The sequence below is a fragment of the Styela clava genome, chromosome 10, assembly GCF_964204865.1.
Source record: "Styela clava chromosome 10, kaStyClav1.hap1.2, whole genome shotgun sequence".
In the NCBI taxonomy this organism is placed as follows: domain Eukaryota; kingdom Metazoa; phylum Chordata; class Ascidiacea; order Stolidobranchia; family Styelidae; genus Styela; species Styela clava.
In genome coordinates, this window is record NC_135259.1 from 19,418,985 (window position 1) to 19,474,151 (window position 55,167).

General features: G+C 36.8%; 1 protein-coding gene and 8 non-coding genes across 9 annotated transcripts; 4 read left to right on the forward strand and 5 right to left on the reverse strand.

Moving 5' to 3' along the window:
* Nucleotides 1–8,666: 8,666 nt before the first annotated feature.
* On the reverse strand, nt 8,667–30,754 carry LOC120337540 (nociceptin receptor-like). The gene is made up of 10 exons (XM_039405361.2): nt 30,445–30,754; nt 24,249–24,411; nt 22,704–22,875; nt 21,391–21,528; nt 19,604–19,749; nt 15,141–15,315; nt 14,125–14,199; nt 13,546–13,737; nt 12,198–12,293; nt 8,667–10,512 (listed from the first exon to the last, which is right to left on the reverse strand). The coding sequence occupies exons 1-10, from the start codon at nt 30,722–30,724 to the stop codon at nt 10,423–10,425; spliced, it is 1,527 nt and encodes a 508-aa protein (XP_039261295.2). The 5' UTR covers nt 30,725–30,754; the 3' UTR covers nt 8,667–10,422.
* Nucleotides 14,412–14,501, forward strand: Trnai-uau (transfer RNA isoleucine (anticodon UAU)). The gene is given in 2 exon segments: nt 14,412–14,449; nt 14,466–14,501. It is a non-coding gene; the product is annotated as a tRNA-Ile (tRNA).
* Trnai-uau (transfer RNA isoleucine (anticodon UAU)) lies at nt 16,968–17,057 on the reverse strand. Its single transcript is given in 2 exon segments — nt 16,968–17,003; nt 17,020–17,057. It is a non-coding gene; the product is annotated as a tRNA-Ile (tRNA).
* On the reverse strand, nt 18,678–18,767 carry Trnai-uau (transfer RNA isoleucine (anticodon UAU)). Its single transcript is given in 2 exon segments — nt 18,678–18,713; nt 18,730–18,767. It is a non-coding gene; the product is annotated as a tRNA-Ile (tRNA).
* Trnai-uau (transfer RNA isoleucine (anticodon UAU)) lies at nt 19,082–19,171 on the reverse strand. The gene is given in 2 exon segments: nt 19,082–19,127; nt 19,134–19,171. It is a non-coding gene; the product is annotated as a tRNA-Ile (tRNA).
* Nucleotides 19,245–19,334, reverse strand: Trnai-uau (transfer RNA isoleucine (anticodon UAU)). The gene is given in 2 exon segments: nt 19,245–19,280; nt 19,297–19,334. It is a non-coding gene; the product is annotated as a tRNA-Ile (tRNA).
* On the forward strand, nt 22,236–22,325 carry Trnai-uau (transfer RNA isoleucine (anticodon UAU)). Its single transcript is given in 2 exon segments — nt 22,236–22,273; nt 22,290–22,325. It is a non-coding gene; the product is annotated as a tRNA-Ile (tRNA).
* Nucleotides 25,458–25,547, forward strand: Trnai-uau (transfer RNA isoleucine (anticodon UAU)). Its single transcript is given in 2 exon segments — nt 25,458–25,495; nt 25,512–25,547. It is a non-coding gene; the product is annotated as a tRNA-Ile (tRNA).
* On the forward strand, nt 26,127–26,216 carry Trnai-uau (transfer RNA isoleucine (anticodon UAU)). Its single transcript is given in 2 exon segments — nt 26,127–26,164; nt 26,181–26,216. It is a non-coding gene; the product is annotated as a tRNA-Ile (tRNA).
* Nucleotides 30,755–55,167: the final 24,413 nt, after the last annotated feature.

The window sequence follows — 55,167 nt, forward strand, 5'->3', positions numbered from 1 at the left end:
TGTACCAGGTTAGGGTCGTAATTTTATTCCGATTTTCATTATTTTAATTCTATTACGAGTTCGGAGACTGTCTGTGTTAGCCAAGTTAACATACCACCTGCCCATAGGTTTCATTCCCTTTACACAACTTGATGTAAAGTAGGCGAACAAAATTAGTCACCTTCATATTAGTACACACACTTCTGGAGCGCCGTTTATTATCAATAGTACGTACACACATTCCCTCCGCTTGCAGCCAGGAAAGATTAACAACTCACATGTAGTAGTCATTGGAACGATTCTCGATTATGAATCGTTTATATTTCCTATTACTCTGGTTTCTTCTATTCTGCCTAATTGCCTGTCACAGGTAGGCAACAGGTCACATTATAATTATTGGGCACTAAGTAGACCGCTTTGTGGATGGATCGCTTTGTTATTTTGTTGCTGTCGATCATCATGTTAGGGTTTCTTTTTCTTGTTATGAAGAAATTGCTTCACAACAACATGCCGTTTAGTATTCGAGCATATCCTTGGTCGCGAGATTTTACAAAACTTTTGAATCTGGGGTCGCTTGAAAGAAAGGTTGTGAAATACTGAACTAAACGACAGCAAGACTTAACTCAGTGATCGACTCGCATCTGGGGTTTAGCTACTTCTACCTAACCATGAAAACATGATTAAATATTCATGGGAATATGGCAACGCAGGCTTGTTAAATTCATTGGAACAATTCCTAATGATGAATGAATCGTTTGAATTTCTTATTAACAACTGACACGTACGAAACTAGCTTTTATGCAGAGAAAGCCAGAATAATTTAAAAATTCATTGGAAAGATTCTCAATGATAAATCGTTTGTATTTCTCGTTAATCTGATTTCTCCTATTCAGCTTAATTGCCTGTCACAGGTCGACAACAGGTCACATTATAATTATTTACAATTTATATTTCATGAATGTATATTAATACTTGTAATTGTAATTCTGGATTTTGTATATTCTGAATAGTAAATATTATGCGCATAACATGCACAACATGCATTAAAACAGTGGTTTCCAAAGTTGATTGACCTGGGGTGAGAAATAGAATCGGTTGTATATTCGCGGGGTGGGTGAGGGGTGCGCCCACAAGTGTGCTCAAGCGACCTGAGAAAATTATATAAAATAGGCTGCAAGATTGATTTTAGATGAACCAAGTATCGTAGTTCTGTATTGTCCCACACAAGCATCACAATGTATATATATTATATATATATAAATGAAATGCCAACGTAATAAACCGTAATAATGACATTTGGCAGTATAAAACACAAAGAAAAGGTAGAGATAAGTTCGGTGGGCCATATTAAATCGTTACGCGGGCGTAATTGGCCCGCGGGTTGCGATTTGGGAACCACTGCATTCAAACAAAAGAGCAATGCTCAAATATAAGGTCATAAAGTAGTACGGGTATGCAGAAGTCACAGTAGCCTACCGGTACCGCAGTGTTCCCGACTTCGTCGGAAGACAAGATCGCCAACGCGAAGATGGAACCGCCACAAGGACCGCAATTTTTATTTTTGATGACGTCATCGCACACGAAAAAAACGAATTCATTAGAGCCCATAGATATTTTTGAAAGAAATTAAAGTAATAGCCCTCTAACATGACAATTAGATCGGACCCCGAACTTTTTTTCGTTTGTCCCCTTAAAAAATTCTTGGCTACGCCCATGAGTCTAGCTTTTTTACCACTAATCATGCCCACATAAAACTTCACCTAACATATATATAAACCGATCAAAATATTGGTTTGCCAACAACAGAAGCGCCTCATATGGTAATAGCTACAACTTCGCACTAATCTCAAAACGTGCTTCAAAAAAACATCAAAATCCTGGTCAATTTACTGTATCTATTGAACAGTATTAATAAAGCTGGACACGTTCAAACAACTCCCATCTATTGTATAATCACGAATAGTAACTAATTACTGATAAATAAATAATGATTTTTGAATGGAACCGAAAATTATCATTCATTTTCTGTTCTCTATCGATATTTCTAGTTTCGTTTTTTTTTTCTGCATACATGGATTAACTATGTGTTGACCTAATGACACGTTTCCTCACCGGACGGAAATTTTTTGTTTTTGGGGAGAGATTTTGCTGTAGCATTAGTAATATTCCTATATTTCTTTATTATTACTGTAATTAGGCAAAGCAAAAAAAAACGGGACAGCGCAGATTGGACAAGCCAAGTTTAACATTTTTCAGATTACAGACATTAAAATTAGCTGTACATCCTGTAAAATATCCTCTATTGGTCTTTGCTTCAAATAATGGAAATTTGACTTAAAGACATTTACACATCGTTTTCGGCATTCTGATAATTCAACGATAATAAAGTTGGGTGTTAAATTAACTATGACATAACTATAACTATCTAAACTAGTGAAATGAGTTCCAAATCAGTGGTAAATCGGCTGCATTCGTTAAAAAAAATTGTATTTATATCAAATAAAAAAATATTTATGACTGTCCTCTGCATAACCAGTACATTTAAATATAATGACCGGGACCGCGGGACAACTTGCTTAAATCGGGACATATGGTTAGTATTATATGCCTAACTATAATACCATTGCACTCGATCGGAATCTAGCAGAAATCGATGGTTTAGGCATGCCAGATTTTTTCTATTTATATTTATATCATTTATCCGTTTTAGAAATATTATTATAGCGAGCTATATGTAGTCTTCGGATAATATTTTAAATTTAGTAAATAATACAAAGGTTGAAACGGGGGAAATGTTTATAGTCAATTTTGAGAAAGAAATGTTTATAGTCAGCTACGTCAGTGGCTAACTAGAATGTCAATGGCGATTTGTTGGTAATTCCACAAACTCATCTTTTTCCTATTTCATGATTCGGGTAGATGCGTGGACTTGATGTGATGACGTTTTCTCAAAAATGCGTTCTTTTTATTCTCCCCAGGATGAATATAAAAATTCTTATTCTAACTAAACTCAGCTGGATCATACGAAAAGGTAAAATGCAACGTGCCCTGTATCAAGACTTCGTATTTCACAGTTTTCAAAAGAACAGACACAGCTAAAAATATTTTGCAGACGTTTCACTATTAAAAAAAAGTTGTTCTAGCGGAGCAGCGCGTATTAAAAGTCGTTAACCTGGTGGACTGGACATTCGATGCAATTATATTAATGCGTATGCGCTCATTACGCACACATTGATAAACACACGCATAACATCAGATGTGAAACTGTATGTTTTAAATTAGTAAATGGTATAAAGGTTGAAACGGGTGAAATATTTATAGTTCATTTTGAGAAAGAATTGATGTTTATATTAGCCAATGCCGAAACTAGAATATCGTATTAAGGTTATCGATTTGGCTTCTACGAGACTAACTACTTATTCCCCCCAATTTTAAAATTACTGGCTACTCCCATGACAAGAAAGTATCGAAATTTCATCTGAACTTTGTGTGAAGGGGAATTCCAGGTCAAGCAACTTCAGATTTCTATACTTCAGATTTCCCCAATCAATACCGGTACGATATTCACCGAAGTATACGTCATAATTGACGTAATAAAATGTGTTGAGGGAGATTTCAAGTCTGAAAAACTGGGGTTGAAATAGGGATGTATACATGATCCTAATTTCCATTTGAATCGTCGCTTCCATTGAGAGTTTTGACCTGCCATTTGGATAGCGAGTTAGAAATAGAGATGGGTATAACCATTTCAATGGTCTCCTTCTCAAAAGAATGTTTGGCTGCTATATAACGAGCCTGGAATAAGGATGGATATATGGTTCCAAACGTCATTTGAACGGCTAGTCAAATTCCCCCTTATAATTAATAAGTACACGCTATTGTTAAGGTCACGTGATATAGCGTCATAATGCTATTATTTATTCAATGTCTCGAATTAGTTCACAGTGGGTTATGAATAAAGTGCAATATGACTATTTGAATGGTCTCCTCCACTAGGGTTGCCAACCGTCCTTTATTTCAAAGGACAATCCTTTATCTGATTTTTTTGTCCTTTTTAAGATGATAATTGTCCTTTATTTTTTCCAACGTCGTTTTGCCCGATAGTTATAGTACAGTGTTTGATATTGTTTCGTTCTTAAATCGCCTCCGTTTATGTATTTGCAAGCTTTTAATTATTCTTTTCAATTTCGCTTCGGCACGGCTCAAATAGCCAAAGAAATATCAATTTTATTAACAATATCAAATATTTTACATTAATTTTCCGAAGATGACAAGTGGCAACACTCCAAGATTTAAGTGAATTCTAGTTCAATAACTAGAATATAACTAGAATTTTAACTAGAATATAATTGGTCTCTAAGATTTTAGATTATTTCTCAACTCTGCGATAACGTATTCGGAAAAAGGATTTGACTTTGATGAAAATTCAACATTTGGAAAATAATCTCTTTTGGATAATCTTTCTCTAAAATATCAGACACTTGTAAAAATTGTAGAGCATTTGAAGCTAAAAGACAAACTTAATTTGAATATGTTCAACCTTCTTGATGAAATTGCACTCATTCAAAAAAAATTTGGCACGATTCAAAGCACTAAACTGTTCACAGAATGCAGCTTGATTTGGTCAATGTTAAATAAACATTAAATGAAAAACACATGAAGATTTTTTAATATATCTTTTTAGCTTGTATATAATTTGTAGTTCATTATTTTATATTGTTCTTTTCTGCAAGTTACAAAATAAATGATGACGGTAATCTATGTCCTTTATTGAGACTTTTCATAGTTGGCAACCCTATCCTCCACAAAGGACTGTCGGGTTTCTGCTATACAACGGGCTATGAATGAGGATGGATAAATAGTCCCAATCGCCATTTAAACGGCCTGTCAAACTCCCCTCATTAATTAGCACACACTATTCTTCAGGTCACGTGATATAGCGCCATAATGCCATTAACCATTAAATATTTAATATGCCTCGAATGAGTTCACTACTGCTACACAACGGGTTAGGAATAACTACGGGTACGATGACTTGAATGGCCTCCTCCACAAAGGGATTTTGGGTTGCTATAAAACGGGCCAGGATGAATAAGAATGGATATATGGTCCTACTCGCCAATTTAACAGCCTGTCAAATTCCCATATTAATTAGCAAACGTTAGTCTTTGGGTCATGTGGGTTAAGCGTCATAGTATTAAATCATGTATTATTGGATATACCACGCACGAGTTCGGAGCTACTATAAAGAGGGTTAGGGATAAAATAGGTATGGCCATTTAAATGGCCTCCTCCGCTATGGGCTGCTGCTAGAAATAAGGATGGATATATGGTCCTGATCGCCATTTAAACCTCCAATTAATTAGTACACGTTTTTCATCGGGTCCCGTGATAAACGTCATAATACTATTATTGAAGAAATATTTGACATGACATGAATGAGTTCAAACGCATCACGATGACAGCAACTCTTGAAATATAAACATTCTTGAAACCTATAAATAAACGTTCATATAAATAGTGGGTTCCGGCGCACAGGCCTTCTTGAAGTACTTAAACCTAAATTCGCACCAACTTACATCCACATTGTGAATATACATAATAAGAACATTTGTCAAGCAATAATCAATAATAAGCAATAATTTTCTTGAAAGTTGCGCAAGTTCAATCTGGTAAGATCAGGAAAACACTTATTTTCCAAAATCATGATTTGATTTACTAAATGTATTTCTAGTTTATTTAATGGAACGTGTAATATTGGTGTAGTTTCGTGATTTCCGGCGTTGAGGTAAACTTCACGTTACAAAAATAATATTTCCTGGTAAATTATAAATACTTGTTAAGTTATGTTAATAAGATCACGCACACGCTATTTTCAAAAGTGCAATATAGGTGTATTTTCGTGATTTCCGACGAATAATTAACTTCGCGTACCAAAATATTATTTCACGTTAAATCATAAATACGCGCGTACGGCCCAGAAATGACTCTTGTGCTGCCACATATAGACAGTGAGTTAGGGAGAGGGAAATATATATGGTCCCAAACCCTAATCAACATTTGAAACGCCCCCAAGATTCCCACAATCTGTGAGTATACTATACATGGGATTCACTCGGTCACATGATATAACTTCATAATTACTTATCGATATTTAGATCGGTAAGTATGATGATAGGTATTTGTCTGTCTGTTTGTTAGATGCACGCGATATCTCACGAAAGCGAGAATGTGCTCCAGATTTTGCATGTGCATTCATCATATGTCGGACCAGAAGCCTATTGATTTTGGATGATTTATGTCGTATAATTAGCGAGTTATTAATTAATTAGTAATGGGACACGCGGTGTCACTATGGAGTCATGAATTGAAACCGCAGTTTCGATCGATAAGTCTTCGGTCTCCGACCGATATTCTTGTTTTAAAGGTTACTGCAGGTCATATGTGACATGTTCTGAATGCATTGAAGTTCATCAGGTCCGTGGGGAGGAATAACGGTATCATGAACATACGATGTCAGAGTTCAACGAGTTAAGTCAATTTATCAGGAACAGGATATTTGCAAAACTCAACATCTATTTTCTAAATGTTTTTTAAGTGTATTTGTGATAAAGTCTATTTTCGTGGATTTTCGACGAATTATTAAACTTCGCATAATCAAGACAATATTTCGAGTTAAATTATAAATACGTGTATATAATTTCCACATATATAGTAGGTTAGGCACAAGGAAGGATATGTGGTCCAAGTCAAAATTTGAAAGGCCTCCAAGATTCCCTCAATCCTTTAGTCACGTTTAGTGTACACGGTATTCACCCTGTCACGTGATATAACGTCATAATTTTAAAAGTTAAAATAGGTCATATGTGACATGTTATGAATGCATTGAAGCTCACCGGGGGACAGCTCCCTTTCCCGCGCGGGGGGAGGGGGAAGGGATAACGTTATCGTATTTATGAACACACGATGTCAGAGTTCAACGAGATAACTCAGTATTATCTGGAACTGGCCTCTTTTCAAAAATCACCATCTCTTTTCCAAATGTTTTCTGAGTTTGTTTAGAATAAAGTGCAATATGTATTTTCGTGATTTCCGACACAGATATAAACTTCAAGTAATCTAAACAATGTATATTGTGCGCCAGAAAGTGCCGATTGACACGAAACCCAAAACAGCTAGGAAAACAGTTATTTTCAAAAGTCACGATCTAGTTTACTGAATTCCTCGCTAAAGTATCTGATATAAGTTTTCGTGATTTCCGGCGCAGAAATAAACTTCACAGTAAATGCCGATTCGCGCGATACTCAGGAGCACTTCAGGTTAGTAAGAACAAGAATTAGGTATTTTCGGAGTCCACGATCAAGCTTAATTTATTTATTTCTAGTTAAAATATCAGGGATAAGTTTACGTGATTTCCTGTATAGAAATAAACTTCACGTTACCAAAGCAATGTTTCTCATTAAAATACGCGTTTTCGCTAATTAAAATTTCCACGTAGAAAGTGTAAATAAAACTGCTAATAATTTTAACGATTGCGATTCAAACTGAAGCGATTGAATAGACTGGTCTTTTAAATAGTATTTAAGTAGCTCATTGTCACGAATTGTTTTAAATTTCAACTGCCATCTTCAATGCCAGTTGTTTCAACCTTGAGTCCAAAAAAACACACACGTTTAGATTTTAGTGTATATTGTGCAATTATACTGAGTTTTAAAAAAGTAAAGCCAAATTAACAGTTAAGTTAAGATGAAATGCTACTTAAAACAATCAACGACTGACACTTTTTAACAGTATTGAATTACGGCGAAATGCCATTTGAACATTCCACGACTGACGGTTTTTAAGAGTTACTTTTTTTACGTTGCCATGACAAAAAATTTAACCTTCATTTTGCGTAACTTTTTTAACACCCTGTATATATAAAGGAATAAACTTCAAGACAGACATGGTAATATACTAATTGGTAGGCTTAACAAAAATAGCAATACTGGAAACCTCGTTAATCAGTGACAGAAAAAAAACAAGATGACGGTGATTCGAAAGCCCCGTCTGATATGATTCGAATAAACTATTGCCCATTCATATAGTGAAAGGAGACCTTAAGAACAGTCTGTATAGCGGTCTGTATTTTCTAGAGTATATTTTGAACGATAGAAAAGAAAGTGCTCGATTTTCGGCAATAGAATTTTAAATTGAAAGAGCTCAAAAATTTAACACGTCGCTGCTCGATAACCAATTTTTTTTTCCCGCGGCTTTCCTTCTACAGTAAAAATGTGTGTTCCATTTTATTTTTCCGTATGTTATTTTTTACTGGACGAAAAAAATAAACTTAACTATGACGCCCGCGGAGAATGTCAACAGCTCACATGTTACTTATCGATTTTAATCGGTATGTATGTTGATAGGTATTTGTCCGTCTGTCTGTTAGATGCACGCGATATCTCACGAAAGCAAGATTGAATCTGCTGCAGATTTTGCATGTGCATTCATCATATGTCGGACCAGAAGCCTATTGATTTTAGATGAATTATGTCGTATAATTAGCGAGTTATTAATTGATTAGTGATGGGACACAATGTGTCACTATGGAGTAACAGCTTTGTTTTGGGGGCTTATTTTCGATCGATAAGTCTTCGGTCTCTGACAAATATTCTCGTTTTCACTTTGAGTCCAATAGAACACACAAGTGCAGATCTTTGCGTATATTGTGCAAATATATATAAATCAATGAACTTTTAAACGAAACATATTAAAATACTGGTTGGGTAGGCTCATTATGAATAAAAATACTTAACTTTATAAATCAGTAACAGAGCTATCAAACTAATCAAATCGAATATTCATTTTTGGGTAACCCCCGTAGTGTGTGCACCAGGTTGGGGTTAGGCCATACATTTCCGATTTTAGTTCTATAACGAGTTCGGGCGGGGACTGTCTGTGTTAGCCAAGCGAATTCACCCCCTGCCTATAGGTTTTAACACAACTTGATGTAAAGTAAGCGAACAAAATTAGTTGCTTCCATATTGGCACACACACACTTCTGGAGCGCAGTTTTTTGGATTCTATTCCATTGGAATCAAAATAGAATGATTATATTCGAGAATTATTCAGGCCAGCTAAAAACAATTCGTTGATACGCATATAGACGTTTTTAAATATTTAAATTGGCGGTATTTATAAAAATAAAGTACAATACAGCAAAAAGAAGTTTGGTGTAATGAGTGGGGTGAACAATATTTAAAATTAACCGAAGGTAGCTACTCGAATACGAGTGGATCGCCACGTTCGCAAATGAGATAAAAAATCAAAAACAATAAAAGAACCAATGATAAATGTGCAAAATCGGAACAAAATTGAAGTGAAAAGTGAAAAAATATTTTAATTTTTGGAACAATAATATTCAATAAATGTGCCCTCTGTGATTACACAAGGCACCATAGAATGAGTGTGCAATGGTTAGATATTAACAACAAAGATGGAAATTGTGTTTGACTGCTCTGTATGGGAAAGATTCTGAAATTCAAACATGACATTATAAAGACATTATAAAAATATGATCAAATATTAAACAAAACTATGATTGTGATAATAACAAAATAAAAAAAATTTGAAAACTAATAAATACTTGAATGAAGTGAATTCGCGAATTCGCCTTACGTAGGAACTTAGCACAATGCCTGGGTATAAAAGGAAAATTAATGTACAGCGCGACCCAAAAACAGAACACATGGATTTCTTACCGGTCGAAGATATCGGGTCACTAACCCTCGTGGACCCAGGATATAGTAAAGGAGGTAAAATTGAAGTGGTTAAAGCAGCGGTGTGCAACATGCGACCTGTGGGCCATAACCCGGCCCGCCAAGACATTTAGTGTGGCCCTTGTTAACACCAAGATTTTGCCCACTAAGCATAAAATCTTAATCTGACAGTTTATGTGAAAAAACAAGCTAACATGAGTAAAAAGACGTAAAGTTATTTTTTTCTCTTGTCGCTGGGTTTAATATTTCGCCGTTTTGCCCAGAGAAATTTTTAATTCGTTGCGTACATGGAAAAACTAAATTTTTTGTGTGGCCGAGCTTGATGTCTGAAGATGCTTACATGGCCTACTGACAAAAAATGTCGCACAGCCTGGGTTGAAGCGTTAGGTCTTACCATCTTTGCGCCGCAAGGTCGAGATATCGCATTATCAGGCCTAAAAACCCGCTCAGAGTTTATTCAAAGGAAGTAGAAATTAGGGAGATAGAAAAGTTTTTTTATCGACAATCTTGTTCTTAGAAGAGAAAGCGTTGAAAGCCTCATAAAAACATATGTATAATTCAGTAATAAGTCTTTCTTAAAAAAGCAATACTTGCTCCAATTTTGAAGCAAAATACAACATGATAGTTACATTTTGTCCTGTTTTAAACGTATACTCTGTAAGCTGAAATATATAAATTGCCGTGCTCATTCATCCACAATGGTTGCCGATGTCATAATGGTAGCATCTGCCGCAAGTGTTTCGTCATCATCAACTTTAAGACCGTTCAAATGGACCTGGAATTGAAATTTTAGAATTAATAATTCGGAGCACTAAGAATAAAGTTGCTACTTTTTGCCACTGGCATGCAAGAAATACTATTTCTTGGCGCGGCGGTGTGGCTCAACGGGCTAAGCGTTAGGAATACGCTCGCCACCGCACCTCTAATTACTCTGCGTGGGTTCGCAGGTTGGAATCCCATGCAGGGATGGTTATGTGCGAGAGGATTGCTGGACTCCTCGCCGTCGTTGGGTGGTTCACGTAACCGCTGGTCGGTTACGGCATCCTCCACCACCAAGTCCATGCTTCCGAAAACAAACAATATAACTAATCCCATACCCGACTTGGAATGGTAACCGGACGAGAGGCCGTGGTTCGCGATATGGATAAGCCGTCTTATCGTCTTATTTTCCTTTCCCCCGGGATAAATATGTAAAATCCTATCCTATCCTTGAGGTCCAGAACCTGATCTTTTGTACAAATCCCCCGCCATTAATGCAAAAAAAGTAAGATCTGAGAAAAACACCCCCGCCACGCTTTTACTTAAAAAATCAGTAATTATCCAGCTAGCGCAGTGGTTCCCAACCTGGTTGGAACATTTTTCTTATGGATACAGTTTGGATGGATTTGGGGTTAGGTTTCAGGTTTAAGTAGGCATAATTCCGCATGATGCACTAAAATCAGGTACACGACTTTGTGAATATACCGGTAAAAGCGCCATAACCACGGCAACAGCTGCCATCGGTACGTTCGTGGCAGCAGCTGTCATGAAGTGGTAAGAACCTCGCCTCCTCTTTGCCGCTTATTTTATTGTTAAATATAGAAAGTGAGGCAGGGGGTCGGGAGGTATTTGTAAACCACCAAAGGGGGTCGAGAGCCAAAAAAGGTTGGGAACCACTGAGTTAGTGTTAGTGTTAGGAATGATTTAAAAATTTGATTTTCAATAAAATCTGTATTCCTAACCCTACCTGGATAATTACTAATTTTACAGAAGATCCCTAGTATATTTCGAGTTCGGCATTTTCTACCCTAATTTAATGAACCCTAGAAGAGGTGGGTTGACATGTGTTCACACTCAGGTCGCATGCCTGAACCACACAACTCTTCTTAGAGGCGGAACGACGAGTTCCTTAGCGATCTATACTTTACATAAGTTTTCCGCTTTGAGCCTATACAGTGATACCTTGATAATCAAAAGACTAGATACTCTAACAGTTCGGTAGGCGACTAAAAAATTCCAGAGTTTTTCACTGTTTTTGCACGGTGTTTGGTAGTTTTTGACCGTTTTTGCTCTTTTTTTGCAAGGTTTTTGGTGATTTTTAATGTTTTTTCCTTGTTTTTGCTCGTTTTTGGAAGGTTTTTGATCGTTTTGACGGTTTTTGCACGTTTTTGTAAGGTTTTTCACAATTTATTTAATCTAACATTACGGGCGCTCCAAGAGTATGTGTACCAATATGGAGGTAACTAATTTTGTTCGCCTAATTTACATCAAGTTGTATAAAGAGACTGAAACTTATGGGCATGGGGTATATTCACTTGGCTAAAACAGACCGTCCCCGAACTCGTAATAGAACCAAAATAAGGAAAATCGAAATAAAATTATGGCATAACCTTAACCTGGCACACACCCTAGGGGAGTACCAATAAATCGAACACCAATCCGGAACTAATGGGATATCACTGTAATATATATCAAACTCACCGTGGCTTCGTCCCTGTTACTCCTGCCTCCCTTCTTTCTGCTCGTTAGATTCTTCAACTGACTTGACATCCATGTTGTAGACTGCTGAACTCTTTGCTGTGGGTATAAAAAGTAAAATTATGTATATAAATGTACCATATTTTACGAAGCATGAGGCGCACTTTGAATCCTTTTTTTCAAATCGATCGTGCGCGCCTTATATACCGGTGCGTATAATGTATGATGAGGTAGTGCTTTATGCTTTATTGCCTATACACTTGAAACCCTTACTGATATTCCTTTAAAAATCGTTTCGTCTCCAGTATGGTTGAACCTTCCACTCGTATTACAGCATGCGCTATGACCCCCAGCGTGACCCAAAAGCCCCCTTTTTGAGAAGTAAAAAAATCTGTATCAAACATCGCAATTTTCCGGGCGTTCCCGTAGTATGTGCACCAGGTTAGGGTTAGGCCATAATTTTATTCCAATTTTCTTTATTTTAGTTCTAATACGAGTTCGGGGTCTAGTCAAGTGACTCAAGTGTATTTATACCTGAAATTTTGGCCTAACCCTAACCTGGTACACATACTACGGGAGTACCATTTTTCGTGGTTTTAACCGCTTTAACATCCTCAAGATTCTTGAACGCCAACAATCTCGGAACACATAAAGACATTCTCATAGAATTCGGCTCCTTACTCGAACTAAAATTACTGAGATCAAACATCGAACTAGCACCGAATTGTATTATAAACGTGTCACTGGCTACAAGAGTCTATTATTATTATTATTATTATAAGTTATGGCGCTTTTAATTACCAGGATTATGTGCGCCAGACTGAAAGTAATTTTCTAGAAAAAACAGGTCGACATAAGTCGAACACAATACAAAAGTCTTATAACAGTGGTTCCCAACCTTATATTACAAGGTTATAAACGTTGTCGCGCTCGCATGCCTATGTCGCAAAAACTTTGGTTAAGTAAATTACGCCGTACTATTATTCTAAGATAAAACCCGTATTCTTAATAATTGACCGCGTGAAACATCATGCAATGATTACGCGTGAGAATTGTGATTACAATTTTAATATGTTATTAATGCTTCTACCTACAGTTATACGGGGGGGGGTCCTTGATTGCCGCTTTTTTTGGAGCGTGTCTTACTATGCAAATATAGTCATAAGTTGGTAAAATTGCTCCAGGTGAGGCTCGAACTCACAACCTCCGCATCACTCCGTAACTGTTATATAAGTACGGCGCTAACCGATTGCGCCACTGGAGCTGGCGAGCAAAAGTGTTTACAAATGATTTGCATATTGGTACAAAAACGATTCGGATCCACCGATATAGAAGTGGTTAACAATCTTACCTTAAAGTTATACAAGAAGAAGGAATTCAAAATCGGATTCAAGGCACTGTTGAAGAAGGCAAGGCAGAATGTCACGTCACGAGTTACATGACATGCCGCGTCACTTGACATATTGACGCCATTGATTTGAAGCAAATGAAATAAATGGTATGGCATCCAACAGATGGCGAAGGCGGCAATCAGGCATGGGACCTGTAAATGAAATGGAAATAGTATTAAACCAAATTACTCAACGAAGATATAACTACAAAACAAAATCTGTTTGTTGTTATGTGCGGTGTATGCATGTATGTGGAATAGGTGTGTGTATTTGTATTATGTGTGTATGTGTGTGCGGGGGTTGTATATGCGTGTGTGTGTGTGTGTGTGTCTGCGTGTGCAACATGTGTATGTATGTGTGTGTGTGTGTGTGGCAGTTGTGTATAAGTTTAAAAGTGTGATTTTTTTTTGTGCGAGCGGGCGTGTGTGTGTGTGCGAGAGTTGTATATGTGTCTGAGTGTGAGTGAGTGGGGGCTCGCGTATGTATGTTTGTGTGTGTGTAAGTGAAACGTACATTATAAAGGTAAACATTATTCTCACCAAAACGTTCATCAATATCTTTGCTTTCTGATTGGTCACTTTCGTTATATTTGTTGGTTCCGTTTGATTGATCAGCTAAAATACAGGACATAAAAACTTCATGGTTCCAAGTTTTACAGAAGAACAGAATAATTGAAAAATCAAACAATCGAAGAGATCGGGGTTTCCCAATAGATAAATCAAAAACTCAACAGTTAATTTGTATAATTAGCGGAAAAGGAGAAATTGGAAATAAGTAACTCGCATCAAAAAAGTAATATTTATCGAGTAAATCCATATGATTGTCGGCTCCAGTGGCGCAATCGGTTAGCGCGCCGTACTTATATGACAGCTACGGAGCAATGCGGAGGTTGTGAGTTCGAGCCTCACCTGGAGCATTTATATTTTCACACTTGCAACTGGAATTGTAAAAAGTTCTTTTCAATTCACGTTATGAACATATGAAGATAAAACTACTGACACTTTCAAATATTTTTTTGAATCCTGTTTCCGGAAAGCGGATTAAAGGCAACTGAACATTTCAACTGCGGAAATAAGGATAGGATAGGATTTACATATTTATCCCGGGGGAGAGGAAAGCCGATAAGACGGCTTATCCATATGGCGAACCACGGCCTCTCGTCCGGTTACCATTCCAAGTCGGGTATGGGATTAGTTATATTGTTTGTTTTCAGAAGCATGGACTTGGTGGTGGAGGAAGCCGTAACCGACCAGCGGTTACGTGAACCACCCAACGACGGCGAGGAGTCCAGCAATCCTCTCGCACATAACTAACCCTGCATGGGATTCGAACCTGCGAACCCACGCAGAGTAATTAGAGGTGCGGTGGCGAGCGTATTCCAAACGCTTAGCCCGTTGAGCCACACCGCCGCGCCTAAGAGGGAGAAATGAACGAGAGAAATAAGAGGGAGAAATGAACGAGAAAGCAGAATCTGATTCCAACATATTATAAGTCTCGTCAGTGAAATGCAATTTTTATCTTTTGTTGTCATTATAAACTAGTATGAAAACCGAACCTTATTAGCGTCATCTCTCAGATTCCTTGGATGTCCATTGCTTGATCTTGCTACGTTATTGTTACATGATTCTTCATTCGCGAGATGGCGCTCACGTCTCAAGTTTAGCATGGGTAATCGAGCTGTCATGAGACGAACGTATGACCAAGATATTATGAAGAATGGGACGATGAATCTGTGAAGTATAAGTAGGGTTACCATATTTTTGTGACTTCAAATCGGGACGCCTCGAAAGACAACGACCCCTTAGCTGTAATTTTGTATCTTCACATTTTCCGATTTTACAACATAGGCCTACATTCCTACATTTAAAGCTGTCTCGGCTGTCTTTATTGACTATATTGTTGTCGAAATTTCATGCGCATATTCTCTGTCCAAATATCGGGTTCAGTTCGAAAAATAGGAAGGAATTGACGTTAACGATGCCGGTACGAATAATTCGAATTTAGACTAATTAGTATTGGTTTTACATGCGATACGTCTGCCATCAGTGGGAAACGAACGCATTCACCCTCAGTAAGTAGGCTAGCGCTGCGCTACACATAAACAACAGCAACGAGAACACGTTTGTGTATTTTGCTGGAAAAGCGGGACTTTTGGCTGACTTATCGGGACGGCGGGACAAAATGCTGAAAGGCGGGACTGTCCCGCCTAAAACGGGACGTATGGTAAGCCTAAGTATAAAGTACATTGTGAATATAAATAACATAGGCGTAGACAAGAATTTTCAAAATGGGGAAAGGTCTGAAATTCCTAAGTGTCAAGTTAGACCCTATCAGCTAGCGGGACCCGAACGGAAATGTTATCAAGAGTCTTAAGACCCTTAAAAAGCGTTACGAAAAATTCCTATGCTTTTTTTTACATCCCATAAGGATAGGATAGGATTTACATATTTATCCCGGAGGAGAGGAAAGCCGATAAAACGGCTTAATCATAAGGCGAACCACAGCTTCTCGTCCGGTTACCAGTCCAGGTCGGGTATGGGATTAGTTAGCCATTTATTTGTTTTCGGAAGCATGGACTTGATGGCGGACGAATCTGTAAATGAATAGGATAGGATTTACATATTTATCCCGGAAGAGAGGAAAGCCGATAAAACGGCTTAATCATATGGCGAACCACGGCCTCTCGTCCGGTTATCATTCCAAGTCGGGTATGAGATTAGTTAGCCAATTATTTGTTTTCGGAAGCATGGACTTGATGGTGGAGGAATCCGTAACTAACCAGCGGTTACGTGAACCGCCCTACGGCAGCAAGGAGTCTAGCAATCCTCTCGCACATGATCATCCCCGCATGGGATTCGAACCTGCGATCCCACGAAGGGTAATCAGAGATGCGATGGCGAGCGTATTCCTAACGCTTAGCACGATGCGCCACACCGCCGAGCCAAAAGGAGTGTTCCTAACTTACCCCTTGACTACGCCCCTGATAAATAAGGCATCATCTTGCATTAAAAGTCGGATTTTTGATCTTCCCCTCTTCGGGAGCCATAAATGTTCACCAGTCCATATCGGGTACGGGATTAGTTGCCAGTTATTTGTTTTAACATGAATGGACTTGATGGTGGAGAAAGCCGTAACCGACCAGCGATTACGTGAACAATCCTATGGTGGCGAGGAGTACAGAAATCCTCTCGCACATAATTAACGCCGCGTGGGCGAGATTTTGTTTTGACATATAGACTAGTTTACCGATTTTATTACGTGAGGGTCAAATTAGTTGACTAGGTTATTGACAACCCGGAGTCATGATTACTTTGTTTGTGCTCGCTTTATCTCTGCTAATTAACCTGCATAAAATCCATCCTGATGATGAGACGAAAATACTTGCTCCAGGTGAGGGTCGAACTCACAACCTCCGCATCACTCCGTATCTGTCTTATAAGTACGGCGCGCTAACCGATTGCGCCACTGGAGCCGCCGGAGCACACAAGCGCGCTGATTATCCTCAACACCAAAAAATGTTCTTAAAACGAAGAGTTCCAAATGACATCAGAAAATAACTTGAGGAAACGAAAAATTTCGCCACTGAAGCCGTACTAACCACGCAACTATCCGGTTTACAAAGTAAAGCGTTCGCCTTCAAATTTCCAGTACTTAGAGATGAAAGTGTTTTCGAGAAGGCGATGCCTTTCAATTTTCCATTTAATATTTTCTCTTCAGGTCTCGCAAAGTCTGATATGATGGGTTTTATAATTTGACTTTCGCGTATATTAGAACATTGCTCTCTTGCGTTAAAGTTAACGGCAGAGCAGAATTACAAATTCGTTTGAGTCGGAAGTGGATTAGACTTGAACTTTCGATCCTCCCCGATGAACGTTTACATTCAATAACGGGAAATGAGAGTTCATTAAACTTTAACATAGACGACAAAAAAAAAATTTGAGGTTTGAAAATTGGGTACTCCCGTAGTATTTGAACCAAGATGGCGGACACCGGATCATAGCATCTGTACCAGGTTAGGGTTAGGCCATAATTTTATTCCAATTTTCCTTATTGTAGTTCTCTTGCGAATTCGGGGACTAGGCAAGGCTTTACCTGAAATTATGGCCTAACCCTAACCTGGTACACATGCTACGTTCCGTACCGAAAATTGTTCATTCCGAAAATTGGTAGTCCACTGTAATTTTCATATGATAAGCTAGGTTAGGTCTACATTGTTGATAACTCGGAGTGATAATTACAATGCTTGTGCTCGTTTTACCTCTGCTAATTAATCAGTATTAAATTATTATTGTGATGAGACGTAAAACTTCCTCCAGGTGAGGCTCGAACGAACAACCTCCGCATCACTCCGTACCTGCCGTATAAGTACGGCACGCTGACCGATTGCGCCACTGGAGCGGGCGCTAACACATCCTGCGTGATTATCATGAGCATGCAAGGCCAGCTGAGTTACTTTAATTGTGAATAAGAAAAATAAAATGTGGAATCGTATTCATTTTCATTTATTAAGCGTATCTTTACCCAGACTGGGGGCAGCACAATTCGTTTCGCATCGGGACAAGCTTTTGTAAGGCCGACCCTGGTCGTTTGATTAGTGCGAATCTTCTAAACACCATAGTACTTTCTATTACGTATAGTGTCCACCTCTATTGTTACTGCAATTTTGCGAGCTGCAGTTTATTTATCTGCTGAACCGAGTTTAACGAACATAAGGGATTTTTTTTAGTATTTTAAAAGAAAATCAGGCAGAGATGGAGGAAGAAGAGTTGGCCTTTAGCCTTTATTCTTTAGGCCTACATGTTTAAGAACTTCAGAAGACATAAAGTACACATTAGCAATCAAAAAGTTTTTTTTGCGTTGGTGCGACGTGAGTTTTTTTCCCTGATAATTTGGCGCCACACGAACAAATAATTTGGGAACCGCTGCCATTATTGGTTTTCATGGGTTTTACTTTAGCAAGCAATTATAGAAAAAAGTCAGGGCTCAGATATTTTATCAATCCTTGAATGAACATTTTATGGGCACTAAATTGTAGATAGTCGATGCTGATTTTCTATGAAAATCTTGCCATCGTGGTGGTAAAACAAAAAATTGCTCCAGGTGAGGCTCGAACTCACAACCTCCGCATCACTCCGTATCTGTCGTATAAGTACGGCGCGCTAACCGATTGCGCCACTGGAGCAGGTGTTCTCGCGAAGAGAACGTCGGTTTTATTAATCAACGGAACAAGCATTTTCCGACAATATTCGAATCAAGTGTCTCAGCGTGAAAGTAAGGCGCGCTAACCGATTTCGCCATTAGAGCACGTCCAGTGTCATCGACATGGAGGAAGTCAACGAAAAAATAGTTTTACTTGGTTGACCAAGGACACGGATCACACACTACCAGTTTTATTACCATTAGCCTTATCTTGATGGCACGGAAATAATAAATTTTGGAATTTTAAGCAGACGTCTGTGATGTCTTTTGTGATTGGCGATTGGAGAATAATAAAACTGCTCCAGGTGAGGCTCGAACTCACAACCTCCGCACTGCTCCGCATCTGTCATATAAGTACGGCGCGCTAACCGATTGCGCCACTGGAGCCGCTCTCTCCAAACAGCGTTGTGAACAATCTGCCACTGATGTTGAGGTTACAAACAGTAATGAACAAATAAGTTGCTCCAGGTGAGGCTCGAACTCACAACCTCCGCATTGCTCCGCATCTGTCATATAAGTACGGCGCGCTAACCGATTGCGCCACTGGAGCCGTGGCGACGGACGGATATTATTTATTCATAGTCGTAGGAGAAATGGGGGAAATCTTCCCAAGTGAGACTCAAAACCAGAACCTCTGGAATGCCCCGAAAATACGGCTGGCTACCCCCTTGCGCCAATATAACTTGACCTTTCTCTATTTCTTGTAGATTGATTTATATTAAATATATATAATATATATATATATGCCCAATCCAAAAGATTTCGGATGAACCGCAACCTTGTTTTGAGCAAACCTGTAACTCAATAAAAATCACATACCCAATTATGAAGTTCCATATGAGCCAGGCGTGCATGCTAGGAACGTGTGGGTGTTTGCAAGTTACTGATCCTTCCAAGTCAATAGGGATTCCGAGTTCTTCATCAATGAAGTCGATATAATCGTCCACAGAGCTTGACCCTTCACCCTGTATTAAGGAAGCAGGAAATGACTGTGTGATTTTTACAGCTGGAATTGTTAATTCAGTTGATGATTTTTAAGTATTTAACCCAGTAGAAAGAAAATTAACGAGACGGTTTAAAATAAATAACTAGTAATTTAATTCTAACATATCAAAAGATTTTAGAAGATTTAGCCTCAATATGGCGGTTACAGGAATTTAAGCCATAAAATCTCACAATATGCCTAGCCCTGATATAAAAACGAAAAGAAAACAGAAAGACCACGGGAAAGATATCTTGTAACAAGTAAACTAGAATTCGGTTGGAAACCGAAGATTTATCGACCGAAGGTTAGGGGATTCCGTGTGTCCCATCACTAATTAATTAATATCTCGCTAATTATAAAATTTGGAGCAGATTGAACCTCGCTTTCGTGAGATATCGCGTACATCTAACAGACAACAAACAAACAAATACCTATCAACATACTTACCGAACTTCAGATCGATAAGTAAATACCAACTAAATACCGTGTTTCGTCGAAAATATGACGCAACGTGATTTTTTAAAATTATTTTAAAATATGCCCGTCCCTTAAAATAAGACCGATTATTTATAAGTGAATGGATATCGGTTTTCATATTTTGTATATTTGAAAATATCGTAATTCTCTACTTTGTAATTTGGTTTTTGATAAATAAAAATAAAAGACATCCCCCAAAAATGAACCCTGATGTTATTGTTTGAAGGAAAATTAAAATTAGACCTTGTTGTATTTTTGGATGAACACGGTATAGAAGCGTTGGTGTTAAAATTTGAAACGAACTCCCAAATAGAAATTGTAGGAAGATTGAAAATGTTGCTAATAACTAAGGCTGGACATTTCGAATCGAATATTCGAATCGAATCGAATAGTAAATTATTCGAATCGGTTCAGAGCAATATTTCGAATCGCCGCCATCTTGTTTTTTTCCTTACCGCCAATGGTCGACGTGAATTCCTTAATTTTTTTTTTCATATCGGAGCCATATTTTTTTCTGTAGTGAGTTATTGATAAAACGTGTTTCTTATTGTGTGTGAACACTCAGCAATCTGTCTGAGTGATGTATTTTACGTTTTCAGTAATTCATATGTTTAAAGGACCAATTACAATAAAAAAATTGTATACAATTATATATCTTCCAAGTATTCGAGATTCGATTCGAAAAAAATATTCGATTCGATTCTACAATCATCAGGTATTCGGAAATGCCCAGCCCTATTAATATAGCATGTGATTTTTACAGGGTTATTTTGATACATTCGTTGATTGTTTTTGTCAGATTGTCATAAATACAGGGTGGTCACCAGTAAAGCAGAAAATTTGATGGTCAAATGAGATCTCGAATAAATTTCGTGCTTACCTATTTATTTTTCGATATGTTTTTATTTGTTTTAGGTTCTAGGTTGCTTTAGGTCGATACCTTAGGTTTCATTTGATTTCTATTTTGAAACCCACATCATGTAAGAAGGCACGAAACAGCTTTAAATTATGCCTTGTAAAAGTTATTCTTTGTAAAAATATATAACTCTTTGGCAGATTTTCGGTTTTTCTAGCGACCATCCTGTACCACTATATCAAATGTATAATTTTTCCCTACCCTTCGACTTATGCTAACAATATTTACCTCAAAAGATTCAACACTTTTACTCTCTATCAAATCCGAGTCAGCACCTTCGTAATCATCCCCGGTAAATATGTAATGCTCAACACATTCAACTTCTTCTAAGGCTTCCAAGAAAGAAGAAGAATTGTGAACGAATGTCTGAAATAGAATCAGTGTTTCAGAAATTGTTGCAAATTTATTTGAATGTTATCCAAAGCAGGGCTTTCCAAAGTGGGGGTTGACAGCCCGCAGCGGGGGGTCGCCAAGCTTACACCAATTTCACACAAAGTACTATATTATATTTAATAAAATAAATTGGACTTTTGAATCGAAACACATTTATTAAAACCAGTGCGGAACCTACATCTCCAATTTTCGAGACAATGAATAGAATCAGATAAGCGGCACACTTGCATAATATTGCTGACTTTGATCGTAAGACCCGATAAGCTGCTCGCAACAGGGGAAAATTTCAATATATTGGGATGGGGCTGTGAGCATAAAAGTCTGGGAAGCCTTGATCTACAGCACGGTTTCTCAACCAATATTAAAATGTAACCATTGGGAGTAAATTTACTAATTTCGGAGGTTTTGCAAGCACTTGTGTAAAATCTTTCAGTCACTCTGGGTGAGGCGTATTTCCCTTTACAGAATATTCCTAGTAGGACTTGTCAATAGCAGCGAGACCTACATTTGCATATAAGTTGGCGTTTAATGATGCGCGCCAAATATAATATTTATAGCCGATTGATCGGAGGTTGGAAGTTTATGTATTGCATGCTATTCACTTTAAAAATTATCTTTTATTCATTAAAAAAACGCACCAGTATGTACTCTGATACCCTATGGTCAATATACCAGCGCAAGCTCCAGTGGCGCAGTCGGTTAGCGCGCCGTACTTATATGACAGCTACGGAGTGATGCGGAGGTTGTGAGTTCGAGCCTCACCTGGAGCAATTTTTTCAATGCCACCATACTTTTGCATATGATTATTATTACGCAAGGTAATTACAGCAAGCGCAATGGCAAGAGTGTTTGTAACGTTCAACACGACGCGCCAACAATGAGACAAGCAGTCAGACAGACCGACAAATATATTTAGAGCTAAATGGTTCTCTCGGGAACATAACACTGCAAAATTATCGTTGCTGTATTTTTAGATAGTCAGGTAGACAGACAGACGGACATTCAGACAGACACACAAATAAAACTATGTCTTACCGGTCCTCTCAGGAACATGATGCAAAATTACTTTCGCTGTATTTTTAGATAGTTAGGTAGACAGACAGACAAACGGACATCCAGACAGACAAACAAATAGAACAATGGCTTACCGGTCCTCTCGGAAACATGATGCTACAGAAGCCATGGTCATCAACGCCGGCAAAAACAAGAAGAGGGACGACCGCACCGATTGCTAAGCACCATAGAACTACAGAGAGAATGCACATGTACTTTCGAGCCTTCGAACGGTTGAGAAAACTGGGGTGGGAGACCACGATATACCTGAAATATAACCAAATACAAACGTTAAACATGATATATATCTCAGACTTAGACCCTCCAATTGTCCACGTAGCAACAAAAAGTGCGGACAGAACAGATTTATCCAAAAAATTGTGATATTTACGCATAAGCCGGGAATTTTTATAGTTATGAAACCATTTAAGGGCAAGCATTTGAGATATCGGCTCGGGACAAAATGGTCAAGTAACTGGAATTCTATAAATCGGCGTATCCCGGAAAACTATAAACATCAAATTTCCGACTCTATGCAACGTAGAAGATTTAATACTGTGATTCAATACAAAACTCCTGCTGTCATAGATAGAGGGAGCACAAATAACTTGGCTAGTGTAATTTGACTCTCGACGTTTGACTCATCGTTCTGAGCGCTTGTCACTGATTACATTGCAAGAGTTCGCAGGTTTCGAATCCCGTGCGGAATAATTATGTGAGAACCAATTGCTGACTCTCGTGGACGTGGGGTGATCTATGTGAACGATGGTCAACTACTGGATTCTTTACCATCATGTCCATGCATCTGAAGTAAATAGCTGGATAACTAATGCCATACCCGACATGGGCTGGCAACCGGACGAGAAGCCGTGGCTCGCCATATGATTATCATCACAATGAATAAAATTTACAAAATTATTCCGTTTTATTACTATTCTCTTCCTCGGGATAAATATGTAAATCATATCCTATCCTGAATAACTGGCCATCTGATCTCATACGCGACATGGGCTGGTAGCAAGACCAGAAACCATGGTTCGTCATCTGATTAATTCTTCTAACCGACTTGTAGGGACAATAATATCAAGTTGATTGAGTTTCGGTTATTCGGGCAAAGCTAGTATTATTAGCTGTAAATCGGGTTTACCTCAGATTCGTTTAATTAATTAGGACTAAACCAGTTGGTCATAACAGTTCTTAGTTGTTGCGCGTCATTCGCGTCGCAGACCATAGCCCGAGGACAAAACATATTGTTTTGATCGGACAATATAGATTAAAGCTCATGCCGTCCTTGATAGTACATTAAATTAGGGACTCAAATTAATTTATATAAGCACGTCATGGTTTGTATTAAAAAACAAAAGACGGGAGTGTCAAGTCAGAAAGTAATAGTATTTATCCGTAAGATACTGGAGAATTGTAACGATCAAGTTGGCAATAAAATATCAATTGTGTGCTGGTGAATTCTGATATCTTTGCATTCGTTGTTGGGAGATCAGGCAAAATCGGAAAGAGGGTGCAATAGACATCGAGCTAAGGATTGGACCGCTTCCATCAGCCTTCCCTACACAACGCCAAATATTAAAATAAAGGTTACAGACTCTTTTCAACCTGGGATAAATACAAAAATCCCATCCTACCTGTCTACTGCCATAGCGGTTATGAAGAACACTGATCCATAATAATTAATAAACTTGATTCCTTCGACAAACTTGCACATTCCACTCCCGAAGACCCAGCCTTTGTGCATTCGATGTGAAATTGAAAACGGTAGAGTTAGCAGAAACAGGGTGTCGGCAATTGCTGTAAGACAAAGAAAATTTAGCATCAATTTGACACCGGGATTACGGGAATACTTATTTTTCGGTCGCCCCAGTGGCGTGCTAAGCTGGCGCATCGTTCCAGGTTCGAGAGAATGGGGACGTTTTAAATTTGAGTCATACAAGCAGGGGTGTAGCCAGTAATTTTCAAATGAGGGGGGGGGGGGTTAGGGGGGTTCTGAAATTTTCAATTGCCAAGTTAGGACGTATCAGCTTGCGGGTTTCAGTCGGCGCCCGGAAAACGTAGGTTTTCAAGGCTCTTGAGCAGGGGTTCCCAAACCGCGGCCCGCGGGCCAAATACGGCCCGCGTAACGATTTAAATGGCCCGCCGAGCTTACGTGAAATAGTGTTCAACAAATTTTATTTCTACCTTTTTGTGATCTAGATAGCGCTAATTTATGTCATTATCAGAGTTCAAGCACGTGTTCATCGTAACAATTCAATTATACCAGTATATCAATTATGGGTCCCGGTGTTAGGATTACATAGGGCAGTAATTTAGGTATCAGCCATATAGGAAAAGATGTCATAAATCTAACGAAAACTAGATTCAGAAAACTAACGTTTCGTGGATAAATGGCAGTGTTCGTATTTCTTCATTGAAAAGTATCAAACTTTAGAGATATTAGTCAAACAAACATGTTTGTGAATCCACTTTTGGGCGCTACATTCTTCCGGCCCGCGAACATCTTTCCGATTCTAATTTTGGTCAATAAAGTTTGGGAACCCCTGCTCTTGAAAGTCTAAAAAGGGTACTCCCGTAGTACTCCCCGCGAACAAAGTTAGTTACCTCCATTTTGGTACGCACACTTCTGGAGCGCCCTAAAAGCGTTTCGAGTTACGAAAAATTGCTAGATAGGATATAGAAAAATCGGTACTCCTGAAGTATGCGCACCAAGATGTCACATAACAACTGAGTTCAGGTTGTGCGCCATCTGGGTGCGCATACTTCAGGAGGTTCGAAAAATCAATCTGTTGTTTTGTCACGTCCATTGGCGCATACAAGATTACAATCACCCGCTTGTCGCCGCTCCAGTGGCGCAATCGGTTAGCGCGCCGTACTTATAAGACAGATACGGAGTGATGCGGAGGTTGTGAGTTCGAGCCTCACCTGGAGCAATTTTCGTTTGATTTTATTCTCTAATTATTTTACCTCTATTTTTATCAGTTATTTGTTTATATCTATTTGTAACCCAGACATCAGAAACAAGGGCTCTAGAAGTGTTTTTTTTTGTACTAATGTACAACGCCGACATACAAAAATATATCTTATAGAATTGAAGCATTTGATCACTTTAAATGTCCACAACGGAATTTGACGTTTTTGTTTCTAGGATTTGTTCATTGATCTTGCACGCTAGCAACACGTCAATGGAAAAGTCAAAGACGTAAAGCACTCGACAATATTGCCAATTGCTGTTTGTTGATGTCGCAATATCTGAGATATAAATCAATGCATTGCAATAACAATCGAAGGCCGAATTGAGCATGCAGTGTTATTCTGTAATCACTAAATTCTTGATCTATTTCCTTTAAAACCTTTTATCTACTTTAAAAAGATTTTTTAATTGCATACGTTCAATATGCTAGACATCCCCATGCCATGTGTAATAAAATGAACAGTTGCTTCGGAAAGATGTCACCTTTCAAAAAAAACAAACGGTAGCTGATTTTTCAAAGCGCTGTTTGCGCAAGGCGGTTCCAGTGGCGCAATCGGTTAGCGCGCCGTACTTATGTGACAGATACGGAGTGATGCGGAGGTTGTGAGTTCGAGCCTCATCTGGAGCAAATCTGTTTGTTTTAACCGTCATTAAAATGTCTTCAGCACGATTTGATCTATTTTTTCCCAGGATTTGTTTATAGATCTTGCACGCTAGCAACACATCAACGGAAAAGTCAAAAACGCAAAGCACGCGACAATATTGCCAATTGCTCTTTATTTATGTCATAATCTTTAAGATACGATTCAATACATTGAAATTGTGCGGATGCTGATTCACATACCGGTAGCTGATTGTTCACAGCATCGGGTTAAAGCTGAGGCCCCAGTGGCGCCGTACTTATATGACAGATACGGAGTGATACGGAGGTTGTGAGTTCGAGCCTCACCTGGAGCAATTCTCTTTGTTTATAACCATATTTATTACCGTCTTCAAAATGTCTTAAACACGATTCGCTACTTTTGTTTCCAAGATTTTGTTTTCAAATCTTGCACGCTAACATAACGTCAACGAAAAAGTCAAAGACGCAAAGCGCGCAACGATAATGTCAATTGCTCTTTTATTATGTACTTATCACCAAGATATGAATCAATACATCACAATATCATTCAAGGTAAAGCAGAGTATACGCGTCATAATCTATCCTGTTATTGCTCAAATGATCTGTTATGTATGTTTTATTTGGCCTGTTTCATTTATCTCAAGTGGGGATAGGATATATTAGCAAGTGGGACAATCATCTTACTTCTTCTAATCTAACAAAATGAAAGAAAATTTTGTTGGTATATATTTTACGATAACTTTGTTAAAATAAAATGCGCATATTAAGATATCGCAACAAAATAAAAACAATGGTTCTTTAACGACCTTTTAAAGCATTGAACACTTGAAATTGTTTGGTCGCGGACGAAAACAATTTTCCCGACACGAACGATATTGAAAATTTGAATAATTATGCCTACAAGTGTACAATAATCACTCTTTTAGTTTCTGTGTCATCCATATTATAATTAATAAAACTGCATCTGCAACAAATGTAACGAATGGGTTTTTATTGCCTTACACGATATGTCAATTTAATGTATTATGATATTCTACTGTAATACATTTAAATAATGGCTTAAATACAGAAAATAACTTTTTAACGAGAAAATCACGCGAGCTTTTATGACATAATTTGTGCCATTCATTTTATAATTTATGAAAATGCGTAGTGATGTGATGGTTTTTATTGTCTCACATTACACGTCAAATTAATGTATTATGACATTCTACTGTAATACAACAAATAATGATATAAACACAGGAAATTGTGCGATTTCAAATTTACAGTTTCTATGATATTTTGATTAATGTCATGATTAATCAAAACTTCATTAATTTCAAATAGTTTAACAAGCTTCGTTTAGACATTTTCGTGCGCTTATACGGCAAATACAGAGTGTTATGGAATTTGTAGAAGATGTGAGTTCGAATCTCAACTGGAGTATATCTCGCAATAATTTGAAAAAAAAACGAGAATAATTTCACTTCGTATGCACTAATCACTAATTTTATGTCGCTTGTTTTATAATTTAGAAAACTGCCCAGAGTAATGTATTCACAGCAAGTTTAACGAAAAGTGCTGAAAAAGTTTTGATCGTCTTTCACGATATGTCAATTTCTTTTGTAATGACATTTTACTATAATACATTAAATAATGACTTAAAACAGAAAACAAATAATTCAAAAGAAAATCACGCGATTTTTCAATGGTTATTGTGACATTTTGATAAATTGCTGATTGAAAATGATTAGTTAAAACATCTTTAATTTCGAGAAATAATTCATAAAGATTCGTTCAACCATTTTCGTATAAATTACGTCACTGATGAGGCTAATAGCGTGATGTATTACGTCACTAATGATGCTATTTGCGTGATATTACGTCACCGATGTTATTATTTGCGTGACCGATGTTATTATTAAATGATAAATTTCTCGCTAGTGACAATAATATAGTACATTTAAAGGTGCTCCCGAAGTATGCGAACCAAGATGGAGGACATCGAACGTAACATGGGTAACAGGTTAGGGTTAGGCGATAATTTTTTTCCAATTTTCCTTATTTTAGTCCTATTATCAGTTCGAAGACTAGCCAAGAGCCTCCCGTAGTATTTATACCTAAAATTATGGTCTAACCCTAACCTAGTACACATATTACATTCCGATGTCCGTCATCTTGGTTCGCATACTTCGGGAGCCCCCATTTAAACTTGATTGTCAGTACACATCATGTATATGATTCCTAAAAGTAGAAGTATAAGATCTTTTTCACAGAACTCCCGCCGAAAAAACCCTCCGTCAACGCTAAAAATAAGGAAATAGTAATTAGCCAGATGGGTTTAGCTTATAGCAACGTAGATTACGCTGGAAATTTAAATTCTAAATCATTTTTAAAATTTAACCTTAACCGCAACTGGATAATTACTTGTTTGGTATTTTAAAACGTGGCGGATTTCCTTTGCTCAAATCTCACAGTGTTTGCAATAATAGCGAGGGCTTTGTACAAGACCGCACGCTACTAAAATTATTTGAAATTTATTTTTACTTATTATTCTACTCACTATTAATTCTTGCGACTGCATCCTTGTAGTCAGCGCACTCGAATCCACTAACACAGCGGTAAGGAGAAAAGAACACGCTCTTACAATTATTCATTACTTTTATAGTTTTACTTCAGAAATCGAAAATCGCGAAAGTAATCAAAGTAACTAGCAATCAATGTCTGATATATTACCGTAATTGATTACCGGATATTTGACCAATTCAAAGAACACCAACGAGCTTCAAGACGCTTTTCAAGCCTTATAAAGGGCTAATATGACACGATTAAGACGCGGAAACTTACTAGGATAGTATTCTGAAGAGTTCACTGAAACTGAAAATATCAGCAGAGACTTTTAGCTCCTGATATACAGTCCATAAAGTCCCTTTACAATTTCAATTTTGTTATGAAGTCAGTTCTGAATATATCTTAACCAGGTTTGTTGTTTTTAATTAGTAATTGTGTGAGTATTCCTACTTCATTTAATACATTTGTGAGGGTCAAAACAATATATGGTATCGATAAATTACCTTTGCAATTTTAAAGACTACATGGACGCCAAATATTTATATTTTTAATTAAACGATGATGATAAACTATTTTTGTTCGTGATTGTACTGCAACCTGTAACCACTTGTCTATATGGAAACTTTCGGATAATTTGTCTTCAGATAAAAACCGACACGGGCGACTCTCTCTTAGTACTTTTTTGGGTACTCCCGCAGTATGTGAACCAAGATGGCGGACACCGGAACGTAGTATGTGTACCAGGTTAAGGTTAGGTCATAATTTTATTCTAATTTTCCTTATTTTAGTTCCATTACGAGTTCGGGGACTAGCTAAATGACTCGCGTAATATTTGTACTTGAAATTATGGCCTAACCATAATCTGGTAGACATACTACGTTCCAGTGTTTGCCATCTTGGTTCACATAATTCGAAAGTAATCTTTTTTAACACCGTAACCATCTTTCACTCACGTACCTACATACTTTTTCTCAAACCATATTATGATCTTGTGATTAAATAGTCGTTGGCTAGTTTAATTTAACTTCGAAGTCTTAATTATGCAAAGCACGCAAATACAAAACCAGTACAAAACAAATACAAAACTCTTGAGCAAGGAACACCTCTTTTAAAGTTAATTTACGATTATTTTTGAGCGTACTCCCCGACATAAAAAAAAACACAAGGATGTTCTGTACAAAGCTCGCCATCAATGGAAAATTGTGAGATTTGATGAGAATGCCACTTTTTAAAATAACAAATCAGTAATTATTCAGCTAAGGTTAGGGTTGACATTAGGAATGATTTAAAAACTTTGAATTTTCAGCGCAATCTGTATTCCTAACAATCGCATCGCATCTGTACCTGGATAATTACTAATTTTATTTTAATTTAAGCGGTGGCGGGAGCGTTCTCTTGGCGGAGTTCAAAAGTTCGAAACAAAGTACTTTTCGGACTGTGGCTACCGGTATCAAAAAACCTCGAATTTTAGCGTCAAATCGGAAACAGACAGGATCACGCTCAATACAGCGGAATTTCAAATGAAATACAGATGTCATAGAATTCATAAAACTTGAAAACAAATAAAAGCAGTCTTCGATTACTGAAAATTTTAAAACAATTGGTCCAGTAGGTAAAGAGAAAAGTGATTTTTTTCACAACAAAGCGAAGAAAGAGAAAAAAACATCTTTACGTCACTCACCCAAATTCATGATCAAAATCGTCGACGGTGCTTTGAAAGTCGCTCCCTTGCGCCCTCCTGTAAGAAGTAGGAACATAACGACAGCATTCGCTATCAGACCTATTGAACAGATAAGTCCATAAGCAGCTGACACTGCAATCTGGCGATCTTGAGACGATTTAGAAAACTTATCCAAAAAATCATCAGGAAATGGTGTGCAATTACCGCCATCGCTTTGGTTTATTAATTGCATTAAATAGTCTCCAAAGTCATTGTAGTCCAGCATGGAAGCCTCCGTCATTGTAGAGTTTATTAATAAATTAGTTCAAGAAACAAATGTACTGTAAAAATATAACTCCACAAGTTTAATCTGTGATTTTGGTACTGTAATAATAGGATGGTAGGCTTAATCATATGGCGAACCATGTGCTCTCGTTCGGTTACCATCCATGGATTTAATCGAAAGTATGAATAGTTCTCTTCAACGTGTAGTTGAGTGGATGGCCAGTGTTTTTCAATCGCTGTTCCGCTAGTACAGTTCAAGAATTCCGCAAGTTCCAAACATTTTAAACAAACGAGGCACTTCATTCCTGGAATACGAATAAAGGCGCAAATTTCAATTTATTAACATTGCGACAAGACTAAGTTCTATAATATATGCACATTTAAATCAATGTGATGCCGGAGAGTGTATCTTATCGCATAAATGCGGCTCAATTTCAAATATCGCCTATTCGTAATCTCTCTCGAAGTTAATTTTCGATCGATATTTGGTCGTTTTTAACAACTTCTAAACGCGCGTGAATGAGAAGTAATTTCTGAGAAATATATTGATATTTCGCGACGCACTTGAAATGATCTCATGATGCACTAATGAGTTGCGTCGCTCAGTTTATGAACCGTTAGGCTGAAGACATTTAAAATCATAAAAAAAACAGGCCTGGACCTGACATAACACTTGATTGATATAGTTCACATCTTCCGTTACTGCTCTAAAAATCAAACTCGGCGCCTACTTGAAAGCTCAATAGCCCACTGCGAAGGAGGCTTTTAAAATACCGATTCGGACAATATATCCATTTTTATTCTTAACGTACTGTCTATATCATTGGTTCCCAACCGCCGGTGCCGGTCCGCGAGGCTTTTTTGCCGGTCCGCGAAAAAATTTCGGTGTTTTGTTGTTTTTATACCGAGGACGAGGTCGCGTTGGTTTATTACGCAATTTCTCTTCCGCCGTCATATTGCGACATCTTGGCGCCGAGTAATCATACTTTTCGCTTTTTCGGCTCCGATTCATCTCGAATGCGCTCCGATCTCTTTACTGAAGACGAGGTCGATTTATTACGCAATTTCTCTTCCGCCGTCTCTATATTACAGGGGTGGGCAACATACGGCCCGCAGGCCGGGTGCGGCCCGCGACGATATTTTGACCGGCCCCGCTGACTGTATCCAACCACACTCTGTAATGTGGTCCGACGCATTGAAAGTTGCCGATCGCTCCACTATCACCGCACTGTCAGTGCGAGTTGATGAAATAAACAATTGCCTTAGTGAACAAACAATTGCGTTAGCACACAAGGTCAAAGCAGAGAGCGCTGTAAACATTCCCACTACTGTTATCAGTTATATTTAGTTCTAAATATAAATAGATTTTAGAAATTAAATTTTATAGTAAGTTTTATTAACCATGGGATATCGCAAGAAACGTAAAGTTGACAGAGAGTGTCGAGCATTAAACAAAGATAGGATACCGAAGTATTTTTTGTAATAATCCGGCCCACCGAGGACTTCATTTTCCCACATCTGGCCCGCCGACTAGAGAAGTTGCCCACCCCTGTTCTATAAGATAGCCCAATAGCCCTCAATAGAGAAGGCCATTCAAATAGCGATTGAGGCCAAATGTCCATCCTTATTCCTAACCTACTGTGTCCATATGACAGTCCAATAACCCTCAAAAGTGGAGGTCATTCAAATGGCGTTTTCGGGCGTTCTTACCTACTGTTTATATATGGCAGCCCACAAGCCTTCAATAGAGAAAGCCACATTTTTCGTGTAACCATATAAAGAAGTAATAAATGAAATAAAATAACTTAGGTAAACACTGATTCAACAACCCTGGTTACGATATATTGAGAACTGAGTGAAAACTGACTTCATAAATTTTTTTTAAAATTGTAACAGGAATTTATAAACGCATTATTCGGCGCTCCAAAAGTGTGTTTACCAATATGAAGGTAATTAATTTTATTCGCCTCCATTACACCACGTTGTGTAAATAGACTGAAACCTATGGGCAGGGAGTATATTCAATTGGCTAACACAGACAGTCCCCGAACTTATAATAGAACTAAAAATAAGGAAAATCGGAATAAAATTATAGCCTAACCTTAATCTGGTACACACACTACGGGAGTACCCGTTATATAGCAAAACAACTAATTTCGGTGGTCGCATTACTATGTTGTCTGTAGGCGGAAAATTCACCAGCCCCATGTTTGTATTGTACATACACTTAAAGTAGTTTAAACAACTTTAATCCATTAAAAATTGCAATCACCTGGTTGGGGTCGTGACCTTTTCAAAAATTCAACTGTTTAACCCGGGAAGTAAATTTCGTTTTATACGATACCTTTATGCTTGGTCAATTAAAAAATTTGTTCCGTTTTTTCCGCGGGCCATGTTTGACAAAGATCTATTTCGATTTGTGTAATTTAATTGTTTTGAAAACGGAATCCACGTTTGACCTTGAGTTCGAAAAAAATTCCTTGCTTTATGACGACATCAGAAAATTTAAAATTTACTGCACTGCTTCAATTTTAAACACTTTTGTATTTAGAATTTGTACTTCTGACAATATTGAAGAAAAGCGATTTTGAAGATAAAAAACTGGCTATTCGGCCACAAATAGGGATCATAAACGAATTTAACCAATAAATACCACACACACAAAAATGAAAAAAACACGACTTTTACGTTTCTAACTAAGAACAAATAAATACACATGGAAATATAAATCGGGTATCTTATCTGTAAATCTTAGCAGATGCTTGAATTGAATAATAAAATTTTCTGCTATCATTTTTGTATTATTTTGTAACAATTAGTATTACAGCGTAATATTTGGAAGCATTTATTTTGCCTAAGTAAAGCCACAGTTTCAAAACTGGCTGATGGCAAATACGCACAAGTTTCTCATTTTGAAGTAAATTGTTAAATAAAAAAGATTATTTTGTCCTAATAATTTAATTTCTCGGTCATAAGGGCACAACATGTGGTTTAGTATTTGAGCATATCCCAACGGTGGGCAAACCGCAGCTCACAGGCCGCATGCGGCTCGCGAAAGATTTTACGCAGCTCTTCTCGCTAACGTTAATTATTATCCGAATTTATTTAAAAGAAACTGTTAATGTAACAGATTTTTTAAATTTTCTTAAGCGCTCGAAGAAGTTTTCATCAATGATTAAGACAAATATGTTTAAGTATGAAAATCGTCGTAGCGTGGAATTTTAAATTTGGATCAGTCAAGCGACAAACATTACGTCACAATGTTCGAATCAATTGCTAGATTCAATGTCTTCCCTTTTTTTTTATGTGTGTTTACTATTTTGCATTGTTTCTTGCACGATGAAAATAAATATCTGAATCTGAATGTTTGTTACTGCGTTGGTGGTTTTGCAACTTGATCGCCGTGGGTTTCAGTTACAGTGCCTTATGTTCCGCACTGCATTGGTCACGTATCGCCCAGACTTTCAAAAACCTACAAATAGGATAGAAATACACAAGTCAACTACTTTTAATACGACCTCGCAATAAATACTTTATAATATATTTCATTTATTGGACACGTTTAGTGGCCTTAACGATCGTTTCAAAATTTTGTTGTTATTGTTATTGTTGTTATTTGTCTCCGTCTCCATTTTTAAAAAATCGCTTTTCTCTTCGAATACTGGACCAATTGCTTTGATATTTTCAGTGGTTAAAGATAAAATTTTTCTCCAGAAGGGTATTACTTTTTTTTTTGCTATGACGTCATCAAAATTATTGCCACTTGGTGGCGTTACGTGTCCATATATTTGAGCATAGCTCTCTTGTTGTTGTTAGACGATTGTGTAAAATTCTTTTCTGTCCACGGTATTCTTTTATTAATAATTTTAGGATTTATGCGGCTCTCCCATATTTTTGGCTTGCCGTGTGCGGCTCTTATACCAAAAAATTTTGCCCGCCCCTGGCATATTCTTTAGTCCGAGGTTTCACAAAATTTATTTTTTTTGAAAATTTCGGTCTCTTGAAAAAAGGTTGGGAGCCACTTGAATAAACTTTTGAAGCTCTTAAAAAATTCAAAAATTAATTTCTAATCGTATTTGGCGTATGTCCATCTGGCAACATAAAAAATAAAACATCAAATACATAGCGCAAACAAGTTTGTTGGCCAGATCAATCATTGGCGCAAGAATTCTAATCCAATTAACGGTTCTTCATTAAACACTGATCTTTGCATATATATATAGTTTCTAAAATTTCAGTAATTCTGGCGAAATCCTTTATCGGAAAAGTTTAATAAATCTAAAAATTCCGGTCCTATATACACATAGTTGAGTGAAATTTCAAGAACTTCGGCAAAATAAATGCCTAAAATATTATGAATATATCTAATTTCTCTACGGTAATTATAACGTATAAGTAAATAGGTTTCACGTACACGGAAATAAAAAATGATGCAAGTTTTGCTTTTCTATCTGAGAACAAAGATACACTAGATCATGAGCCCTGTAGCCATTACTAAACCAAATCCGACTATCTGTGCACTATCTAATCTCTACGTACAGTTTTTATAATTACTGTAATTCTGAAAAAATCCCGTCTCAAAATAGTATATTAAATCTAATTTATACATGTGTAATTTCTCAATTTATGGTCTAACATACTTCAGGAGCACCCTTCAATGCTCATTGTAACTCACTGATTGATCAAAAACTTCAATATATCATTGAATATAGTGTCTCGAACCTGAAATCTGGAAAAGTTTCGAAGTTTTGGAGTTATTGAAATCTTGAAACTGAACTGCTAATCGTATCAGAAGCATACCCATTTGACTCTCTGAATATAATTATACGTACCAGTACAAATCAGTTTATACACGTCTAATTTCTCAATTTATCGTCTGACATACTTCAATGTCCATCGTAACTCACTGATATATCAAAACTTCAATATATCATTGAATATAATATCTTAACTATCGATCAAAAATGCGTGCGAATGATTCGAATAGAAAATGTGTGTTACGATTATAAATGATCTTATCCGAAAAAGTGATTTTTACTATAATTAAACAAATAAATAAAAATGCTCTAAAAAGTAATTAATCATAATTAGATTAGTAATATTAATTACATAATTATTCTTACTTCGATGAATTTAAAAATAATTAAATTTTGATGAGGTCGTCTCGATTTTTTAGTGAGAAAGTGACATTTTTCAACCGTTAAACTGCGTTAATTATATAGACATTAATATTGTTTGTTTATTAATATTGTAATAGCGTTTAATTTTATGAAAATATGCTTAAATAGATATGCTTAAATAGATGTTTTAAAAAAAGTCAAATGAAAGTGAATCCACAGAACCCCAGCCAAACCGTCGTACACTTTCGGGCGCTACACTTTTCCGGCCCGCGAACATCCTTCCGATTCTAATTTTGGCACGCGGCCAATGAAGTTAGGGAACCCCTGCTTTAGTGTAACATTAATCTTTCAAAATTATCAGGCGATATAAATAGTTTTCATCAATGATTAACTCAAATTATGTTTTAGTATGAAAATCTTTATGGCCTGGAATTTTGAAATAGTCAAGCGACAACTCTTACGTCACAAGGGTCAAAAGCATGTTGCTGCGTTGGCGGCATTGCAGCTTGATGCGGTTAGTCTCAGTTACTGTGCATTATGTCGAATAAGCAAAAATACGAATATGAGAACAGAGTTGTCACGTCAGAATGGGAAGAAGAATACGCATTCACTAAAAAATGAATCTTTGTGCTTAATCTCTCATAAGCTGCGTCTCTGCATCTCTGCATAAGTCAGAATAAAGTCATCAATCATAAAAACTTCGTACGTGACTACCCTCGTAAATCTCTGACTGTATTTTGTGAAAAAAAAAATATTGCTGATGTTGTCGTAGTCAATAACCCAAACGCCGGTTTCGCGCCGCACTACAACAAAGGCGTAGGATCTCCCAAATTAGTATCAATGTAACAGTTACAATGCAAAATGATTTAATGAGCTATAATATTGACAATTTCAAAAATAATGCGGTTTTCACATATTTCTGACTTGCTGCATGCGGCTCTTAGAATAAATTTTTTTGCCCACCTCTGGTATATACCTATAACTGTGCTATCTATGACGTCCACGTTTTCCATGCATCATGAAAAAAATCTGCTCTCGCTCAAACTATGCCTGTTTCCATCTCAAAACTATAGCCGGCTTTAGTTTAACTATCTGAAACACTAACACAGGGTGGTCCAAACCCTGGCCCGCGAGCCACATGTGGCCCGCCGCTTCATTATCTGTGGTCCGCGTCGCATTCGGAGAGGAATCAAAAAATCGCATTCCGTGTTGTTTCGACATAAAATTTACTAAAAAATTCTTTGACATATTGTTGCCTCACTAATGTCACTGAATTGACTAGTGTTATGGCTTGCTGAGGCAACTAGCAAAGTTGAACGAGCGAAGTCCTTCGCACTATTGTGGCCCGCGAACAATACAAAAGTTTTTTGTGGCCCGCGGAGCTGCCAATTATAGACCACCCTGCTTTAACACGTAATACCAACTTTACTCTGTATTAACTATAGCGAGGATATTGCGATATCGAAATTCAAAATTTGGTTCCGCGTATAATTACTGTTTAATATGACTGTAATTAGTTTCACGGTATCTGGCTTCAACTAAGACTAAATTGCGCTAATTTACCTTAGATCCCTTTAAAATAGTGATTTATATAATGGATTTGGCAGTCGTCCATCAAATATGGCCAAGGCATATTACGTTTATTACGGCGGATAATTCCCTTCAAACACGTAACTTTTTACGACTAAGATTTGGCTTCTGCAACTATCGATTGGGCTTCTACGGGACTAATTACTTATCTCTATTTTATGCTTTTGTGCCCGTATATCCGTATGTCTATAATGCGAGGATGCTGTAGCAAGAGTAAAGACGAGAATATCGGTCGGAGACCGAAGACTTATCGATCAAAAGTGCGGTTTCGATTCATGACTCTATGTTGACACAGCTTGTCCTATCACTAATTAATTATTACCTCGCTAATTAGACGACATAATTCATGCAAAATTAATAAGCTTCTGGTCCGAGCTATGATGAATGCACATGCAAAATTTGGAGCAGATTGAACCTCGCTTTCCTGAGCTATCGCGTGTATCTAACAGACAAACAAACAAATACCTATCAATATACTTACCGATCAAGATCGATAAGTAATAACTATCCTAAGTGATTCAAGCGGGTCTTCTAGTTGAACTATATGTGTGTCTGAAGACGTTCCGACGACACGTTCTGTCTGAAAAAGCCTGACCTTGGTCAGACGAAACGTCACAGAAATATATTTGTGTTAGTGTACAACAAGATTCTTAAATCACTTAGGATCCAAACATTTACCACGGGGGAGAGGCGAACCACGGCAAAACGAAACGAAAATTAGTGATTATCTAGTTATTTTAAGCGTTGGCGACAGTGTTTTTTGGCGGGGTTTTGTACAAAAGTCTCTATACCTCTACGTTTAGGGCGCATATATGATGTGATCAGTCAATCAAGATTCACATTTACTATTATATTGTCATGCACAAATAATTTATCTTTTAGATGAATAGATTCGAAAAAACCCTTTCAATTAGGTCCAGACCAATCAAATTATTCCGTTGTAAATTTGAATAAATTGATTAAGACATTTAATTGATCATGTTGCATTTAAATATGACGTCAGCTGATTGATTACGTCATTTTGTGGCATCATATCACAAAACTTCAACGTCTGTCTTATGCAAAAATCTGAGAGCTGAGAAAAACACACACGTTTAAAAATAAGAAAACTAGTATTTAATTATCCAGTTGGAGTTAGGAATATTTTGAAAATATGGATTTCCAGCACAATCTGCATCCTTAACCCTTACTGGATATTTACTATTTTATTATTTTGAGTGTTAACGGCAGTGTTTTTATTACTTATCGATCTTGATCAGTAAGTATGTTGATAGGTATTTGTAAGTCTGTTTGTATGTATGTCTGTGTGTTGGATGCACGCGATATCTCACGAAAGCGAGTTTCAATCTGCTCCAAATTTTGCATGTGCATTCATCTTAGCTCGGATCAGAAGCCTATTGATTTTGGATGGATTATGTCGTATAATTAGCGAGTTATTAATTAATTAGTGATGGGACACAATGTGTCACTATGGAGTAAGCCCATTGTTTTGAGGGATCCCCTAACCTTCGATCGATAAGTCTTCGGTTTCCAACCGAATTCTAGTTTTATTTTTTGGCGGGGGCTGTGTACAAAAGATCCAATACCTCAATTTTACGAACGTTTAAACATGATGTTTACTGTCAATCAAGTCCACATTTACTATAATATTGTCATGCGCCAGAACTTTATCATCTATTCTAGATCAGAGGTGTACAACCTTTAATACAAGAAGGCCAGATACTAATCGCTGGGTGAAACCGCGGTCCGAACCTTTATTTAACATAGGCTTTCTAGTAATTGAAGGCAGAAAAGGATTGGAATTACTCTAACATACCTGATTAAACTAAATTAAAAACTCTTTTCGCGGGTCGCACACCATTCAATTATTCGTTGTGGGCCGCATTTGGCCCGTGGCCCGCAGTTTGCACACCCTCGATCTAGAATCTAATCGGGCCCAGACCAATTGAAATCATTTTGTTGTAAATTTGAATAAAATGATTAAGACATTTCATTGATCATGTGGCATTTAAATATGACGTCATATGATTAATTACGTAATTTCGTGGCATCAAATCATGAAACTTCGAACGTGATGTTAATATTGTCCTCGGTTAAATACACGAGGTTAAATTATGACGTCATGGATTTCAAACAATATCCGCACGTTGCTCATTAATAATTATTTTCCATATCTTGCAATTATTTTCGTCATTCGTTACAACGATCGGAAATAAACTAAAGCCGAGCAATGCTCAAATATGAATACGAATTTTGAATGTTAAAACAGTCTTTCATCGACTAAACCAGAACTGCAAAATTTTAAGTGAAGTTAGCTTCAAAAAAAAGTTAAATAAAACAAATGTAATTCTCGCGACTTCATATATTTTTAGAATTTCCACGTATAAAGTGAACTAATTAAGATAATTACATTCTAAATTAATATGTTAATTGCGATGTAATACAGGGTGTCCATACATACCTTTCCTTTACAATTTCAATTTTGTTATGAAGTCAGTTCCCAATATATTTTAACCAGGTTTGTTGTTTTTTATTCAGTAATTGTTCAAGTATGTTTACTTCATTTACTACATCTGTGAGGGGGCCAAATCAATATATGGTATTGATAAATTCACTTTCCAATTTAAAAAAAAATGTAAGACTCCATGGACACCCTATGTTTGTATATTTATGATCTTCAAACATTATTTACTATATATATATAGATATATATACCCGATAGAACGCGATGAAAGCAAAACTGTTTATTGTTTTGAAGTGCAGAGGCCCGCTTGTGTGTGGGCCCGCCCTTTTTAAATTGGGACACTAATCATGGAAGTTTGAAAATCGCTAGGCAACTGCATCAGTAAGCGAAAAACATTTTCCCGCCAAGATTGTATAAGCGTGCGTATATCAAATTGAAGTCCCGAGTATATGCATTTTCTTGTATGGCTTTTTGAAGTTAATTAGAGGCTACAAAATACTGGAAAGTCAAAGGCGTGAGAAAGCTTGGGTAATAAGCCAGTAAACACAAAAAGATTTTCCGTGCATATATGAATATACATTCATATATCATTCTTAAGTCCAGCAAGCGACGAGAAAACTTTGTCATGATTTCTTGATCCATAGTTCATCTCGACAAACTAGCAAAGAACGTGGCAAATAATCGTGACACGTAACTTAATAAATCAAAGTTTTACGAAGAAATTTATTTATGAAGATGTATATTGGATAATCGTGATACAATTGTTCACATGGCAGTTCAAAACTCGTATTCGTATTTTTATATCATGAAAAAATTGATATTGAAATTGAAATTAGAAATGTTGTATGGGATTGTTGTATGATGGTTAGAATTTTTTAGGGTGTACAAAAATTTTATCAACGAAAATGACCCCCCCCCCCCCTAGAAAAATATGACATCAGGCAAAAAATCACTATAATTGGGTTACTTTTTGTCTTGATGGAATATTCTATGAGGGTAATAAAACAGAGTTGATGTTAAGGGTAGGCTACTATTCTATTGCACCCTCTGCGAGATTTGTTCCGACAATTCTCGCATAAATATGCCGCAACATATACCAACATTGCGCTACTCTATTAAACGTTAATCACCAGTTACAAATGTCTTGTGACCAATCAGGCGCCTAATGTGAATATAAGAATCCACTTAAAGCCCTAATTAAACTTTTAAGATATCAATGGGCAAATTCCATGCTTTGTCATTAGACGCATAAGAAATTCTGACCAAGTGGATCTCAAACTTTTTAGGTCGCGACCCCTTTCTGGATTTTGTCAAGTGTCGCAATAACCTACAAACTAGATAGCGATCGGAGACCGCTGACTTATCGATCTGCGGTTTCGATTCCTTCACTCTGACTCAATAGCGACACCGCGTGTCTCATCACTAGTTAATGCACATGCAAAATTTGGAGCAGATTCAACCTCGCTTTCGTGAGATATCGCGTGCATCTAACAGACAAACAAACAAACAGACAAATACCTATCAACATACTTACCGATTGAGATCCATAAGTAATAACGTATGATAAGTCGAAAGTATGTTTCATTCACAAAAAAAGAAAACGTTGAAAATACGATACAGAACCTCATCAAACTGCTCTGCGAGATTTGTTTCGGCTATTTTCGCATAAATATGTCGCAATATATTCCAACATTGAGCTACCATTTTAAACGTCATTAACCAGTTAAAAATGACTTGTGATCAATCAGGCGCTTAATTTGAATATAACAATCCACTTAAAGTCTTCATCAAACTTGTAAGATATCGATATATGCAAATTCTATGCTTTGTCATTGGGCGCAGGACCCAATCTTACCTATATAGAGCGAAAGCTGAGGCCAAAAACACATGATGGAACATCTGTGCTCTGTTTAAAACTTCAATTCACGAAAATGGTAATTTTAGGGTATTTTCAAAACGCAAATCAATTTGCGCCAATGATTTGGTTTTTGCAGGACTAACTACTTATCCTTCTTCTATATGCCGGTGGATCCTGTGCCGGTGGATCCGTATGCATATAATGCAAAGATGCTGTAGCTACAGTAAATAAATTTGCTACCTTTTAATCTATAATTGTAGTTGTTTGCTTAACTTTTCGAAGAAATTTGCTTTCATTTTTTCGTTAAAGTTCAATACCAAATTCCGATATACTCATTATAAAACTTCAAACAGAATGTGGCGATGCCAAATGTATGGACACGAAGATTAAAGCGAAGCTGTATTCTACATTATCTTTTAGCGTACCGGAGGCGTCAAAAACTTACGACTTTCGTTCAGCAATAGACTAGTAATTTTCAAGAGGTCATCACACGAAATTTCGAACTGAAAAACGAATCACATAGAGACTACAGGAAGTTTTGAAATTAGTAATAGCCTTCTAGCAAAGAATACAATCTTCAACCACTAAAAATTTCAAAGAAATTGATCCGATAGTTAATGAGAAAAGCGAAATTTTTTCGTACAGTAACAACAGGAAAAATTTATATCTATATGAAAACCATAGTCGTCATTTCAGCATACATAATTGGGCCGGATGAAACACTTACCACCCACGGGCCGTTATTTGCACATCCCTGTTATACACAATACTGGATGTACATTTATTTACCTTGCAGTATTCAAATTTCATCATTTCGGACGAACCTCCAGAAGCATGCGCACCAAGATGGCGCACAACCTGAACATAGTATGTGTGTACCGGTTAGGAATCAGGTTGTGCGACATCTTGGTGCAAATACTTCTCGAGCACCCATTATTTTTATACAATGTAAGAATTTAACACAACATGATACAATATAATACAATAATTCCATAATATTTTGTGAAACATGGCTTTCGTTTAAATCTCCATTTATATCACTTTTAATATATTACACAACAATCGAAAAAGACATTTTTTATGGAAGTTTCGCAAACATAACATGAATACTAATATTCCTGTCGGTGTCGTCTGGTATCGATGACAACATCAGAAATCATTATTATGATTTAACAATCATGAAATTAAAATAAAGCAAAACGAAAATCGGAAGTCGACCGGATGAATACTGAAACCACGTGAGATAATCAATTTCTCGTCATACTGTCATATGATTCAAACTATTAACATAAATTTCATTATAACTTATGTTTACATAGGGACCTCCAGAAGTATGTGCACCAAGATGGCGCACAGCCTGAACATAGTTTGTTTACCAGATTAGGGTTCAGGTTGTGCGCCATCTTGGTGCAAATACTTCGGGAGCGCCTTACATAGAATACTATTTGTCACGCCCTTCAATTTTGCCGATTCTACATAGCGAGAAACGAATTAGCTTCCTCTACCATCAAGTCTATGCATGTGAAAACAAATACCTGGCTAACTTACCCCATACTGGACTAACCGGACAAGAGGCGGCGGTTCGCTACATAATTAAGCCTTCTTATCGGCTTTCTTACCACCCGGGTTAAATATGAAAATTCTATCCTATCCTAGTTCTGAAATTGCTAGTCTACAGCGTGCAAACTCTTCTTTCGGTAAAACCTACTGCTATTTGTACTGAGTAGACTGAACAAAGCACAAACTAATATTATTCGACGTATCATACAGCCATCCTGACGGCCTTTCCCTAATATATAAATATGAAAAATCCTTTCCGCCAGGAAAAATATGAAATACGACACCAGGGCAACATCTAATCAACCATATAACTAACTGCAGACATCTAGCCAGGCCACACATAAAATTCAGTTTATACGTGCGGGAAAGGCGAGAGAAGAAAATACGGCTTAGCCTTGCAATAATGAAGGCAACGGGTAAAACGACGAAAGATTCAACGCAGCGACAAGAGCAAAAAACATTGTGTATTTTTACTCACGTGAGCGACTTTTTAAACATAAACTGTCGGATTCTGATTTTATGCCTAATGGGGAAATATCTTAGTGTTGACAAGGGCCACACTAAATGGCTCGGTGGCCGGGTGGTGGCCCGCGGGCCACCTGATGCACTCCCTTCTCTTCTACTAAAGTCTAAAACTTCAGACTCTATAAAATTATCCTATACAATCCCTTTGCCTCGCCAACAAAACGTTTTGATACCATCTATGCATTTCTAGTTACACGTGAACAACTCAAATTCATACAGGAACTCGAACAATTAAAGTTCGTAAAACATTTCTTTGAAAATTCACTTAATGTCGTAATACAAGACAAGGCAATCACATTCGACAAAAAACGTTTAAAACTCAAGACATACGTGATCTCAATTATAAAACCATAAAATCTACCTGTATGATTACAAAATAAAAACAAATCGAAGAGCGAAAGCGATACGGGAAAATTATTGAAACGTTAAATAAAAACGACAAAGCATGGCCAATAGCTAGCCATACTGTAAAAGATTGAAAATTAATCACTAAAATTTGACAGCAATCTGTTCTTAATAATATTTGAAAAGAACTAATATTGTTCATTATATCTCATTTATAAAGCCTATCTAACCTTAAAAGCTATCTAGATTCTAGGCGATTATAAAATAAAAATCAAATCAAATAGACTGATAAATACGGAAATTTTCATAAACAAATAAGAAAACAACACCGCCTAAGTAACCAGTATCACGTCATACTGTAAAAAGATTGAATATTTTCCTCATAGTAATTTATAGTAAATTTCATAGTAATTTAATTTATCTTTACTTACGTTTGAATTGTTGTTAACTATATAGCCGTCTTATCCGCGACCAAAAAATCGAAAAATCATATGCATTTCTACTCTCTAACTCACTCTAACCAATCGAATGCTTTATTCCCCACTACGAAATTTCAATATGAACAGAAAGACTCCTACAAATACATGGAAAATTGAAGTTGAAAACCTTCTTCGAAAATTCACCCAATGTTGTAGCACAAGACCAGGCAATAACGCGATTATTCAACACAAAGCGTTTATTATACAAGTAATACGTGAACTCGGTTTTAAAATGATCAAATAATTAATCAACCGAATCGTTAATTATAGTCACGTGACATTCCTCACGATAGAAAGTTTTTTCGTGTCAAGCTTCAAGCGATAAATGTATTAAATGACTGTAGGGGGGCGATGATGCAAAAAAGTTTCGGAACCACTGGTTGAAACATCCATTTATCAAATTTAAAGTATGGAACAACAATCGAAAAAGACATTTTATATGCAAATTTCGCAAACATAACATAAATAGCAATATTTCTGTCGGTGTCATCTGGTATCGATGGCAACATCAGAAATCATTATTATGATTTAACAATCACGAAATTAAAATAAAACAAATCGAAAACCGGAAGTCGACCGGATAAATATTGAAACCACGTGACATAATCAATTTCTCGTCATACTGCCATAAGATTGAAACTTTTAACATGAATTTCATTGTAATTTACGTTTACATATAGTATACTATTAGATGTACTAAACATGCCAAACTGACTATTGTACATATCGTCGTTGTGCTGTACCTCTTTGTCCAGTGTATTGTACTAGAGTTTTATTTGTATATTTCATGTCTGTTGTCCTACTATAACTAGGGCTGGGCATTTCGAATCGAATATTCGAATCGAATAGTAAATTATTCGAATCGGTTGAGAGCAAATTTTCGAATCGCCGCCATCTTGTTTTACTCTTTCCGCCAATGGTGGAGGTAAATTTTTCAATTTTTTTTTCATTGAAGCCATATTGTTTCAACACAATTCTGACATATGACTCTTTTCTGTATTGAGGTATTGATGAAAACGTCTTTTTTTATTGTCAGGAATGTATTCTATGTTTTCAGTAATTTATGTGTCTGGAGGACCTAAAATAATAAAAAAGTTACATACAATTTCATACCTTTCAAGTAGTCGAGATTCGATTCGAAAAAATTATTCGATTCGATTCTGAAATCATCAGATATTCGAAAATGCCCAGCCCTAACTATAACGCATCAGTCCTAAACTATACTTGTTTTGGGTGCATTTCGCACATCCGTGGCCAATAAGATCTTAAACATATATTTCGTCTCTGTTATATTGTTTAATTATTATGCAGATACTGTTACCATTTTGAGGCAAACAAACATACATACATATTAGCCGCGCCCTTCAATTTTGCTAATTTTACATTGTGACAAACGAATGAGCTAAAATGAAAATTACTTAAATCATGTCTAATAAATTCGCACAAATATCGTAATACAAAATAGGGTAATCACACAATTGTTCTAATAAACTAATCAGAACAAAGCACCTACTAAAGTAACTAAGAAAGCCATCTCAACGAGCAAGGACTATTCTTTCTCCAGAATAAATATGAAATTCCATTCTGTACCATTATAGCGCCAAGTGTCGTGCCAAACAGGGCGAGTTTCTAATAATGCTGCCCCTTATACCTAATCTTAAAAATAATTTGGGGATAAACAAATTATAGATGTTGGTATACATGAGAAAAATAAATGAAAGGCCAAGTAAGAGTAAAATGTTTGTAATACTTTTAAACTAATAAACAAACTCACCCCTAAAACGGCTGCCGCGATAAATTGAAATTACGTATGAATAGTATAAACGTTTTATTGGCTTTCATATCTCCATGTTAAATATGAAAATCATTCTATTCTGAAATTCTTACTTTTGGGTGTGTAGTTCCCCAAGCACATTGCCCATGACTTCTAATTTTACACGAACACAATGTAAAATTAATGCTAACTAAAATTTTATTCAAAAATCACCCAATGTCGTAATACGAGACCCAGGCAATCACGCGATTATTCGGCACAAAGCGTTTAATATACAAGTAATACGTAAACTCGGCTATAAAATGAACGCATCCGCATGCGATCAAATAATTAATCAACCAAATCGTTAATTATGGTCACGTGACATTCCTCACGATAGAAATTTATTCGTGTCAAGCTTTAAGACAGATAGAAAATGCAAAGGCAAGAATTTGACGAAGTAAAAGTTTAAATGAATCTATTTTCTCTTTGATCATTTCATATTATTACGCAACAATGCATGATTTAACCCCCGTATTGTGATGTATTTGACGTAATGAGGTGTACGCGTTCCATATTTTTTGATTGATCGAGATATTCATTATACACGAAAAATGGCGTCGGTGGAGTAAGCATAGGATATTTGTTAACATGATCTGGAGTTTGAAGCGTTGGACTTTTTCTATGCGTCGCATGTAAGTTATTTTTCCTCCGCATCTGTGCAAGCAGGGGTTGTGAATTTTTTATTCGCCAAGTTAGACCACGTGAGATAACGGGTTCAACCGAAAGCCGAAAACTTGAAATTTCAAAAAGAGTCTTGAGATGTCCATGAACGCAACATAAAAATCGTTTGAACAATCAAAGCTCCAGCATAGATGCGTAATCAAGGGGTGAGGGTCGAAACCCTTATTTGAAATGCGAAAAAAATCCGTATATATCATACATATCAAATATTCTCAGCTTGAAACGATTTTTAGACACTCGAGACTATTGAAAGCTTACAGGCCCGCTAGCTGGTAAAATCTAACTTGGCAATTAGAAATTTTAGACTTCCCCTCCCGCCACTCTTTCGAAGTTCCTGACTATGGCCCGGCTGTGCACACATTACGGACAATACTTAAAATCTGAACAATACTTATTTAAAACCGCCACCGCACACTTTAGAAACAATAATGGGTACACCCGTAGTATGTGTACCTACCTGGTTAGGCCATAATTTTATTCCGATAATTCCCTTTTTTAGTTTTATTACGAGTTAGGGGACTTTCATTTTTAGCCGACCCAAACCCCCTGCCGTAGGTTACAGTCCCTTTACACAACTTGATGTAAAGTATGCGAACAAAATTAGTTGCCTCCATATTGGTACACACACTTTAGACAATGATGTACAATGTACATTTGCTTTACTATTATTCTTTTCATTTTGAAAGCTCTTTCTACGAATTAAAATGAGAAATGACCTTGCCATTGAGGCGGATATCCTTCGTAAACCACGACACACTCAATAACGTCACAACTGCCCCTTCACGCACGAAATCGGAAACTGAAAGTCTGGGATTCATCAAATGTCAAAGAGAATAAATAGTTTGAAGTGTTGGGATTTCACTCGATAAAATCTGTAAACCTAAGTTCATACGGAGGTAATTCTTAAAGGTATGGCTTTATAGTTAACGCTAGGGCGCTCCAGAAGTATTTGTACCAATATGAAGGTAACTAATTTTGTTCGCCTACTTTACTGTATAAAGAGACTGAAACCCATGGGCAGGGGTGATATTTACGTGGCTATCACAAACAGTCCTCGAACTCGTAATAAAACTAAAATAAGGAAATAAATCCTAATAAAATCATGGCCTAACCCTAACCTGGTACACATACTATGGTAACGGTGTCCGCCATCTTGGTTCACATACTACGGGAGTACCGATAGGGGTAATAAATTGGAAAAAATAATGACGAACCGGAAATATTTCAGCCATTCCAAAAACAATACCGTGTTCCCCCGGAAATACGACCTTGTCTTATTTCAATTTTCTTCCGAAAAAATAACACTAGAGCTTATTTTGAAGGATGTCTTTTATTTTCATTTATCGAAAACAAAATTACAAAGAGAATTACGAGATTTTCAAATATACAAATTAGGAAAACCGATATCAATTTACTTACAAATATTTTTATTCAAAACAACTGCAAAATATGGACTATCATTTCTTTAAAACCTGTAGGAGAGATTTCTTGCTATTGACTAGGTCAACGAAAAAATTCGCGTTATTGACTAGGTTTTATCAGAAAAGGGCTTGTTTTAGAATCATTTTTAAAATTCAGGTTAGGTCCTATTTTCGGGGAAACATGGTACATGTCATTCAGATATCAGTGGATGATTGCCTCGTTGAGAGTGAAAATCATGAAAAAGCGTTGTTTAATAAAATTTAAAAGCTTTCGAACCTCCTGAAGTATGCGTTCCAAGATGGCGCACAACCTGAACTCAGGTTGTGTACCGGGTTACGGTTCAGGTTGTGCGACATCTTGGTGCGCATACTTCAGGAGTACCCAACTTTCAAACAAACAAAAAATATTCTGAAATTCAAGTAAATTTGATGCATACTAATAAGAGGTCTTTAAGTTTATAAATAAATCAGATAATATCGGTGATGAGAACACGTCATTCTTGTTCCGGATGTGAATTGTAATATTGACGCGTCTTTTATTTATTTTAAAATGTACAGTCCGTCGGACAACGTACCACTTCCTGAGTGTGTATTTATTCATTTCTTATATTTCCTTGAGGGGCTGACTCAGTTAGATAAGCCGTATTTTTCTTTATATTGACGTGTTATACTTTTAAATGTTCAATTCAATTCTTTATTCAGGTTAAAATTTTATTTGCGTTTATTTTATAAATAACGTTTTTGGGGGCTCCCGAAGTATGCGAACCAAGATGGCGGACAGCGGAATGTAATATGTGTACTAGGTTAGGGTTAGGCCATAATTTTAGGTATAAATACTACGGGAGGCTCTTGGCTTGGTTTCAAACTGATAATAGGACTAAAATAAGGAAAATTGGAAAAAAATTATCGCTTAACCCTAACCTGTTACCCATGTTACGTTCCGATGTCCGCCATCTTGGTTCGCATACTTCGGGAGCACCCGTTTTTGTGCCCCTGCGTGGTGGAGGCCAGCAGCGGCGAATGTAATATTGATAATTCAAATGAAAGTAGATAAAAACAAAGTTTCATAAAAGTCGTAAACTAGGCGCGGGCAGAAAGTCTCATCGTCGGGTTCACATATATTCTGATGTCCAGGGTGTGTAATTATGGCTGGGCATTTCAAATCGAATATTTGAATCGAAAATTATTCGAATTGGTTCCAGCGGAAATTCCAAATCGCCGCCATCTTGTTTTTTAACTGTTCGCCAAAGGTCGAGATAAATTCAACAATTTATTCTTTATTGAAGCCACATTTTTGAAAAGCAATTTGGTCGTATAACTCGTTTTTCTAGTTAGTTATTACTGAAAGATGTTTCTCATTATGTTTGAGAGTTTAGCGAAATAACTGGGTGATAGATATTCTATGTGCCCTACTAAAACCTTGCAAAAACAGTTAAAAACCACCAAAAACCCGTATCTAAGTATCGTAGTGAAAACAGTTTATCAATTATACTAAGTGATTGATTGTCGCTTACCTTCTTCGGAGTATAGCTTTGAAATAAAATGATAATGACATAACTTCGACACAGCGTTATTTACCCCTGCGAACGACTACTATGACAAGATTTACATCAAAAAGACTTGCTTATTATGTAAGCAAGACTGTTAAATTTCGTTCGGAATATTAAAATCAGAACTGCAAGGTAATTATTACCGAACAAAATTTACCAGTCGTTCTTAACTGGCTTCCTGCGTATACATCGCTGCTTTGCTTATTTAGAACGTTTCCTGAACGACGTTTTGAAACTTTTACAAATATTACAAGCTGCAGTTATAAGGAGATTCACATCAAAAAGTCCTGCTTACGACCTCGTATTTCTAACTTTATTTTTTCGACTAGAAAATATTTCGGTACGTGTCCTTCCGAAGTAGCTTTCTATATATATATATACAAGATGGTCGCTAGTAGGGTCTGACGAGATCACGAAAAAAATGCTTACTCATGATTTCTTTTTCGATACGTTTTGATTTCTTTTAGGTTCTAGGTGATTTTAGGTTGATACCTTTAAGGTCCTATTCGATTTCTGTGATATTCTGTGTAATATAACATATGCCTTTAAAAAACTTTGTAAAAATTATTCTTTGTAAAGATAAAAAGCTGTCTGACAAATTTTCTATTTTTCTAGCGACCCTAACTTTGCTGTATATAGATTGTAGCTTGCGGAGTGCCTTATTCGGAGTATAGATATGAAACTAAAATGATAATTACAGAACTTTGATACAGCGTTATTCTCATCCAATAATCCACTTCTAGAATGTCACTACCTCGAATTACCATGTTTAAATAATTCTATTTTCGTAGGCCCTATCCATTTACTAGGTTGTCCGTTTGTGATTCAAATTGTATCGTTACCTATGAACTCTGAAGGTTTCTAAACTTCTAAACTACTGTAATGATAGATATGAAATAGTACTGCTACCTTCCTAACTCGCGGGATGTATTTTTCTTACTATTTGTTGCAAAACTACTAAAACGTTGCAAAAAAGGTGAACCCACAAAAACAGTGAAAAACCACCAAAACCCGTATCTAAGTATCCGAGCGAAGACAGTTTATCAATTACATTAAGCGATTTAGGTATCAAATATCACAAGCACGCAATACCCTCTGGTGTCAACGCTGTGCCTAGACAAATAAACAATTTCACGGCGCCGCTAAAAATTAGAATTCAGCGAAATTATCGCTATTTTGCGAATGGACTTTTGAAATAAAAGTAGCTTGTCAAAAATTTGTCCGAAAAAGACTTGTCTGTGATGGCATCACTCATGCCTGCCACTTCACCAATAATAAATAAGGTAGGCGATGCTGAACCAAAATGTAAAATTTTTCTAATATCGGGTTTAGACCTCGAGAAATAGATCTTTGATCCGCGATGTCAACCAAAACATATTTCGCTCAATTCACCTAATATTGGCTGCCTATACATGACCCTGTTCGGAGTGAACGGCGTGAAGCGTTAATAAATAGCAAATAAATAGCGTGAAACGTGAAATAAATATTTATTCGTGAAATAGTTGACGTATGGTTTTTTGAGGGGGGGGGGGGGGGGGCGTGGGAGGGTGAAGTAGTGTTTTAAAATTGGCAAAGAAAGGAATCTATCGAGATTCGGATCGACTGATTCAAAAGATATTCCTATATAAGAAATATAGTATTGAAATTATTTTCAATTTATCAATCAGAGGTTATTTTTCTAATTTACTTTTGAAAAATAGAACAAATCTTTTTGTTAAAACCACATTTTAGCCTAAGCCATGATTATGCATAAAAACAGTCAATTCAAGTTTGTCAATTAGCGGGAATCTAATCCTTCCGGTGTCAAGAGTTCATGCTTTTATTTGTTCAGTGTTGCCTTACAAAACTCACCAAAACATGTTCAGATTATTTTTCTGTGGATTAAAGCAATTCGTCATCATGCGTGAATTACGTGCGTTACTCACCACATTCCAACCGGGGAGAATATTTATTTATATATTTTTTTCTTTGGGGGGGGGGGGGGCATATTATTATATAACGACTTATCAAGGATTAAACTGCAAAAAGAAATCGTTTTTATGCGCCGTCGTGGTGGAATAAGATATCTACGAAAGATCGTTCAAAAATTGAAACAGACAATTCAGGATTTTTTTCGTGAATTTTTCTGGGTGATAAAGAGTTTTAAATTCTGAAAAGGGGCAAATATATCAAATATGGTTAAGAACCACTGTCATAACATAATCCCGCCTAGAGATAAAAGCGTGAGCGTAAATTAGTGGGTTGTATACAAGTATGAATCAAACTTTACTAGAAAACTTTGTGAAGCAGAAATAAATATTAAAATAAATTCAGGATGCCAACCAACCAGGGCGGAACTATCTATTCTCTCAATCCATTAACAGGATCGAAATTAATACCTAAATGCATTACAGAAGCATGTTTGTCATCGCGGGTTAGTTGAGTAACGTGCGGTATTTGCTGCATTTGTAACACGCCAAATCTTAAACGAAAAATAAATTAACCAATCGTTTCCCCATCGGAGAGATTTAAAAAAAGGGGGAGGGATGCGGCATATCAATATGTAACGACCTATTAAGGATTGAAATACAAAATGAAACCGTAAATATGCGTGGTCGTCGTGGAATAACATATTTACCATCGATCGTTCAAAAGCTGCAACCGGTAATTTAAGATTTTGTTTTGAATTGTTCTGTTTAAGGCGGGGAGGATTGAGAGTTTTAAATCGGAAATGCGACGAATGCATCAAAAAAGGTCGCAGACCTCTTCCTTGACCTAATCCCGCCCAGAGATGTAAGCGCGAACGTAACCTAATAGATGTTCTGCAAATAGAAAGCAAAATTTTATAAGAAAACTTTGTGGTGCAGACATGAATATTAAAATGAATTCAGGATGCCAACCAAGGCGGAACTATCTGTTCTCTCAATTCATTACCTGACAGGATCGAAATTAATACCTAAATGCACTAGAATTCGGTTGGAAACCGAAGACTTATCGATCGAAGGTTAGGGGATTCCCCAAAACAGTGGTCTTACTCACTAGTGACACCGTGTGTCCCATCACTAATTAATTAATAACTTGCTAATTATACGACATAATCCATCCAAAATCAATAGGCTTCTGGACCGAGCTATGATGAATGCACATGCAAAATCTGCAGCAGATCCAATCCCACTTTCGTGAGATATCGCGTGCATCTAACAGACAGACAAATACCTATCAACATACTTATCGATTAAAATAAGTAATAAATTACCCAAGCGTTTCCCCACTGGGAAGATTTAAAGGGGGGGGGGGGGGTATCAATATGTAAAGACCAATTAGGGACTGAAATTCGAAATGAAACCGAGCTTATGCGTGATGGTGGAACAAAACATTCACGAGCGATCGTTCAAAAACTGCAAAAGTCATTTTAAGATTTTGAATCGTCTTGTTTTAAGACGGGAGAGGAGGTGAAGAAATTTAAAAAATCGGAAAAAGGGAGAATATATTAAATAGGACTGGGAAAGGCTTAACTTAACCTATCGCACTCAGACGGGTAAGCGCGACTTTAACTTGGCAAAAACCCTATAAATATCACGGCCTCTCGTTCGATAACTAGTTCATGTCGGATATGGGATTAGTTAGCCAGGTATTTGTTTCGGGTGCATGAAGCCGAACTAATCAGAAAACTAGCCATAACTATTAAACTCCGGATGCCTCCGATGGTGGAACTATTTATTCACTCAACCAATTAACTGACAGAATCGAAATTAATACCTAAATGCATGTTTGGGATCAAGAAGTGCCAAAGATTTTTTAATGAAAATTGTCTGAGGTACTGCTGAAATTATCGGAGTAAAACGCCCTTGCTGAAGTATGGCAGACCACTGTAACCTTACTAATAGCTAATTTTACTAATATCTAAATTTTAGCCTAGTCTATCGCAGCTTCCTCGGGAATAATATTTGATTATTGCAGCTAAACTAAAGCTCATCGGAAGACATAATGACAATTAAAATACTTTATTTACAACTAATTTTTGGAAACACAGCTAAAGACTGACTAATAACTCGCAAAACCGCAAAAATGAAGCATTGTTATAACCATGCTTGAATATCTGTCTGAGCGAACGAAGTGTTCCAATCGTTACGTCATCGTTGACTTTTGCTGAATGGTCATTGTTACGGAAATAAATGCTCGGGGAGACATCCATAGTACTAGTAACTAGATTGAGGTGATTTTACGCTATGATGTGGCAGACTTCACTCTATATTACTAGCTTAAAATAGTTGTAGTCCAGCAAGATCTGATTATCCTACACCCCACTAACTTCTATGGTCGTTATTTCGCTGCATGTGTCACAATATTACCGTTTCTTATTTTAACTCCATGACATCCTTACGTGGCCAATCAGGTGAATCACATTGGCTCGAGAACCGGAAGAAAGTAGTTTATCATCATTCTTCGGAAGTAACTAAAGTATATTATTCCACTCGGAATAAAAAAGCCAATAACGCAATAATTTGTTTTATTTTGTGGTAGGAACATTTTAGGCTGTAAATTCTGCTGCTTTTACAGTAAGCCCGATCTGCTTTATCTTTTAATTAAACATAAAGGCAGAAAAATGGCTTAATTTCAAAATTATGAAAAAATAAAATTAACACATATACTCAATAACAGTAATAGAAGATTGAAAAAGTATAGAATTAATTTGTTGCCTGAGAACACTGAAATACATGGGGGAACATTTTTTATCCGTGAGGAATGAAATCATCAATGGTGTTACGTTGCTAACATGATGCCTTGAATCGAATATTTTGTTTGAAAAATAAATATCGAAAGGGAACATTTTTTTGTACGCGGGAAATGAAATCATCACCGCTGCTGTAAAATATGATGACGAATCCACTCAGCGGGTGTATTTATTTATTTACCTGACCTAAACGGAGTAAAGGTAACGCTGTGCAGCTATAAAAACATTATGTATTATGTAATACTGGCGACTTTGCTTACGAAATTTCCCCAAGAAATGGAATCGAAATATAATCTCTCCCTTCGTTTTTTTTACATATATACTTGTCAGTATAAG

What these genes read in the sequence shown, in the direction of transcription:
- LOC120337540 (XM_039405361.2), bottom strand. Translation starts at nt 30,724, where the DNA reads ATGACGGAGGCTTCCATGCTGGACTACAATGACTTTGGAGACTATTTA. An exon ending in AGATATTGATGAACGTTTTG is followed by an intron (nt 13,738 to 14,124) that starts GTGAGAATAATG and finishes TTTCATTTACAG; the next exon opens with GTCCCATGCCTGATTGCCGC. An exon ending in TCTTCTTGTATAACTTTAAG is followed by an intron (nt 12,294 to 13,545) that starts GTAAGATTGTTA and finishes TTATACCCACAG; the next exon opens with CAAAGAGTTCAGCAGTCTAC.